The sequence below is a fragment of the Capra hircus genome, chromosome 6 (genome assembly GCF_001704415.2).
Source record: "Capra hircus breed San Clemente chromosome 6, ASM170441v1, whole genome shotgun sequence".
Lineage (NCBI taxonomy): Eukaryota > Metazoa > Chordata > Mammalia > Artiodactyla > Bovidae > Capra > Capra hircus.
In genome coordinates, this window is record NC_030813.1 from 5548641 (window position 1) to 5620729 (window position 72089).

Consider the following 72089-nt stretch of genomic DNA (forward strand, 5'->3'; position numbering starts at 1 on the left):
TGTATAGGAATGCAAAGGATTTCTGTGTGTTGATTTTATATCCTGCAACTTTACTATATTCATTGATGAGCTCTAGTAATTTTCTGGTGGAGTCTTTAGGGTTTTCCATGTAGAGGATCATGTCATCTGCAAACAGGGAGAGTTTTACTTCTTCTTTTCCAATTTGGATTCCTTTTATTTCTTTTTCTGCTCTGATTGCTGTGGCCAAAACTTCCAGAACTATGTTGAATAGTAGCGGTGAAAGTGGACACCCTTGTCTTGTTCCTGACTTTAGGGGAAATGCTTTCAATTTTTCACCATTGAGGATAATGTTTGCTGTGGGTTTGTCATATATAGCTTTTATTATGCTGAGGTATGTTCCTTCTATTCCTGCTTTCTGGAGAGTTTTTATCATAAATGGATGTTGAATGTTGAGTTTTAATCCAACTTTTTATTCTCCTCTTCACTTTCATCAAGAGGCTCTTTAGTTCTTCACTTTCTGCCATAAGGGTGGTGTCATCTGCATATCTGAGGATATTGAGATTTTTCCCAGCAATCTTCATTCCATCTTATGCTTCTTCCAGCCCAGCGTTTCTCATGATGTACTCTGCATAGAAGTTAAATAAGCAGGGTGACAATATACAGCCTCGACATACTCCGTTTCCTATTTGGAATCCGTCTATTGTTCCATGTCCATTTCTAACTGTTGCTTCCTGACCTGCATACACGTTTTTCAAGAGGCAGGTCAGGTGGTCAGGTATTCCCATCTCTCTCAGAATTTTCCACAGTTTATTGTGATCCTCACAGTCAAAGGCTTTGGCATGGTCAATAAAGTAGAAATAGATGTTTTTCTGGAACTCTCTTGCTTGTTCGATAATCCAGTGGACGTTGGCCATTTGATCTCTGGTTCCCCTGCCTTTTCTAAAACCAGCTTGAACTGGAAGTTCACAGTTCATGTATTGCTGAAGCCTGGCTTGGAGAATTTTGAGCATTACTTTACTAGCATGTGAGATGAGTGCAATTATGCGGTAGTTTGAGCGTTTGGGTAATATTTAATTAGTGTCTCTCTCCCCAGCTAAACTGATTGGTCTATGAGGGCAAAGGTTCTATGGCAATTTGGTTCCTCCTGGAGTTGGACAAAAATAGTAGTTAGTATCTGTCTCATCTATCGTTTTGTTATGCACAAAGTAGGCACACAGTTTATATTTGTTGAATACGGGAGTGGATAAATGAAAGAATATCTTCCTTACTCTGAAAATGTGTTAAGTACTCCAAAGTACTTCTCTCTGAAATCTCCAAATAAATATCCTCCTGGAGTGAAGACTTCCAGTAATTCCTAGTTGTCCGAGAATACACTGAAACTCATCAAGAACATTATACGGCTTCTGAAAGACCATACAGGGATAATAACAATAACACACAACAACTACAAGGACATAGAGATACTCTAATTCTTTCTCAACATTATGTCTTTTGGATGTCTTGAACAATACAATAGTTAGGGGCATTGACCCTACAAACAGTTGAAAATCTACACGTAACTTGTAGTTAGCATATAACTTACAATCAGATGTAACTTACAGTATCCACAGTTCCACATCCTCTGATTCACCCAACCACCAATGGTGCAGTACTGTCTTATGTAATATTGAAAAACATCTGCATATAAATGGACCTGTGCCATTCAAACCTGCATTGTTCAAGGTTCAGCTGTGTTGTTTTCCTAATTTCCTAGTTAGTAAACTTCAAAAGAAAAAGAACCAGCTTAGAAATATATTTGTACGGTCAGTATTTAATAAAAAGTAAATTATTGTCATCCACTGGCTCTTTATTCTGAAGTTCAATAGTGTGTTGCTTCAGCTGAAATAAATCTAAAAGGAAACTGCCGTTTTTTCCAACCTCCATCCCAATCCCAGTTCTTCATTTGCAAGCAAAAAACATTATTTTTTCTGCCCTCCTTTCTTCTTTTATGCCCCAGAAATAGAAGGGGAAAAAAGTACTTATACCCAAATCACATACTACTGCTGGACCTACTAATTTACACAATGACTGAGTTTGGGGTTAAATAAATGTTTAAAAGCCAAAATAAAATCTATCATTTGGCATCAAACTAATGCCTGACAGATAGTCCACTAAAACTTTGAGTTCCATTGTTCCACAAAGTTAGGGTAGGATTCTGAAACCATCATTTGTGGTAAGAACGGTTTCTACATCAGGCCATCAGTTTTTCATTTCTGATATTCAGCCTTTTTACTGTATGATCTGTTGCCTCAGAAATCTGGGAGACTAAATAAGAGTGGCATGAGTGAGACCAACAGAGAAGAGCTAATTTAGGAGAAGACACCACGGAAACCAGATAAGGCTAAGGAAACACACATATCAGATGGACTTCTCACCGTCATCATCTTCACTCTTAAGATAATAATAGCAAATGACTAAATGAGATTGCATCAAGTTCACAAATTTTTAACCTCAAATGTTTTAATAGTCCTTTCCTTTGCTGATAAAAAAGCTTCTAAAGGTATTCCTGTATATATAAGTTCAAATAAAATTAAAGTTGATAATAAAAATTTTAACATACCATCTGACTTGAGAGCATTAGTTCTCAAAGAACTAGCTATGAGAAAAATGAACAAAAAGCAAGTCTATTTTGGATTTAACCTACAGATTGATTGTCAGAGAATCAACAAAGATAAGAAATAAATTTTATTAGGAGAGATATGAAAGAAATGAGCTAATAATTTAAGGATATATGCTTATTTCTAAGACTGCCCATATTCTGAGGACTATAGATAAAAACACTTCAAGTTGCCCTGTATGAATGTCAGTGTACTACAATCTGACTGGTTAAATAACATCAGGAGTTACCATATCTGCATTCTAAATAGACTTCTTCGAGAAAATCTTCTGTAGGTATAACTGGAAGATTTCCAGAAGCACTGTGGAAGAGGAAGAATCTGTTTCTCTGATTCTGAGAATTTGAGCCTCAGAGAAACCTCAGTCTTGATCATAGTCCCTTTTGTTTTATATCTAAATTCAGGTATCTGAATCATCACAAACTACTTCAAAGTTACTCTCCTTATGGAGACAAAGGTAAATGGGACCATTCTGGTGTCATTACTGTTGACCGGGCGCCCAGCAAACAGGCGTGCTGTCTGTGGTTCTGCATGCAGAGTGGGTAGAGAGCATAACAAGCATGGTTTGTGCCTTCCTGGGCACTCAGGTTCACTGGGGGAGATACTGAATTAGAAAGTTAAGAGATACCACATAAGTTATTATAAATACTGGAAAAGGGCCTGAAGGAACAATGTGATGGAAATACTGAAGAAGGGTAGGGGGAATGGAAGAAATCTTGGGGATTCACTATTATCAAATTCTAAACTGCCAAAATGGATATGTCAGTTCAGCTCAGTCGCTCAGTCCTGTCCGACTCTGTGACCCCACGAATCACAGCATGCCAGGCCTCCCTGTCCATCACCAACTTCTGGAGTTCACTCAGATTTATGTCCATCGAGTCCGTGATGCCATCCAGCCATTTCATCCTCTGTCATCCCCTTCTCCTCCTGCCCCCAATGCCTCCCAGCATCAGAGTCTTTTCCAATGAGTCAACTCTTTGCATGAGGTGGCCAAAGTACTGGAGTTTCAGCTTTAGCATCATTCCTTCCAAAGAAATCCCAGGGCTGATCTCCTTCAGAATGGACTGGTTGGATCTCCTTGCAGTCCAAAGGACTCTCAAGAGTCTTCTCCAACACCACAGTTCAAAAGCATCAATTCTTCGGCACTCAGCCTTCTTCACAGTCCAACTCTCATATCCATACATGACTACTGGAAAAACCATAGCCTTGACTAGACGGACCTTAGTCGGCAAAGTAATGATACCATTTATAGTGAGATTTTTCATGAATTTTAAATAATTATGTGATCTTTTTATTGTTTCCTCTGAAATCTGATGGTTTCTTTATCTGCATATAAGGCTAAAGACAGTATTACCAAGACTTTTACCTTTGGGGTAACTAAATTTACACCTTTTACATTGTTGATGCAAAAGCCTTTAGATGCCATCCAGGCCAAAACTGGTTTCAATCATTTTAGAAGCAGAATATTCATACTTTTGGTAACTGACCAAAAGGATGTTTATTATTTGTAATAGTTTATGCACAAAAACTTGCTAACTTCATCCCAGGACATTAATAACTTAAGCTCCAACTTTTAAAAATGTAATTCATTGTTTCTAAAACAAAAGAAGCATTTTCCTGGATCATAGTGTTGGTGAGCACTGACTTTATTTTCTCACGTCTTTTGAAGCTCTCATGACTGAGGACAACGTTTTGAAATGTTATCTGGTGACTGTTATTCCTGGTCATTCTTGCTGCCCTGATGTTCTCCACCCACGCTATGAGGCATCCTCAGATTCAAGAGGGCAGAAACCAACCAAAAGCAAAGGTGACGAAGCTCAGACTTCAACTTCTAAAGCTAACACTTAATGCTGTCTTCAGAGACGACAATTTTAAGAATTCCAGCTTTGTAGAAAAGCAAAAGAATCTCCTAAATCATAACAATGATAAAGATGTTTTAAATAGCAATAAGCAGAAACTGGTAACCAAACTATAGGATTTTCACCTTAAGCCACAGAGTAAGAAAGACGCATTTATGACCCCACAGTACTTCCCATGCAAAAGAAAGGAGAATGCTTCAGAGCTAGACAGCAAATGCCTAAAGAAAGTGGTAAGAATATATAGACTTCTGTGCATGTGTGCAGACACACACACACACACACACACACACGCGCGCGCACACACACGCACACACCCCTCTGTCTCTGAGCTGAAATCCCAAGACACAAGAAGATTCCTTCTCAGAGGACCAGCACAGAGCAGGGGCAGGTAGAAAAGGCAGCAGAGTCTAAGAAGGTCACAAGAAACAGGCTGGGGCCCAGAGGGGATCACCACCAGCTGGTGCTAGGAGACGCTCGCCAAGGGCAATCCCTGTGAGCTGCATTTAGCCTGGGAAAAGGAGCTGAGTTAACCTGGCATGAACTCTTCAACACTGTGAAAACAGCTGACGCCCCGAGAGCAGAGCACACTAAATTCCCGGTAGACAGATGGGGACAAAAACTCTTTTCCAGCCAGAAAATATGTAAGTCCAGTCCAGACTGAGATCAGGCCTTGAAAAGGGCAGGTGAAGGGGGAAAGGGAAAATGCTGAACTTGATTTAATGTTTATTTATAAGAGACTAACTTTATAAGCCAGATGGCATTGAGATGTCTTGAAGTGGTAAGGTCCTCTCAACATCATCTGAGGAAGACTGTATTCTCTTATTTAAAATAACTGGGATTTCTGTGTATATGATTGATGTTGTACACTCTTAAATCTATTATATTTAAGGCAGTTATTTTATATTGTTGCACCTCAGTTCAAGAATGCCAAGATCTACTTATAGGTTGTACTGACTCACTTGTAATGTTCTCCAAAATATACATTTCACCAAGACAGGAGTTTTCGTATGTATTGTTCTGGATACACCTCTATCTGGAACAACACCCCACATATAATGGTTACTTGATTCTTTTTTAATAAATAAATGAAATATGAAATTGGTCTTTAATTATCTGATGAAAAGTCCCTAAAGAATTTAAAGATCTCTAATGTCAAAGCTTTTTGTGCTGGTACCCTTGGTTTATTCCTGAATTTGATATGAATAACCAGTTTGATCAATATGAGTAAATCAGGAATTGCTATGGATTGAGTTGTCCCCTTTTCAACATTCACATTTTGAATTCCTAACCCCTCTATGTGACTGAAATGGAGATAAGGTTTCAAGGAGGTGGTTAGGTTAAATAAGGTCATAAGGGTGGATCCCTAATCAGGCAGAGCTGGTGCCCTTATAGGAAGAGGAAGTGGCACCATAGATCTGTCTCCATCAGGTGAGGACACAGCAAAAATGAAGCCACCTACAAGCCACAAGAGGACCCTCACCAGAACCCAACCATGCTGACAATGTGATCTCAGGTTTCCAGCCTCCAAAACTGTGAGAAAATAAACTTGTGTTATTTAAGCCATTCAGTCTACAGTATTTTGTAACAGCAGTTCAGCCAATTAATACAGGAAATAATAGTTTTTCAATACTAAAAATTATCATTGTGACCTATCTGAAATAAAATATGAAACAGCAATCTTCCTTGCCAGGACAGGGAGGCCTGGCATGCTGAGGTTCATGGGGTCGCAAGGAGGCAGACACGGCTGAGCGGCTGAACTGAACTGAACTGAATTTTCCTTGATACATTTAAAATATGATCACTTTTCATGTATATTATGAAGATCATGCCTACAACTCTCTATACCCTGAACCAAGAGAACCTAACTTTAGGCTCTATTGCATATTCAGCCTCTGAACTAAAAACTTTAAGAGACTCACCATTAAAAGTTAGTAGCTGACATCCTTGAAATTAACATTTGGAACTCAAACAGACATTTAATGGTCAAACACATATAATACTATAAGTAAATAAGTCTAATTTTCAAAGGTATAAAATTTCTAATTAAAAAGCCCTGACCTTGCCTCTTCTTTGCCTTAAGATTATGTAAAATTTCATTTTCATTATCTTGCCAATTTCCTACCTTCTCTTCTTACTCCCACTGAGATTTTCTTAAGCCTTTTCTTTTTATGTATTATGAATAAATTCAATGCAGTTGTCCGGGATTCATTCCAAGCAAAGAACAATGAAACTTTGGCTTTTGATTTTTATATTCATAAGTTGTTTTTGGAAAGGGACCATCTGAGAAATACTAGTAGTAATTGCCTGCTATGTAGAGTTGTGAAGCATCAGTACCCACAATTGCAATTTACCAGAAAACAAAGCACCAGGAGACCCCAAAATGCTTTCAGTCTAGTGCCAAACCTAAAATTCATTTGCTGGAAGGAAATGTTCCTTCCACTGGAAAAGACACACACCAAATGAAGAAACCTTCTCTGTGTTTGTTTTGGGAATGGCTTAGTCATGGGGCCCAAAGTAAAATATTCCTGTGGGTGGGGGTTGGGGAGACTTGGGGGGTGCGGTTATACTGCAGTAACAAAGGATCTCAGAATCTTAGTTGCTTACAAAAATGGTTTATTTCCTACTGGTGGAATTTATTACAGATAGACTGCATTTTCACATTTTGGTGTAGTACGAGAAACAAGGATGATGATGCAGGCTCCATCTACATTTTTCTGATTTTCATGGCACAGGGGAAAAAGAAATGGTGAACCACACATTGGCTCTTGAAGTTTATACTCAGAAGTGACATGTATCACTTCTGTTCAGCTTCACTGGCCAAGGTAAGTCATATGGCCAAGTGTGATGTCTGTGGGTCAGGGAAATGTAATTCCTCCCTTGGGAGGAGCTTCAAACATCTGGGAACAATAATATAACTTACCAGAACACTTTCCTACATAACTGGATACTAAATTATGATACATTCATTAATAGATAACTGTAAGTTTTAATATACTTCTCTTTAATAATATTTAATATCTATTGTATTTTTATCTCCATCTTAAATAATTATCCCATTTTAAAGATGAATCTAGTGACGCTTAGTGAAGTTTACTTGTTCTCTGTTTCATAGATAGTAACGAAGTAATTTACAAAGCTCTTGTAAATTGCCATTAGGCACACACTATCAGTAATCATTTGTTGGTTTTGTGCTTGAACTTATGCTCAAAACTACCTTATTGTTTTTTCTTTCTAAACTGGGTTATTTAAGGCACAGCGCCAGAGGTCCCTTGAATGAAACACCAGTCCAGCACTCACAGCAGAGCAGCAAACTAGAGAACTGGGTGAAGAGAATGCAGCAGTTGCCTCAAATGAGCTCATCTCAGCAGACTGTCCAACATAGACCCACTCACATAAACCATGAAGGGGTCTAGGACAACAAGCTTAGCTTCTAAACTAAATTATTCCTGACAGGTGAGCTCTGAACACTCAGAATTGAGCAGAACTCATTTTATGATTGCTAGCACTTTTAATTTGTTCATTTGACTTTTCAGAAGAGTAAACAGATGCAAGAGAGGAGAGATGACAAACCTTGAGAGTTCTGAATTAATAATTTGATTCGATCCATCAGAAGCCTCCTGTCAGCTATAAAACCGCCACAACAACCCAAGTTTTCTCTGTCAGTTAGAAGAGGCCCCACACGGCACATGGCTGGCGCTGCTGTGCCCTCACAGTGATAGCAGAGGTAGCATCCTGTGCACGCATGTAGGTCCAATGCCCAGGACCCAACATGCCAAGCCGAAGAGCCACTCAGAAACCTGGGTACGTGGTTACTGAAATGCTTCCCATGAATAAGCCCAAAGGGAAATCCTTGGGTTTTTTTGTTATGTTGGGCTTAGTTTTGCTTAGAACAGGTTAAAGTGCCCTATCTTTTTTCCTTCTGACTTTATTTTATAAGACTTGTTCTGACTGTGGAAAACAAGTCCTGGAGATTCTCTCAATGACAATCTTGAGAAAGAAAAACAGAGCTGGATGAACCAGTCTCCCTGACTTCAACCTGTACAACACTGCTACAGATATCAAAGCAGAAATACAGATCAATGAAGCAGGATAGAAAACCCAGAAATAAACCCATGTACCTGTGATAAATTAATCTACAACAAAGGAGGCAAGACTATACAATGGAGGAAAGACAGTCTTTTCAGTTAATGGTGCTAGGAAAACTGGACACCTACATTAAAAAAAAAAAAAGATCTTAGAATATTGTTTAATGCCATACACAAAAGTAAACACAAAATGGATTAAAGACCTAAATAAAAGACCATATATTATAAATCTCTTAGAGGAAAAAACAGGCAGAACACTCCCTGACAAAAATGGCAGCAGTATCTTTTTCAATCTCCCAGAGTAATGGAAATAATAACAAAAATAAACATATGGAACCTAATTAAACTCAAAAGCTTTTGCACAGCAAAGGAAGCTGTAAACAAAAAGACAACCAATAGAATGGGAGAAAATATTTGCAAATGATGCAACCAACAAAGGATTAGACTCCAAAATTTACAAACAGCTCATGCAACTCAATACCAAAAATCAGGGAACCCAATCAAAAATGGGCAGAAGACCTACAAACACATTTCTCCAAAGAAGGTATACAGATGGTCAAGAGGCACATGAAAAGATATTCTACATCAGTAATTATTAGAGAAATACAAATCAAAACTACAATGAGCTATCAACCACATCAATAAGAATGGCTATCATCAAAAAATCTACAAACAATAAATGCTGGAGAGGGTGTGAAGAAACCAATTTACACGCCCACCTACACTGTTGGTGGGCATGTAAACTGGTACAGTCACTAAGAACAGTAAGGAGGTTCCTTAAACATCTAAAAACAGAGCTACCGTATGATCCAGCAATTCCATTCTTGGTCGTATGTCTGGAGAAAAACTTGATTTGAAAATATACACGCACCCCAATATTCACTGCACCATTGCCTGCAATAGCCAGGACATGGAATCAACCTAAATGCCCATTGACAGAGGAATGGATAAACAAGATGTGGTCCATGTATACAGTGGAATGTCACTCTCATAAAGAAGAGTGAAGTAACGCCATTCGCAGCAACACGGATGGACCCAGACGTTATCACACCAAGAGAAGCAAATTAGACAAAGACAAATAGCACATGATATCACTTATATGTGGAATCTAAAAATGAAAAATGACACAAATGAACTTATCTACAACATAGAAACAGAGAATGAACTTAATGGTTATGGGGGGAAGGGAAAGGGGAGGGATGGATTGGGAGTCTGGGATTGACAAGTTCACAGTGCTATATTTAAAACAGATGGACAAAGACCCACTGTGTAGCGCAGGGAACTCTGCTCAGTATTCTATAATGACCTAAGTGGAAAAAGAATTTGAAAAAGAATAAAAAAGAAAATACATTTACTGTAATTCCTGAGGTTTCTTTTATTCTAACACCTATTGCTGGCAAAACTAAGATTCCTTTTATAAGGCTAATCTTGCCTGTAGATCCAAGTAAAATTTTTAAAAAAAATATTTAAGCTATTTTGAATATTTTCTTTCTAAGGAAAGATGTGATCAACAATAGAAATGGCTCATTATAAATAGAATGATTAAAATATCTCCTTTGGTTTTTTAGAAGTTTTTATGACAATATTTTCATAGAATGTGAATTGTTGCCTTCTTGACATTACATCACACTTATTACTATGAACAAACATTTTACGTATATAAAAAGTAGAATGTAGTGGAAGAAACAACAATGAGAATGCTCAGAGACAATATTCATTTTTAATTTGCTGGTATATTACATCCATTCAAATATATGAAACACTTGTTTTAATTAACAGTAGACCTGTATTTGTGTGGCTGGATATCACTGACTGAAATAGATGCAAAATCTTTTCAATTGAGTTCTTTATATAAAGATTCAAAAACATTACAGTGCCTTTAGGGGAATTCAGTAACTTTAAAAAATGTTTTATATGTAAATATTCCTGTGAATTTTCCATACTTATTTCAACAGTTCTATGTAGCAGTAGTACCACATCGGGTTTCCAAGGGGTGTTAGTGGTAAAGAGCCCACCCGCCAATGCAGAAGATGTAAGAGACCGGGTTCAATCCGTGGGTTGGAAAGATCCCCTGGAGGAGGGCATGGCAGCCCTCCCCAGTATTCTTACCTGGAGAATTCCATGGACAGAGGAGCCTGGTGGGCTACAGGCCATGGGGTCGCAAAGAGGTGGACATGACTGAAATGACTTAGCACATATGTGCACAGTACAAGATTAAAGTAATATGTAAAGCAAAAAGTTTAATACCTCCAGAATTCAAATATTCTGTTCCGTTTTTGGCTGTGCCTCAGAAACCATGATCACTACTATTAAAAAGGAAATAAGCACAATATTTTTAAAGGAGAAAAAAAAAGATTGATTATAGATGATAGTGGCAGCTACAATTTATGACCAAAGAGTTACTTGATATGCAAAATTCTTTGATAATTTTTACAGACTTTGGGTCCCTAAGCAGGTCAAAGGAAAAGTCTTCATGTTCCTTCTTTCTTCAAAACACAAAAGCAAGTCCACTTTATAATCGTTTTCTTTAAGTAAAACTTAGGATTCAGAATTATCTCAGGATTCACAGTAAATTTATTTCAGAAATTATTTGACAGTTCTGACAAACTTTTAGTAGGTCTAGCTTGGTTCTTATTGAAAATGGGCTTCTGTTGTGGCTCAGCTGGTAAAAAATCTGCCTGCAATGCAGGAGACCTGGGTTTGATCCCTGGGCTAGGAAGATTCCCTGGAGAAGGGAAAAGCTACCCACTCCAGTATTCTGGCCTGGAGAATTCTATGGACTGTATGGTCCATGGGGTCGCAAAGAGTCAGACATGACTGAGTGACTGTCACTTCATTTCACTTCACTTCACTTACCCCTAAAATAAGAGAACTCTTAAGAGAAATCCCATACTTTTTAATTTTTGAAAAATGTTCAAGTCATCCCTTTTGCAAATAAATGTTCTTGATATACTTGAACTTCAATCTCTTCTGAAATGAAATAAGCATTTCCTACATAGCTGATCACAAGAAACACAACAGTAAGTAACTAATCCCAGGGACGGGGGAGCCTGGTGGGCTGCGGTCTATGGGATTGCACAGAGTCGGACATGACTGAAGCGACTTAGCAGCAGCAGCAGCAGCAGCATAGAAACAATTAAATCAGAAAAGTCCAAATGGCCTGCAGCAACCTCAGAGAGCAGAGGACTGCTATGTATACATGGAGGGCACATTCACTAATAGCACGATAACAGATGACTTTTCTATAACATTTTGTGACATCCAGAGTTATGCATCAAGACTTTGATTTTCATCTCCAACTGTTCCACTACCCAAACAGGCACACACATACACATCCTCACACTCTTGCTCTCACCAAATCCAGCAATTTCAGGTTCACCTTTTACTTAAATACAGAGTAAATGTTCCCTAGGTGTTGCCCTGATATTTTTAATAACAGCTTTCTGATAAGTCAGTAGTGAGAAAGATTCTGAAATAGGTTCTTTTTTATAGATTCATATTTTATGACTATGAAACTCATCCCTGCTGTAAAAATACTGAAGAAATTAATGCATTTTGCAAGTGAAGCTGCAAACTTGCAAAAATTAATGAATCAAATAAGCAAATAGTTTAACTATCTGGAATTACTGAAATTAGATTCTAAAAACTTAAGGTATCTAGGTTCATATACCACTTATGGTGAAATAATTCATACTACTTGCTAATATCTTGATTTCTAGAGCTTCTTAATTGCTAAAACCATTTCACCGAAGTGAGCTGCGCACTTTCTAAGCAAATAAGATAAAAACATAATGATTTTGGAAGAGGTGAACAAGATAGAATCAGAGAGCAAGGTCCTCTTCAGTACACGACAGGACATGCCTCTGAGTCTAGCGCCCTTGACTTCCAGGGGAACACCGTTACTGACAGTTCACATCCTGCTTCCCCCGAGCTCCACCTTCCCTTTTGCATCAGGCAGTACTTGGACACATCCTGAAGAGGTTTGTGGAAGCATTGACCCCGCTAGAAGCTTCTTGTATTTGTTGCACAGGTTTGTGATTGGGCAAAGATACAGTCTTAGGAAAGTGGCAGAGATGTTGGTATGCCTGCTGACATTGAAAGGCACGATATTGTCAGCCGGGAGTTAAGGAAGAGGTAGGATGAATGAGGATGTGTAAAACAGCTCTGGACTAAAAGGCTCCCTCTGGGTCTCAGTGCAGCTACTACTTTGGCCTCGCTAAGGCCTCCTTCATTACTTAGCTGCTGTGAAACACAGTACATAGAGAGGGAGTCAGGGAATGGAGGCTGCTGCCCAGTTCACCTAAATCCTCTAATCCTCATGCGCTAATATTTAGTTCTCAGTGTAACTTTGTCATAACAATAAGTAACTGTTATGTACAGTACATGATGTTTGATATTTGGGGGATTTTAAAATGAATTAGCCACAATCCTGCCCTTGAAAATTTTTTGATGTGGGAATCCGAGAGGAGATGAAAAATAAACATTTCCACAGCATTCTACAATTTACAAAGCAGAAAAGTTCAAGTGCATCCTTTTATCTAAGCCTCACAACAACCTTGTAAAATACCTCATGTATTATTCATCCCATTTTATTGCTGATTCAAAGAGGTTCAAAGAGGCTAAGAGAATTGCCCAGCATTTTAAAAGTAAAGGAGGAACTGGAAGTACAGTCCAAGTTACCTAAAATTAGAATTAAAACTTGACCATTGCTTTTTTTTTTACAATGTGTAACACATGTATATGTGTGTAGTTAAGATATAATTTTTCTATCTTTCCATGGAAACATTCCTGAAAACATAGCGATTCCAAAGTTCTATATAAGAAAAACCAGACTTAATCTAAAATATTCCATACCGTAAAAGGGGTTTTTTCTTACAGTGGCGGGGAGAGGGGGGCGTGTGTGTGGCGGGGGGTTGGTTAGAAACAGAACTTGCCATTCATTCCTCATAGAGTGCCCTTAGATAAGATAACTAGGTCTCAGTGATTAATACTCTCCTAATATTCTGAGTATCCCTTTTCTCAGCATATAAAGACTACATAAATGGCCACTGATTCCTTTGGGAATGATTGGAAAGGGAGGCAGAGGGATCTGAGGAAGAACATTTATAACACAATATTGTGACAATATTGCAGTGTCTTTCTTTCTAGGGAATCCATATCTCTCTACTCTCTCATTTTTCTTTTTTTTACTTAAAGCAGGTCTCTCTCTGTCATCCAAATGTAGAGTTCTATTTTTTGACACACATGTCAAGAAAGAGTCAATATGTTGTTCTTGTAGATGTTTCTGAGTCCTAGGGACAGGGTGATTCTTATGGATCAAACCATTTCAATCCATACCTTGGTCCTGTTACCTATCATAGCATTTATATGTACTTTATGCCTGATGCTGAAGAGCTCTGCATTTCTGAGATTTCATCATCCCACTGAAATCAGGCATCCATTTCAATCACGGCATCTTCCACTGTCATCTCCAGCTTTAAGAAGGAAGTTACAGCAGATCTTCCCAAGGAAACAGATGCTTCTCTTGCCAATGTGTGGTTGTGGTGGTGACAGTTCAGTCACTAAGTCGTGCCTGATTGTTTGTGAACCCATGGACTGCAGCAAACCAGGCTTCCCTGTCTTTCACTATCTCCTGGAGTTTGCTCAGATTCATGTCCACTCAGTCAGTGATGCCATCCAACCATCTCATCCTCTGTCGTCCCCTTCTCCTCCTGCCCTCAATCTTTCCCAGCATCAGGGTCTTTTCCAATGAGTTGGCTCTTTGCATCAGGTGGTCAGAGTGTTGGAACTTCAGCTTCAACATCAGTCCTTCCAATGAATGAATATTCAGGACTGATTTCCTTTAGGATTGACTGGTAGGATCCTCTTGCTGTCCAAGGAACTCTCAAGAGTCTTCTCTAACAGCACAGTTCACGAGTGTCAATTCTTCAGCACTCAGCCTTCTTTATGGTCCAACTCTCACATCCATACATGACTACTGGAAAAACCATAGCTTTGACTAGATGGACCTTTGTCAGTAATGTCTCTGTTTTTTAACATGCTGTCTAGGTTTGTAACAGCTTTTTTTCCAAGGAGCAAGTGTCTTTTAATTTCATGGCTGAAGTCACCATCTGCAGTGATTTTGGAGCCCAAGAAAATAAAATCTGTCATTGTTTTCAATTTTTCCTCACCCTATTTTCCATGAAATGATGGGACCAGATATCATGATCTTAGTTTTTTGAATGCTGAGTTTTAAGTCAGCCTTTTCACTCTCTTCTTTCACACTCATTAAAAGGCTCTTTAGTTTCTCTTAACTTGCTGCCATTAGAGTGGTATTATCTGCATATCTGAGGTTACTGATATTTCCCGTCTCTTGATCTCAGCTTGTGAGTCATCCAGTCTGGCATTTAGCATGATGTACTCTGCATATAAGTCAAATAAGCAGGGTGACAATATACAGCCTTGACATACTCCTTTCTGGATTTGGAACCAGTCCATTGTTCCATGTCTGGTTCTGTCACTTCTTGACCTGCATACAGGTTTCTCAGGAGACAGGTAAGGTGGTCTGGTATTCCCATTTCTTCAAGAATTTTCCAGTATTTTGGAAATTTCCTGGAGTACATAGCGATATAGTGGAGTTTTGACACATGATACATTCTCAATGTTTCAGTTCCTCTAGTTGTAAATCAAGATAAATTAGATTATGCCATACTAACTATTGTCAAATCTTAGTGCTTGTACATAATAAATGCTAATGTTTTACCTATACTACTTGTTCATTGCAGGTCAGCAAACGGGTTCTATTACTGGAGATACTCAGTGAATCGAGCTGATGAAACAGCCACCATCTCAAACACTGTCTGCCAACGTAGCAGAAGGAAGAGATGCTCTGGAAGTGTGGCATTATTAACAATTAAATGTTCTGGCTTGTAAATGTACGTGCCATGTTCTCTCACAGTTTACTGAACAGACCTACACACCCTCAACCAAGTAACAAGGTGATCTGGAACACAATTGTGTGATATTCTCAATAGAAAACTTGAAATATTTGCTGACAAGCATTAGTGTCTACCACATTATTATTCTAGGGAAGCCTGGTATCCCACTTCAACCTAATGAACAGAACCACTGAGATTTCTGTTCAACGCTAGGTGAAGAAGATTTTCAATGCTGTTCTCAGGCACTGAAGCTAACACACTGAATCCACATTCCTGGCAATTATACCTACATACTTCAATCCAACCCACACTAACAAATTTCTTCCTTATTCATCAGCACTCTTGGAATTCATTCCCACATATATTACTAAGGGTCTACCACATTAAATTTTCAAGAATTTAACATTCCTTTTGATGTGTAGCTATTTTCTTCTGCTTCCAACTTTTTAATTATTTCTTCTAACACAGGATAGAATCTGACTCTGATATGGATCTGATGGCAATGAGAGGTGGACATGAAGAGAAACAGTATCCTTTGTAGGTTAACTGCTTCGGGTAAAGTCCTTGGAGGATCTTTCCAGCAAGACAGCACTACCTTTATCTGTGAAGGGATTAGTGATGGCAAGGAAGCTCATTGAGACTTGGTGATTCACAGAACCCAGATACATACAAACTACCAGTTGTCCCTAACTGTTGCTTAAAGCCACTCTCTCCTAATCACTGTGCTAAATTTCACACAGAGATCTAATGAAGCTATGAGTTCAAACTGTGTTGGAATTAAGCAAACTGCAAGATCAGATTTGGTTTTGTTTTTAACTACATCTGAACTGTAAGAAATTCTTACAATAGTCAGAAAAGAAAGTCTCATATCCTCAGACCATGCCATAAGACCAAAACTAAAAATTTAGAACATTTTATTATCTTTAAGCTGTTCATTACTTCTGGAATTAGTCACTGATCCACAGACAAAGCAGTATCCCTAAGTCCCATCAAAATGGCTGATGAAAGCTGCTGAATAATGTGTCGAAGTTTGCCTTAAGCAGCCCCTTGTCTCCAGACAACCTCAAGTAATTATTTAAAAGACAGTTTTTCTACTTATGTAATTGACCACCAGTATCTCATTTTCCACTAGCTTATTGTTGCCTTCAAGTCCAATCCTGTGAGATAATAATACAGATTACAAACTTTGTAAATCTGTTTGTGGGAATAGGTTTCAATGCAGGAAAGATAAATTGATCTAGGTATTTCACACACACACAAAAAGGAATCGGGTACTTAAGATTTTACTGGAATTAACAGAAGAGTGGAAGTCATAAGACTATCACCAGACTGCAACGCCATGCCATGCAACTATTATCCAAATATCAGGAAACTGTTCCTGCTCCTCTGAAGTCAGGAAACATCTGAAAACTGGTGTTGCTATCACAGCTGCCTATTGCACAAGAGAGGGATATGTGAAGTCTGGCCTCAGGAAAACTTGTGTCTGCCAGAACCTGTTCATGAAGCACTCAGTTCACTTCAGTTCAGTCGCTCAGTCGTGTCCGACTCTTTGTGACCCCATGAATCGCAGCACACCAGGCCTCCCTGTCCATCACCAACTCCCGGAGTTCACTCAGACTCACGTCCATCGAGTCAGTGATGCCATCCAGCCATCTCATCCTCTGTCATCCAGTTCTCCTCCTGCCCCCAATCCCTCCCAGCATCAAAGTCTTTTCCAATGAGTCAATTCTTCTCATTAAGTGGCCAAAGTACTGGAATTTCAGCTTTAGCATCATTCCTTTCAAAGAAATCCCAGGGCTGATCTCCTTCAGAATGGACTGGTTGGATCTCCTTGCAGTCCAAAGGACTCTCAAGAGTCTGCTCCAACACCACAGCTCAAAAGCATCAATTTTTCGGCGCTCAGCCTTCTTCACAGTCCAACTCTCACATCCATACATCACCACAGGAAAAACCATAGCCTTGACTAGACGGACCTTAGTCGGCAAAGTAATGTCTCTGCTTTTGAATATAGTATCTAGGTTGGTCATAACTTTTCTTCCAAGGAGTAAGCGTCTTTTAATTTCATGGCTGCAGTCACCATCTGCAGTGATTTTGGAGCCCAAAAAAATAAAGTCTGACACTGTTTCCACTGTTTTCCCATCTATTTGCCATGAAGTGATGGGACCAGATGCCATGATCTTCATTTTCTGAATGTTGAGCTTTAAGCCAACTTTTTTGCTCTCCTCTTTCACTTTCATCAAGAGCTTTTTAGCTCCTCTTCGCTTTCTGACTTAAGGGTGGTGTCATCTGCATATCTGAGGTTATTGGTATTTCTCCTGGCAATCTTGATTCCAGCCTGTGTTTCTTCCAGTCCAGCGTTTCTCATGATATACTCTGCATATAAGGTAAAGAAGCAGGCTGACAATATACAGCCTTGACATACTCCTTTTCCTATTTGGAACCAGTCTCTTGTTTCATGTCCACTTCTAACTGTTGCTTCCTGACCTGCATACAGATTTCTCAAGAGGCAGGTTAGGTGGTTTGGTATTCCCATCTCTTTCAGAATTTTCCAGTTTACTGTGATCCACACAGTCAAAGGCTTTGGCATAGTCAATAAAGCAGAAATAGATGTTTTTCTGGAACTCTATTGCTTTTTCCATGATCCAGTGGATGTTGGCAATTTGATCTCTGGTTCCTCTGCCTTTTCTAAAACCAGCTTGAACATCAGGAAGTTCATAGTTCACATATTGCTGAAGCCTGGCTTAGAGAATTTTGAGCACTACTTTACTAGCATGTGAGATGAGTGCAATTGTGTGGTAGTTTGAGCATTATTTGACATTGCCTTTCTTAGGGATTGGAATGAAAACTGACCTTTTCCTGTCCTGTGGCCACTGCAGAGTTTTCCAAATTTACTGGAATATTGAGTGCAGCACTTTCACAGCATCATCTCTCAGGATTTGAAAGAGCTCAACTGGAATTCCATCACCTCTACTAGCTTTGTTCGTAGTGATGCTTTCTAAGGCCCACTTGACTTCACATTCCAGGATGTCTGGCTCTAGATGAGTGATCATATCATCATGATTATCTGGGTCGTGAAGATCTTTTTTGTACAGTTCTTCTGTGTATTCCTGCCACCTCTTCTTAATATCTTCTGCTTCTTTTGGGTCCATACCATTTCTGTCCTTTATTGAGCCCATCTTTGCATGAAATGTTCCCTTGGTATCTCTAATTTTCTTGAAGAGATCTCTAGTCTTTCCCATTCTGTTCTTTTCCTCTATTTCTTTGCATTGATGGCTGAAGAAGGCTTTCTTATCCCTTCTTGCTATTCTTTGGAACTCTGCATTCAGATGCTTATATCTTTCCTTTTCTCCTTTGCTTTTCGCCTCTCTTCTTTTCACAGCTATTTGTAAGGCCTCCCAAGACAGCCATTTTGCTTTTTTGCATTTCTTTTCCATGGAGATGGTCTTGATCCCTGTCTCCTATACAATGTCATGAATCTCATTCCATAGTTCATCAGGCACTCTATCTATCAGATCTAGGCCCTTACATCTATTTCTCACTTTCACTGTATAATCATAAGGGATTTGATTTAGGTCATACCTGAATTGTCTAGGGGTTTTCCCTACTTTCTTCAATTTCAGTCTGAATTTCGCAATAAGGAGTTCATGATCTGAGCCACAGTCAGCTCCTGGTCTTGTTTTTGTTGACTGTATAGAGCTTCTCCATCTTTGGCTGCAAAGAATAGAATCAATCTGATTTTGGTGTTGGCCATCTGGTGATGTCCATGTGTAGAGTCTTCTCTTGTGTTGTTGGAAGAGGGTGTTTGCTATGACCAGTGCATTTTCTCGGCAAAACTCTATTAGTCTTTGCCCTGCTTCATTCCACATTCCAAGGCCAAATTTGCCTGTTACTCCAGGTGTTTCTTGACTTTGCATTCCAGTCCCCTATAATGAAAAGGACATCTTTTTTGGGTGTTAGTTCTAAAAGATCTTGTAGGTCTTCATAAAACCGTTCAGTTTCTTCAGCATTACTGGTTGGGGTATAGACTTGGATTACTGTGATATTGAATGGTTTGCCTTGGAGACGAACAGAGATCATTCTGTCGTTTTTCAGATTGCATCCAAGTACTACATTTCAGACTATTTTGTTGACCATGATGGGTCCTCCATTTCTTCTAAGGGATTCCTGCCCTCAGTAGTAGATATAATGGTCATCTGAGTTAAATTCACCCATTTCAGTCCATTTTAGTTCGCTGATTCTTAGAATGTTGGCATTCATCCTTGCCATCTCTTGTTTGACTACTTCCAATTTGCCTCGATTCATGGACCTGACATTCCAGGTTCCTATGCAATATTGCTCTTACAGCATCAGATCTTGCTTCTATCACCAGTCACATCCACAACTGGGTATTGTTTTTGCTTTGGCTCCACCCCTTCATTCTTTCTGGATTTATTTCTCCACTGATCTCCAGTAGCATACTGGGCACCTAATGACCTGGGGAGTTTCTCTTTTGGTATCCTATCATTTTGCCTTTTCATACTGTTCATGGGGTTCTCAAGGCAAGAATACTGAAGTGGCTTGCCATTCCCTTCTCCAGTGGACCACATTCTGTCTGAATTGCACCAGAGAGGGATATGTGAAATCTGGCCTCAGAAAAAGTTGTGTCTGCCGGAACCTGTTCATGAAGCACTACCATCACAAAATGAACAGCATCCACCTAACCCACTTTCCAAATTTCATGCAAGTGCATTCATTTGGAATTCTTGTATGGTAAAATGGTATTAAAATACAGATTCTAATTTGCTTTTCTTTCTAAGTTAATCTCTCGCTCTCTTTTTCTTTTTAACTGGTGCTTGAGAAATTGATGCCAAAGTAAACAAATAAGTTGAGAAAATCTATGAAAAACAATAATAATAATAAAAGAAACATATGCTCAGAAATGAAAATGCATTGTGAATTTTATCAGCACATACTGTGGTAATGATGTAAGACTCATGAGAAAGATCAGTAGGAAAGAACAATCATCCACAAAAAAAAATGGTGTATATATAATAATGTAGTAAGAGATGACACTGGCTTCACAAAACAGTAATAAAAGGAACATTTGTTCATACTACTAAAACAAACTTCAGCTATTACAGAAAAAATAAAAAGCAAAATGTGAGCTGTTACTTCAGACCTGATATTCTCTAAATATGTAAAGGTACAAGCCAATAAAAATAAAAATTGTACAGGTAAACACAATCTTCATGAATGAACTTCCTATGAATCAACAATCTTCTATTGCTTAGTCATCAGCCAAGATCTGTTGTATTAGACTTCATCCATCATCCATGGGAACCCCCATATTTTCTGGGGCAGGGGGTGAGGGAAGGATTAGGTATTAAATACTTGAACACAAGACCATTGCCATTTTCTAAGAATCATCCTCAACTAACATTGAGGAAAATTTTGCTGCTATTAAAAAAAAAAGTTAAGTATTCTTATTAAGGGCTCTGAAATTCAAACCCAAGTCTATTTCTTTAAGATTATAATAAATAAACTGATTAGAGGGAAAAAAAAGCTTCCTATAGAGAGAAGAGCAGTGGAAATATCTTACATGAAAGTAGGTTTAAAAGTGGCACCTCACTCCAGTACTCTTGCCTGGAAAATCCTGTGGGCAGAGGAGCCTGGTGGGCTGCAGTCCATGGGGTCACTAAGAGTAAGGCACGACTGAGCGACTTCACTTTCACTTTTCACTTTCATGCATTGGAGAAGGCAACAGCAACCCACTCCAGTGTACTTGCCTGGAGAATCCCAGGGACAGAGGAGCCTGGTGGTCTGCCATCTATGGGGTCACACAGAGTCAGACACGACTGAGGCGACTTAGCAGCAGCAGCAGCAAGGAACTCTAGTAAGTAGGTAATGCATATTGTTGAATGAATGAATATAGTCCCCTGAAACAGTGAGGTTGTCCTGGAGTAACGTTAAGCCAATGGTAGTTTGAGTTCCTGAGTTCTTGATACATTTTCTTTGGTACAGTTGATATTTTCTTAAAAGTAAAAAACAAAGTCATCTTTTTCTATTTTTCTTTGCTTCAACTTTTGGTCTATGAATTATTTTGAAAGTAAGATCGAACCCTAGTTTGCTCTGCCTTATACTGATGCGCCATCATACTCTGCTTTCCTTCCACAATTTCAGTCCATTTCCCACTGTTTGCCAACACTCAGTCCTCCTGTAAGAGCCAAAATTCCCAGCCACATGTGTCTGCCACTTTCTCAGCTCTACATTTCCTTGACCTCGCTGCTACTTCCCCAGTCTTGCCACCAACCAGGGAGTTGGTGAGATCACTGCCTCCAAAGAAAGTCAAAGGAAGAGGAGGGAAGGAAAAAACCAAAGAAGAGGAGTAATTATTTTAAACTGTAAAATATAGAATGCTATACTGAAAGAAGCCTGAAAGTCATCTAAAATATGCTCTTCAGATAAACTGAGATTCAGAGAAGCAGAATGATCTGCTCTCAGTCACTCATGGAGAGCTCAGAGTATAAATGCCGTCTCTTGGACTTTTAGAGCTTTGCCCTCAGCAGATGATGTGTATACCCTGTTCTCACTTCATCTCATAGTCATTAAAATAAAAATGCTTAATTATTTTATATTAAATTGTTGAGAGGAATGACAAATAGTGTTCTCACTAGAGCCGTAAAACATTTCATTATTGCATTAATACTCATAATAATTATATACCATATACGTATTTCTCAAATACAAAAAATCAAAAATTTTAAACAAATTGCTAATTTTTAAAAACTAATTTCTTCTAATTGTCACCCTTTAATTTCAACCATGGGTCTGTAGTCAGAGTGGTAAAACAGTAGAATGTTAGAATTTGATTAAGATTATGTAAGAACTAATAAAGTAATATGTACTTTATGACTCAAACATGTCATTTGCTCTAAAGCTGTACTATCCAAAAATAAATATAAAAGCCACATATGTCACTGTAACCACATTTTAAAAGTGCAAAGGAAGCAGATGGAATTAATTATATATAAACTATTATAAGTTGAATGTGTTCTTTCAAAATTCATATGTTGAAACTTCATCCTCGATGTGATGGTATTTATGAGGTGGAGCCATTGGAAGGTGATTAGGTCATGAGGGCAGAATCCTCATGAATGAGATTAGTGCTCTTCTAGAAGATTTTTTTTTCCTTGTGGATCTTAGTTCCCCAACTAGGGATCAAACCTGTGTCTCCTTCATTACAAACATGGAGTCGTTTGGACCATCAGGGAAGCCCCTCGCACCCTTATAAGGAAGACTCCAGAGAGCTCCCGTGTCCCTCCACCTTTTGAGGACACAGGGTACAGGAACCTGAATACCAGATCTACGCACACCTTGGTCGTGAACTTCCCAAACTTCATCACCAACAGAAAGTATCTGCTATTTAAACCACCCAGTTTATGGTATTTTATAGTCTTAACACACTAAGGTATATATATAAATGTATATATACACACACACATACACACATATATATGTACTCAAATATATGTGAAATATCATATCAATATGGAATCTATAAAAAAGTTCTTAATGAGCAGTTTTATAATTTCATGCTAATAATTCTTCAAAAGTCTTGTGTAATTTCACACTTAAAACCTCAACTAGGTCTAGCCACCTTTCAAGTATTTAATAGTCACATGCGGCTAGTGTACCATATTTGCTATACATCTCTAAGGCAAAAATGAATATTCAAGAAGTTCCAACCTTTGCTGCTGCTGCTAAGTCACTTCAGTCGTGTCCGACTCTGTGTGACCCCATAGACGGCAGCCCACCAGGCTCCCCCATCCCTGGGATTCTCCAGGCAAGAACACTGGAGTGGGTTGCCATTTCCTTCTCCAATGAGTACTTGGCAAATAAATTTTATAAAACTTTCCAATATCCATAAAAAGATATGCATTTTTAGGTAAAAAGTAGGATTTATTAATTTATTCAATAAACCACAGGATCAAAAATGACCAGAAATAAGTAATGCTCTTGACAAAAATGAGGGAGGTTTTTTCCCAACCAAGGGAAGATTTAGCGATGACTGTCTAAAGTGTCCATTATATTTCATTAATATTCTCATAATTATGGTCACATCTTCTTATCAACTCCATCTTTACTTTAAGAAACCAGAAGAGACTCAAAGTACTATAAAACATTATTTTAATGTTTTGGTCTTACATCAAAATGTATATAATATCAACAAAGTAGTTTAGTACTTCTCAGGAGTATTTTTCCTGTGTGACAATTTCCTCGCTTTATTCATGACCCCATTTACATTATTTTTGCATTTTTATGCTAGCTTTTTCTTTCACCCTAAAATTTTCTTTCCTAAGGATATTTAAGGACAGGATCCAAAAATGGTATATTTCTACAGCATGCGTCCATGATCACTCATATACAATTTTCAATGACCCCGTGGACTGTAGCCTGCCAGGCTCCTCTTTCCATAGTATTTCCGAGGCAAGAATACTGGAGATTTGCCATTTCCTTTTCCAGGGCATATACCTACCCCAGGGATGGAACCCACTCTCCTGCATTGTAGTAGGATTCTTTATCACTCAGCCACGAGGGAAATCCATATTTCTGCAGATGACACTTCCAATCAGTACCCTAATACACAGAAATTACTATCATAGGAATAATCCACAAAAATGTCGAGTATGTGTCTCATTGTACAAACATCAAAAAGTAGAATAAAAGACAGTTGACTTTCTAGTCACTTCCCATGCAAACAATTGCTTATAAAAACTACAGGGAATGGTAGGTATGTACGCAGTGGCCATGTTTTATGAATTTTTCAGGGGCAATATTCTAGAGCCCATCTTTCTTGAGAAATCTTTCCCTAGACCAAGTCCTAGAAGTGGGCATGATACCCAGCTGTGGCCAAGGACTCATCTACCCTTTGGCCATAAGGATTGATTTTATTAGAGATAGGCATGGGATCAAAGTACTTTTCTTCTGGAATCATCAGGAAAGATACTTCCTTATTCTCCCACTGCATGTGAGAACAGTGTACAGTGGGCTGTTTGTACCAGTGTATTCTGGATGCATAGAGATAAGAAAGTCATTTTAAGTGAGTAAGTAAGTGTTAGTCACTCAGTCGTGCCTGACTCGTTGTGACCCCATGGACTGCAGCCCACCAGGCTCCTCTGTCCATGAGATTTTCCAGGCAGGCATATTGGAGTGGGTTGCCATTTCCCTCCCCAGAGGATCTTCCCAAACCAGGGATCAAACCCAGGTCTCCTGCACTGCAGGTAGATTCTTTACTGACTGAGATACTAGGGAAGCCCAAAAGTCATTTTAAGAAGGAGAAAATGAGGCTAAAACATAAGAAAAAGTGTCATGAGAAAGAGGGGGAAATCTTGGTAATTTTGAGTTAATCAAAGATTTCTTAAACACCAGAAGTACAATATTAAAAAAAAAACATAAATTGGACCTCATTAAAATTAAGAATTTCTGCTATTTAAAAGGTACTATAAAAAATGAAAAGTAGGGAGAAAATACTTGCAAATCACCTATCTAATAAGAGATCTGTATCCAGAAATATTTTTAAACTACTAAAATTTAACAATGAGGAAATAAAAATAAAATAAAAAATAGGGCACAAGATTTAAAATATACCCTACCAAAAGAAGAAGATATGCAGATGGCACACAAGCACATAAAAAAAGATGCTGAACATCATTAGGCATTATAGAAATGCAAAATAAAGCCACAATGAGATACTACTACACACATATTAAAATATTTGAAATTTAAAGATAGCTCATGCAAAGTTTCAGAGAAGGCAATGGCACCCCACTCCAGTACTCTTGCCTGGAGAATCCCAGGGATGGGGAAGCCTGGTGGGCTGCCATCTATGGGGCACACAGAGTTGGACACGACTGAGCGACTTCACTTTCACTTTTCACTTTCATGCATTGGAGAAGGAAATGACAACCCACTCCAGTGTTCTTGCCTGGAGAATTTCAGGGACGGGGGAGCCTGGTGGGCTGCCGTCAGACAGCAGTGAGTGAAGTCGTTCAGTCATGTCTGACCCTCAGCAACCCCATGGACTGCAGCCTTCCAGGCTCCTCCATCCAGGGGTTTTCCAGGCAAGAGTACTGGAGTGGGGTGCCAGCAGCAGCATACAAAGTGTTAGCAAAGATGTGGAATTCTCAAATATTGCTGGTGAGAAAGTAAAATGACACATCTTTTGGCAAATACTCTGAAAGTCTCTTGAAAATTAAACATACAACCTACAAACCATTCTACTCCTAGGTATTTAGTCAAAGTAACAAAAGAATACAGTTGGCCCTTCTTAACCATGAGTTCCTCATCCTTCAGTTCAGTTTAGTCGCTCAATCGTGTCCAACTCTGCGACCCCATGGACTGCAGCACACCAGGCTTCCTTGTGCATCACCAACTCCCAGAGTTCATTCAAACTCATATCCGTTGAGTCGGTGATGCCATCCAACCATCTCATCCTCTGTTGTCCCCTTCTCCTCCTACCTTCAATATTTCCCAGCATCAGGGTCTTTTCAAATGAGTCAGTTCTTCACATCAGGTGGCCAAAGTATTGGAGTATAAGCTTCAACATCAGTCCTTCCAATGAATATTCAGGACTGACTTCCTTTAGGACGGACTAGTTGGATCTCCTTGCAGTCCAAGGGACTCTCAAAAGTCTTTTCCAACACCACAGTTCAAAAGCATCAATTCTTCAGCACTCAGCTTTCTTTATAGTCCAACTCTTACATCCATACATGACTACTGGAGAAACCATAGCCTTGACTAGATGGACCTTTGTTGGCAAAGTAATATGCTATCTAGGTTGGTTATAACTTTCCTTCCAAGGAGTAAGCATCTTTTAATTTCATGGCTGCAGTCACCATCTGCGGTGATTTTGGAGGCCCTCAAAAATATATAATCATCCTTGGATACAACCAATTGCAGGTCAAAAATATTCAAACAAACAACTACAACAAAAACAGATAATCTCCAGAAAATTTGAAAAAGCAAAACTTGAATTTGTTGCATGCAGGCAACTATTTACATAGTATCAGCTTTGTACTATGTATAGGTAATCTAGAGAAGATTTAAAGCATATGGTAAGATGTGCATAGATTCTATGCAAATACTAAACCATTTTATATAACGGACTTGAACATCCAAGGATTTTAGTATCCGAGGGGTGTCCATCCTCCGTGGATAACAGGGTATGACTATATGTACACTTATTGTTCATTGTAAATTCAGTTGCATAAGTCTCAAGCTAAACTCAGTCCATTAACAGGTAAATGGATAAACAATGTACAGTCACATATCTATTTGCATCTATTTGTACAATGTATCTATTTGTATAATGAAGTACTTAGTAATAAAAAAATGACAGATTGTTACATGCAATATGAATGAATTTCAAAATAATTTGCTGAATAAAAATGCCAGATAAAAATGGAAAGAGGCACATACTATATGATTCCTTGTATATAAACATCTAGACAATGAAAACTACTGACAGAAAGCAGATCAGGGATCGCCACGGAGAGTGGTAAGACTGGGAGGACAGGAGGGCGGAATTACAAAAGGCATGAGAAGCTTTGGGGAGTCCTATTTATCCTCATCATCTTGATCTTGGTGATGGGTTTCTGAGTGTATCAATGCTGGGCATACACACCGAGGAAACCAGAATTGAAAGAGACACATGTACCCCAATGTTCATCGCAGCACTGTTTATAATAGCCAGGACATGGAAACAACCTAGATGTCCATCAGCAGATGAATGGATGGAGTATTACTCAGCCGTTAAAAAGAATTCATTCGAATCAGTTCTGATGAGATGGATGAAACTGGAGCTGATTATACAGAGTGAAGTAAGCCAGAAAGAAAAACACCAATACAGTATACTAACACATATATATGGAATTTAGGAAGATGGCAATGAAGACCCTGTATGCAAGACAGGGAAAGAGACACAGATGTGTATAATGGACTTTTGGACTCAGAGGGACAGGGAGAGGGTGGGATGATTTGGGAGAACGACATTCTAACATGTATACTATCATGTAAGAATTGAATCGCCAGTCTATGTCTGATGCAGGATACAGCATGCTTGGAGCTGGTGCATGGGGATGACCCAGAGAGATGTTATGGAGAGGGAGGTGGGAGGGGGGTTCATGTTTGGGAACGCATGTAAGAATTAAAGATTTTAAAATTTAAAAAATAAAAATAAAAAATAAAACATTTTAAATCTTAAAAAAAAAATGAAAGCTATAAGGGAATAAAAAAAAAGTAGTATAAAATGGAAGAAAGAACAATACGTTTATTACACTCTTAAATAACTGCAATTACTAATGAGATGAGTGTGCTTGTCAGAAACTTTTCAAATCTTGACATCAGATTGGACTTCATCACTTTCACTTCCTGTTCCACAATGATCTTCACATAACACTTGCTTTTATCACAACTAACAAAAAGCCAGCTTTGTGAAGAAATAAGGTCATCTAAAGAAATGTTCAAGTACTTCAAACAGTTGCTGAAACAACATACTGCCTCACGCGGGTAGTTGACGTGGGTTTCAACAACTGTTAATGAATTGAATTGAATCTCCAAATCTAAAATTTCTCATTTTTCTGAATGCAATTTCAAAGTTTCCTAATGTTATAAGAACTCAAAATGAGACTACTGATTTAATCTGGTATGGTGTGACCTTAGGTAAATTTTTGCAGTTTTCCAGTTTTCAGTGGAACCATCTGAATATCCACTTTTTGCAATTTATTTTTTGTTCCCACCTTTGCTATATAATTGAAAAGTCACACACAAACTATCGTTGTACTCTTTAAAGAATCTTTGGAAAGAGAATATGGAGACTCTGACGTTTTGAGTGAAAACATCTTTGAAAATTTCAAATTAAAAAAATACAGAAATAGTCTAATAGGATACATGGTATTATATTTATAATAATCACCTTTGTCTCTGTTGTTATTATAATTTATATATAAAACATTTCAGGCTATATCTCCTACATTTTATAACTTAATTAAGGAATTTTGTTTACTTGTTTTGGATTACGGTAAAGCAGCCTAATTTGGAGCTATAATATGAGTTCTGTTAGGACGTCAGTTTCTGGAAGAAGACATGGATGCATTCACAAGTTTTAATATCACAGAGAGTATTTATTAGCAGGTTTTTGCCTAACCTTGTCTGGCCTTCAACAGGGTTCAAATCCAGTTAAATTCTCATTTCATCTAAACAGCTGCTATCTCTTTTTTTTTGCACTTCTTTGCCTCAACTATAATAAGGCAGTGGTCTAAATTTGCATAACAATTGGACCCTATCCCAAGAACTTGAAGTGTGTTCTAGCCAAATGCAGATTAAATTGGCTAAGTAAAAATGCACTTCAAATTGCTGTACTCTGCTTTGATAATGAAGTAGAACTCTTAGAAACAACTAAAAAGCAAGTTCTTCAATTTATAAGCTCTTCCTATTATACTGAAACATAGTATGAAGCTTTGAAAACATCTGCAGAGAGAAAACAGGATCAACAATGCTCCAGCTGTGGCCTCACTACTTAATAATTGTGCTTTTAGCTGACTCCACTACTTGTCTCCTAATTATGCACATTATTAGGGGGTTTGGAGAAGGGGAGCTATCTCTAATCCATTGATCCATCAAGTCTACCTTTTAAAAAGTGAGGAGGGGAAGGCTTTACCACCAGCAATTTCAATCAAGTTTCCATGAAGTGCAACTCTGTAGTCTGGCTGGAACTTCTGTTTTAGAATTCAAGTGCTCACATTACAGATCATAATATGACTGAATTCAAAAGAAACCCAGAAATAGCTTATCTAGTCAGGATAAAGAAGGCACTCTCAACATCTCCCATTCACATTTTGCTTTATTTTATTAACTGCTTACTTAAATATTCACAGAATATAAGAAGATTGCCTTTTTCTCATTTTCAATGCTGTCCTAAACTGGTAAGGCTCTTGTAGGATGAAATAGCCAGGCTCACCCTGGTTCTTCAGCTGAAGGTCAAAGGGTGTGCTAAAGTCACCTCCCAAGGTAAATACACAAACACTTGTAGGCTGAACAAGTTTGGGCTTAATTCTTGCCATTCACAAATTCATTGTTCTCTTGGGGTATATTTCATAGGACTACAAAGGATGAGAAATTCTACCGCAGAGAATTCTGTTTATAAGGAGTTATTCACATCTAATAATCTCAAAAGATATGAGCACAGCTGCATTGAAAAGTACCTATTAATTGTTAATCCTATGAGAAAAAAATTAGACAATTATTTTTGAAACAGGCCTCATATAATAAAAATTAGACTCCCACAAGTAATTCAACTTCTACTTATTAATTATGAAATCAGTAATTACTAAATTTCCACCAGTAAAAAATAAATCAGTCATCAATGGCAAAGTGCTGAGTTTTACAAGAGATGATCAGGAATATTCTACTGGCTTTAGAGCTTTTCCCAATATATATACACCGCTCGTTAATGTCCTCAACATTTTCACTGCAACTTAAGGTTGATTTTTCTTTTTTATATAGTAGTTAAGGTTGTATTTCATATTTTAAAAATCATTGATTATGAGTTTAGTATACTGCTTTTTCTAACAAGTCCATTTTGCTTTTTGAAATAAGTATCTCTGAGGACATAATAAGTTTGGTTCCAAATTTTCATCATTGAGTAATTTTGAAAGCATGCCAACTTAAAAAACAAAAATCTTATGACTAAACTCTAATAAGCCATAGATTTTAGCCAAAAGTATAGAGCTCAAAAATAAAAAAGGGAGGAGAGAGTGTTTATCTTTACAAATGATTACATATGCCTTATAACAATATTTCTTTTAAAAATTAAGTATTTTAATAAGATAGTTATTTACATGTTGCTTAGAAACATAAGTACCCTTAGTGAGCCAAAGCACATAAATTACAGAACATTTTGGTTACTCCATCAGTTAAAGATATCTTGAAAATCTTACAAAAGTAAAACAAACTTAAATGAGCCACAGGAACATTTAGGCCCTTATCACCTCATAATAACAGTATTAAAGCTGGGAGCCCTCTGTAGTTATACTTTTCAAGTCCTCCTGGTTATCTAAGTCACTGTTTGCAGTGCTTTCTAGAGGGCAACTTTCACCCTGTCTCTTTCCCATTCAAAATGCTATAGCTGTTCCTCGATTTTTTCTAAATAAAATACTAATTTCAAAGTCTGACACTTTTCTGGCCCTGAGTAATCTGTTCCAACATGAACTCTAGCTCTACAAGGTTCAGGTGCTGACATCATTTCTAGCATAGTTTAGAAGCAAAACAACCTTTCCCTCCCACCTCCTCTGTCCTGGGGGCATATTAAGAAAGGAGATTTGAGAATTACTTCTCTTCTTTCCACGCCCTCATTTACTCCCTTCTGAGGAGGCACAGTGATATATCTAATTGACAGTTTAGAATCTCCATGCAGGAGAATCTGCAAGTTTTCCTGTCCTTTCCTACTGTTAGGCAAGAAGTTAGCTGAGAGCAACAGGAGTCAGCCCCTTCAGCTAAGCACCCAATGTCTGCTAGTCCCACAAAGTAGTTTACCAGCCTGGCCCCTAATATGCCCCATCAGCACTCCAAAAGGGTCAGGGAGCCAGAGATAACCTCACCAGGCGACTGGCGACTTGCCCTATGCTAGCACATGCCCACACATCACACTAAAGTAATCTTTGGCAGCTATTGGACTCATTAACTGCTCATAAATATTCCACCAATACATACATCTAATTATAACAGACTGAATCATGGGAAGGACCTCTGCAGTAGATCATCTTGTTATATAACCTGCAGCTGTCAATCAAGACTGTCAATTAACAACCCCCTGGATTATGCAAATAACCTTGCCTTAAAAACTCTGTACCCCAGCCCTCTAGAGGCATTGCCTCTCTCAGCGTGGCCCCCCCCCTCTCTTCAAGTGTTCCCTCTGTTCTTTCTTTGTGTGTGCTTGGTAGCTCAGTTGTATCCAACTCTTTGCAACCTGTCCTTTCTTTCCTTATCATTAGTAAACTTTCTTGCAACAGGTAAGACCTCAGTTTCTTTTCTGCATCCTTACCAAGAACCGAGCCTATGTGAGGAGGGGTCCCCAGACTTCTCTAGTATTAGACTTCTGCTAATACTACCAATAGTACATGAACCAAGCAGTCTCTGCTTTATCAGACCATCAAGGTAGCAATTGGAAAAAGGTAAATTCAAATCCTGGGATAATTATTAGAGGCCCCAGTAATAATGTAAATCCCACCTAAACAGAAAGTTCTTAAGTGTTTAATCTAAAGCATCTTTGAATCCCAGCATGTAACCTCTTGCCTTATGCATAATGCAAACTTAGGGTTCTAATAAATAATCAATCTATTGGAAAATGTTTAAGACAAAGGCATCCTCTCTGTAGAACATGGTAGAGCACTATGAAAAACTGAACACTTAATAAATGTTTATTGAGGATAATCTGCATAATGATGGTTTCTACTATCATGTACTTTTAAATGCTTAGCACCATGCTAGATAAATATTGTTATAAAAAACAAACTCTCAAAATTAATCCAGGACTCCAAAGAGATACATATGATCTAAATTCTGCTTATATCCCCAGCATCAGGAAACAGCATACTAGATTGTCTTGGGTTTCAGCATAGGTAATAAAGGAAAAGAAAAGGAAAAAAAAAAAAAGGAGGAAAAAGATCCTACAAAGTTGTGACCACACACTGCTCTTAAATGAATCTGTCTACGTATATAAGAATATTCATTCTGGATGGAGCATACAGTCTGGAGTTGTACAAATGATTTGAGTTTGTCTCAACTCTTGGCATCCCTAGGAAACTGGAATAAGTGAAATAATACTGTTTATGGAAAGACTTATCTCTAACTTTGATGAATGAAGGTACTTTTCTGTGATCAATGACTAGCAAGCAGCCAAAGATAATAAAGTTCAAAAAGAAAAATGACAATATGAAAGATACCAGAGAAAAAATAATAGAACTAGATCTGCAAGTACATCAAATATTAAAATTATTAAATAAATTAATATTAAAACGAATATGCTTCTCCTATTTAAAGAAAGAAACAACAAATCAAAATATCTGAAGAAGCAAAAACTATAAAATATCTAATAAATAACTAATTTAAATGTCATATAATTATTAAAATTGAAAATTCATTGGCCACATTTGAACATATGTGCACAAGACAATTAGTGAACTGAAATGTAGATCAAAAGAAATTACCACACATGAAACAAATGTAAGTTTCAGATGACTCCATTTATGAAATCTCCCAGACATTCAAAATTAAGAAATTAAAAACACAGTGTCAGTCTCAGATAACCTCTTCCAGGATATATAATGGGTGAAAACACTGAACTACTGACTTTCTGGAGGTCAAGATCAAACCTTGACAAGGACAAAATAAAGAAACAACAGGACAATTTCATTCATGAACAAAGATACAAAAATTCTAAACAAACTACTAGCAAATTGAATCCCACTATTTATAAAAAGACTAAAACCATGAATAAGTTTAACTCAAAACTACAAAATAGGTTGAATATTGTGACCTCTATAAGTCTATATAAACTAGGCATAGAAAGGGACTTTATTTAAACACAACACACACATAGAAATAAAAGAGAACTTTCTAAATATATGAGTGGTCTAAAATACACAGTAGAAGTGCATGATGAACTATTGGAAATGCTCTTTTTGATATTTTTGAGCATTACAATATTGCTGCTTTCAACACTTTGCTTTATCACTTTACTGGTGCTTCTATCCAATAGGGTAAAAGTAGAATTCAAATATAAGATGGTACTGGTATTAAAGGTCAACAGAGAATGAAATGCACTATTAAATACACTAGTAACATACTTCAACAATTGGGTCTACACAGGTAAACTGGATCTCTGCAAAGCAACCCACACAAAAATTCTTTCTAGTACACAAGGATTTAAAATATTTAAAAGAAAATATGGGAGAATGTTGCGATACTAGAATAAAGAAAATTTCTTAAACATAGCACAACATAAAAATTTTACCAAAAAAAATTAATCAATTAGATCACATTAATTTTAAGAACTTTTGATTATCAAGAACATGTGGGAACTTATGTTTCAATAAAGAAAGTGGAAAAGCGACCAAGGAGGAGACAAGATGGCATGTTAGAAGGGCTCAAGTTCACCTCCTCTCATGAAAAACACCAGAATCACAACTAACTGCTTAACAAGCACTGACAAAAAAAAGACTACCCACCAAAACCGATACCTGACATCCCAAAACAAAGAAGCCACAACAAGACGGTAGGAGGGGTGGCTCACCAACATAATCAAATCTCATTCCCTCTGGGTGAGCGGCCCACAAAAGTGAGTATAATTATACCTCAGGGGTTTTTCCATGAAAGTGAGAGTTCTGAGCCCCACACCAGGCTCCCCAGCCTGAGGGTCTGGAAACAGAAAGAAGAGACCCAGTAAATTTGGCTTTGAAGGCTGGCGGAGTATGACCACAGAATTCCACAGAACTAGGGGAAATAGAAACTCCACTCCTGGAGGCCACACACAAGATCTTGTGTGCACCAGGCCACAGGAGAAAAAGCACTGACGTCATAGAGAGACTGGGCAAGACCCACCTGCTAGTATTGAAAGGTCTGCTGCAAAGGTCGGGGGCGGGGGGCGGGTGGTGCTGGCTAACACAAAAGACCCTCAACAGCCAAAGCAATACTGAGGAAGAAAAAGGGAGCTGGAGTAATCAGGCACTCTCATTCCAAACTACACTACAAAGCTACAGAAATCCAAACACTATGATACTGGCATAAGAACAGAAATACAGATCAATGAAATAGGATGGAAAGCTCAGAAATAAACACACACCTAGAATCCATTAATCTACAACAAAGGAGGCAAGAATATACAATGGAAATGGATGATGTCTTCAATAAGTGATGCTGGGAAAGCTGAGCAGGTACACGTAAAACAATAAAATTAGAATATTCTCTAGCACCACACACAAAAATAAGCTCAAAACAAAGACGTGGGATACCATAAAACTCTTAGAGGTAAACATAGGCAGAACACTCCTACATAAATTGCAGTATTTTTTTTTAATCTACCTTATGAAACACTGAAAGTAAAAACAAAAATAAATGGGATCTAATTAACTTAAAAGTTTTTGCATTGGAAAAGAAACCATAAACAAAATGAAAAGACCATTCACCTAATGGGAGAAAATATTTGAAAATGATGTGACAGACAAGGGATTAAAACTTTTATGCAGCTCAATATGTTTAAAAAAATCCAAAAAATGGACAAAAGACCTAAATAAAAATTTCCCCAAAGAAAACATACAGATGGCCAAAAAGATAATCCACAAATTATTAGAGAAATGCAAGTCAAAACTACAATGAAGTATTACCTCACCCCAGGCAGAATGTGCTGTATGCTTAGTTGCTTGGTCATGTCCGACTCTTTGCAACTCCATGGACTGTAGCCTGCCAGGCTCCTCTGTCCACAGGGACTCTCCAATTCTCCAGGCAGGAATACTGGAGTGGGTTGCCATGCCCTCCTCCAGGGGATCTTCCCAAACAGGGATCAAACCCAGGTCTCCCACTACGATCTGAGCCACGAGGAAAGAGCACCAGTCAGAATAGCCATCATCAAAAACTCTACAAACAATAAATGCTGGAGAGGGTGCGGAGAAACAGGAATCCTCCTACACTGTTGGTGGGAATGCACATTGGTACAGCCACTATGAGAACAGTATGAGGGTCCTTAAAAAACTAAAGATAGAGCTATTTTTATGGTCCAGCAATATGGACCAACAATCCCAATTCTAGGGTCCAGCAATCCAAATTCTGAGCATATATCCAGAAAAAACTGTAAGTTGAAAAGATACACTCACCCCAGCGTTCGTTGCAGCAGTATTTACAGCAGCCGAGACATAGAAACAGTCTGAGTGTCCACTGACAGATGAATGGATAAAGATGAAATACATATATACAATGACAATTACTTAGCCATAAAAACCAGCAAAATAATCCCATTTTCAGCAACACGAATGGATTAGAGAGTCTCATACTAAATGAAATGTTAGACAAAGACAAATATCATGGTTCATTTATACGCGGAATCAAAAAGATGATACAAATGAACTTATTTACAAAACAGAAATGGACTTTGAAACAAACTTACAGTTACCAAAGAGGAAAGGTGAGTGGTGGGCAGAGATAAATCGGGAGGTTGAGATGAACATATATACACTACTACAGACAAAGTGAATTATCAACAAGGACCTATACTATACCACAGGGGATGCTACTCAATATTCTGCAATAAACTACATGGGAAAAGAATCGGTAAAAGAACGGATTAGCTCTACATCTGAGACTAAAACTAAAAGCAATATTATAAATCAACTATATCCCCAAATAAAATAAAACAATACGATGCTTCTAACTGCTAGGTATTTTATCAAATTTTAAAAACTTCTATAGACCTTCTTTCACTGTTTAAGGCCTTTCAAAAATCATTTAATGATTTACTAATTGATATCCTTTTTATGCTGGTTTCTACAGTATACTAGGCTTCCCCTGTGGCTCAGTGGAAAAGAATTCACATGCAGTGAAGAAGATGCAGCTTTGATTTCTGGGTTGGGAAGATCCCCTGGAGGAGGAGATGGCAACCCACTCCAGTATTCTTGCCTGGGAAACCACAAGGACAGAGGAGCCTGGCAGGACTACAGTCCATGGGGTCACAAAACAGTCAAACACGACTCAGTGACTTAGTACATATCTAAGGCGGCTGAGTGGCGCTGGAGTGGCGAGTGGGGCAGCTGCACGCAGAGAGGAGCTACCCCACGTACAAGGTAAGGAGCGGCGGCTGCGCTTTGCTGGAGCAGCCGCGAAGAGATACTACCCGTCCAAGGTAAGAGAAACCCCAGTAAGATGGCAGGCACTGAGAGAGGGCATCGGAGGGCAGGCAGACTGAAACCACAATCACAGAAAACTAGCCAATCTGATCACATGGACCAGAGCCTTGTCTAACTCAGTGAAACTATGAGCCATGCCATGGAGGGCCACACAAGACAGCTGGGTCATAGTGGAGAGTTTTGGCAAAATGTCCACTGGAGAAGGGAATGGCAAACCACTTCAGTATTCTTGCCTTGAGAACCCCATGAACAGTATGAAAAGGCAAAAACATAGAATACTGAAAGATGAGTGCTCCTGGTCAGTAGGTGACCAATATGCTACTGGAGATCAGTGGAGAAATAACTCCAGAAAGAATGAAGAGACGGAACCAAAGCAAAAACAACACCCAGTTGTTAATGTGACTGGTGACAGGAGCAAGGTTTGCTGCTGTAAAGAGCAACATTGCATAGGAACCTGGAATGTAGGTCCATGAATCAAGGCAAATTGGAAGTGGTCACACAGGAGATGGCAAGAGTGAACGTCGACTTTTTAGGAATTAGCTAACTAAAATGGACTGGAATGGGTGAATTTAATTCAGATGACCATTATATCTACTACTGTGAGCAGGAATCCCTTAAAAGAAATGGAGTACCTATCATGGTCAACAAAAGAGTCCAAAAAGCAGTACTTGGATGCAATCTTAAAAACAACAGAATGATCTCCGTTCATTTCCAAGGCAAATCATTCAATATCACAGTAATCCAAGTCTATGCCCGACCAGCAATGCTCAAGAAGCTGAAGTAGAGTGAATCAATGGAGACCTACAAGACCTTTTAGAACTAACACCAAAAAAAAAAATGTCCTTTTCATTATAGGGGACTGGGATGCAAAAGTAGGAAGTCAAGAAACACCTGGAGTAATAGCCAAATTTGGCCTTGGAATATGGAATGAAGTAGGGCAAAGACTAATAGAGTTTTGCCAAGAGAATGCACTGGTCATAGCAAACACCCTCTTCCAACAACACAAAAGAAGACTAGAAGACTCTACACATGGACATCACCAGATGGCCAACACCAAAATCAGATTCATTATACTCTTTGCAGCCAAAGATGGAGAAGCTCTATACAGTCAGCAAAAACAAGACTGGGAGCTGACTGTGGCTCAGACCATGAACTCCTTATTGGTAAATTCAGACTGAAATTGAAGAAAGTAGGGAAAACCTCTAGACCATTCAGGTATGACCTGAATCAAATCCCTTATGATTATACAGTGGAAGTGAGAAATAGATTTAAGGGACTAGATCTGATAGACATAGTGCCTGATGAACTATGGATGGAGGCTCCTGACATTGTACAGGAGACACGGATCAAGACCATCCCCAAGAAAAATAAATGCAAAAAAGCAAAATGGCTGTCTGAGGAGGCCTTACAGATAGCTGTGAAAAGAAGAGAAGCCAAAGGCAGAGGAGAAAAGGAAAGATATAAGCATCTGAATGCAGAGTTCCAAAGAACAGCAAGGAGAGATAAGAAAGCGTTCCTCAGTAATCAGTGCAAAGAAAAAGAGGAAAATAATAGAATGGGAAAGACTAGAGATCTCTTCAAGAAAATTAGAGATACCAAGGAAAGGTTTCATGCAAAGACTGGCTCAAAAAAGGACGGAAATGGTATGCACTTAGCAGAAGCAGAAGATATTAAGCAGAGGTGGCAAGAATACACAGAAGAACTATACAAAAAAGATCTTCATGACCCAGTTAAACACGATGGTGTGATCACTCACCTAGAGCCAGACATCCTGGAATGTGAAGTCAAGTGGGCTGCACTCATATGCCAGCAAATCTGGAAAACTCAGCAGTGGCCACAGGACTGGAAAAGGTCAGTTTTCATTTTCATCCCAAAGAAGGGCGATGCCAAAGAATGCTCAAACTACTGCACAATTGCACTCATCTCACACGCTAGTAAAGTGATGCTCAAAATTCTTCAAGCCAGGCTTCAGCAAGACGTGAACTGTGAACTTCCAGATGTTCAAGCTGGTTTTAGAAAAGGCTGAGGAACCAAAGATCAAATTGCCAACATCCGCTGGATCATGGAAAAAGCAAGAGAGTTCCAGAAAAACATCTATTTCTGCTTTATTGACTATGCTAAAGCCTTTGACTGTGTGAATCACAATAAACTGTGGAAAATTCTGAAAGAGATGGGAATACCAGACCACCTGACCTGCCTCTTGAGAAACGTGTATGCAGGTCAGGAAGCAACAGTTAGAACTGGACATGGAACAACAGACTGGTTCCAAATAGGAAAAGGAGTACATCAAGGCTGTATATTGTCACCCTGCTTATTTAACTTATATGCAGAGTACGTCATGAGAAACGCTTGGCTGGATGAAGCACTGCTGGAATCAAGATTGCCAGGAGAAATATCAATAACCTCAGTTATGGAGAGGACATCATTCTTTTGGCAAAAAGTGAAGAACTAAAGAGCCTCTTGATGAAAGTGAAAGAGGAGAGTGAAAATGTTGGCTTAAAGCTCAATATTCAGAAAACTAAGATCATGGCATCTGGTCCCATCACTTCATGGGAAATAGATGCGGAAACAGTGGAAACAGTGGCTGACTTTGCTTTTTGGGGAGCACCAAAATCACTGCAGATGGTGACTGCAGCCATGCAATTAAAAGAAGCTTACTCCTTGGAAGGAAAATTGTGATCAACCTAGACAGCATACTAAAAAGCAGAGACATTACTTTGTCAACAAAGGTCCATCCAGTCAAGGCTATGGTTTTTCCAGTAGTCATGTATGGATGTGAGAGTTGGACAATAAACAAAGCTGAGCCCAGAAGAATTGATTCTTTTGAACTGCGGTGTTGGAGAAGACTCTTGAGAGTCCCTTGGACTGCAAGGAGATCCTACCAGTCCACCCTAAAGGAGATCAGTCCTGGGTGTTCATTGGAAGGACTGATGTTGAAGCCGAGACTCCAGTAGTTTGGCCACCTGAAGCAAAGACCTGACTCACTGGAAAAGACCTTGATGCTGGGAAAGATTGAAGGCAGGAGGAAAAGGGGACAATAGAGGATGAGATGCTTGGATGACATCACCAACTCAAAGGACATGAGTTTGGGTAAACTCCAAGAGTTGGTGATGGTAGGGAGGCCTGTCATGCTGCAGTCCATGGGGGTTGCAAAGAGTCAGACACGACTGAGTGACTGAACTGAACTGAAGTAAACTGAAGGCTTTGATATCAATCCCTTAGTATTTTAAAATGCTATCACTAGCTTAATAAAAATCAGAAATGTTTATCAGTGGGACAAAAAGGAATTTGAAAGACAATTCATAACTTAGAGGAAATATTTACAAACATATTACTTACAAAGAATTAGTAAGTCATTCAGTCATGTCCGACTCTTTGCCACACCATGGACTGCAGCACACCAGGCTTCCCTGCCCATCACTAACTCCCAGGGCTTACTCAAACTCATGTCCATCGGGTCAGTGATGCCGTCCATCCATGTCATCCTCTGTTGTCCCCTTCTTTTCCTGACTTGTCTTTCCCAGCATCACAGTCTTTTCCAAGGAGTCAGTTCTTTGCATCAGGTGGCCAATAGATTGGAGTTTCAGCTTCAGCATCAGTCCTTCCAATGAATATTCAGGACTAATTTCCTTTAGGATGGACTGGTTGGATCTCTTTGCTGTCCAACAACTGACTCCTTGGAAAAGACCTTGAAGCTTGTGCTTCATCAAAAATCATTAAAATAAGACACATGGCAAGTCTTAAAATAAAAATGATTAAAAACTTGTAAAAAATGCTAACTTTATTAGTAATTAAGGAAATCCTAAATAAAAACACAATGAGCTATCTTTCTAATCTACCATTTTGGCAAAAATTATAAGCTTAATAATTCCATGATTGGTGAAGATCTGGGGTAATTGGAACTCATAAATATCCCCCCAGCATCAGACTTACCAGCTCATGAATAGTTGTATGTTCATCCTATGCCACGGTGAAAACACACAACTTTAAGTATGTGGAGACCCAAATATTAAAAGAAAAAAAATTCATGGATGGAAAAAGCAAGCCACAGAATATGGACAGTATGGTTCCATTTCACTGCGCTGTGCTGTGCTAAGTCACTTCAGTTGTGTCCAACTCTTTGCGACGCTGTGGACTGCAGCCTGCCAGGTCCCTCTGTCCATGCGGTTTTCCAGGCAAGAATACTGGATTGGATTGCCATCTCCTCCTCCAGGGGATCCTCCTGACCCCGTGTTAGAATGCACGTCTCTATGTCTCCTCCATGGTCAGGCAGGTTCTTTACCACTAGTGCCATCTGGGATTCCATTTATATGATGGCATAAAAACCAGGTATAAGTTAAAAGCATATTGTTTAGGGATACAATTACACTGGGTAAAGCACAACACAAAGTTCCGGGTAACAGCTTCTCGGAGACGGGAGGTTGATGTGCTTCAGGGGCATCCACGTCCCTGGAATGTGTAAGGATTTCAGGAGGCTAGACTGGAAGCAGCATGAGAGCAGGGGCCCATCCTTCCTCATCTCCAGTTTATTTCCTGCGTCTAAGAAAATACGTCATGCAGCATGCTGTATGCGCTCACAGACAGTCATCAGCTAAATGAATGAACATGTGGCCTTTGTAAACTGTGAAGCTGTGCAAATCAAAATATTCTCATTATTTACTATTGTTTAGCTTGTAGAATCACATAGGAGGTAATAAACTATAACATGCAGGAACACTACTGAAAGTTTTAGGTTAACTTGAAACTCTTTGGCAACATTAATTAAAAATTTTAGTTACTAAAAATGTGATACTTAAAATTTCATTTAAATGGCCACATGAGGACTGCAGAAAAAGACAAAAAATGAATGAAAACTTAAGAAACTTGAGTTGGTCAAAGTCTGCAAGTTCTACCACAAAAGTTATTATTATTTTTTTTCTTAGAAAACAGTTCACAAGTTGGAAGTTTGTGAAATGTGGTTAACATGGAAGTAATTGAGAGTGCTTGTGAACTGAAATGCCCCTCTATCAATATGTCTCCAATTTAAAAATAAGACATCAGATGAATTTAATGTTTATTTTATTTGAAGTGTGGAATCAAGACATAGTAATCCATTGTACATTTGCCAGTTTCCTGATTTTTTGGCTCCATTATCCAACTGTCCTGCTGAGATGTTTGTATATTATATGTGAAAAATATGTATTTGCATGTCCATTACAGCAAAGTCATATAATCCACACTATATATTGCTCCCGGCTGTGTTTAATGGAATCTATCCAACGAGTGAGCAAAGTCTTCAAGTTACAAACAATATTCAAAGAGGACTTTCATCTCAACCAGATACTATGCTTTGTTCATGTTATTTACACAGCATATTTCCATTTACATATAATTTGAGACAGATTGCCAAAAAGGAAGAATTGTTTAGAGGAAAAATTGCATGTTTTGAAGGCTAAGATCATTATTTTATTTATTTTTTGCTTATTTGCTTGTCACATCTCCGGAATTATGTCCAAATAATAGTCTGAAGATAAAATTCCATGAAAGAAATCTGTTATAAAAACATGTTTTATTTTGAGAATGGGTAGCAAACACATATTAACAAGCTCCCCTTGTATTTACCTTACCAACTAACTGTGAATCAATCTCCTGGATATATTTGGGAGACAAGATGATGCGAAACTAAAGAACTGCTTTGTTTTGCATAAGACAGGCTTGTCTAAAAAAAAGCCTATATCTGAATTAGGGTATCTCTTCAAAGTTTGGTTTTCCCTCTGCACATACACAGAAAAGTTTATTGTGCTATAACTTTTGGTTTTTTAAGTGGCAGCCATAGTTACTAGCCACCAGGATTTATTCTAGGGCTTTGTATGTTCTCTATAACATTTAAAAGTCCCTGTTAGGTTTTAGGTAACCAACAAAGGTCCGTCTAGTCAAGGCTATGATTTTTCCAGTGGTCATGTATGGATGTGAGAGTTGGACTGTGAAGAAAGCTGAGCACCAAAGAATTGATGCTTTTGAACTGTGGTGTTGGAGAAGACTCTTGAGAGTCCCTTGGACTGCAAGGAGATCCAACCAGTCCATTCTGAAGGAGATCAGCCCTGGGATTTCTTTGGAGGGAATGATGCTAAAGCTGAAGCTCCAGTACTTTGGCCACCTCATGCGAAGAGTTGACTCATTGGAAAAGACTCTGATGCTGGGAGGGATTGGAGGCAGGAGGAGAAGGGGATGACAGAGGATGAGATGGCTGGATGGCATCACTGACTCAATGGACATGAGTTTGAGTGAACTCCGGGAGTTGGTGATGGACAGGGAGGCCTGGCGTGCTATGATTCATGGGGTCGCAAAGAGTCGGACACGACTGAGCGACTGAACTGAATATAAAATTGGTATAACATAAAATTCACAAATTACTCCAAGTTTCAGCAAATTACTTTATATAACATGTTATATTAAAATCTCTACACTTTTTATATTCAAGTGGTTTCTTCTAAAACACTGTCATCTTTAAAAAAGTAATCATAAATTCAGGTTTATCTTCACAATGCAAAAGTGACTAGTTCAGTGGATCTTAGTAGATCACATTATATTCAATATTTTAATCAAAATTAGACAGATTTAAAAGTTTCATTTTTGACTACAAACATTTGAACATTTTTGTCTTTGTAGTCAAAAAATATTTTATAAATATTTCATAAATCAAACTTATTAATATTTTTACTTTGCTTACTAGTAATAGTAATCTATGAGAGGTCAAATACCCATTAAAAATTGATACTTTGCAAGAATAATTTGGTATTTCAAATACTCTGTCTCAGTCGGATGAACTCTTGGGATAGTTGACCAATTTTGTGTCCTCTTTTGTATGGTGTGTTCAAAATCTTCCAGCCCATCTCAGTATTGACTGATAATATGTAAACAAATCATTTTTTTCAGATCTCATGGATTGGTTAGGTTGCTGAAGTTGTTTTCAATAAAAATATTTTTTTCAATTTTATTTAAACAGATTTAGATCTAATCTGTTCAACCTGTTAATCAATGTCAGGTGCCACATTCCAGCTGGTTCTGAATGTAGCTGTATGGCTTTTCTTTCCATATTCTTTGAGTTAAAATTCTACTACTTATTTGAATGTTATTTAATGTAACTCATACATTTAAAATAAAAGCACCAGGTAAAATGAGTTCTGGCTTATTATAAAGAGGCTGTTAACAAATTAGCATTACATATACTGATGGTTGTGGCTCAGCAGCTCTGATTTAGACAAGAGAAACAGTGACCTGAACTGACACGTATCACCATGCCTCAGCCTCTAATGTGTCTGTGAATAAATCCGTGTTTCATCACATTATCCAATTGCTTTCAGTACTTCTGGAAGGTGTTCTATCAAGAATCTCCATGCTTAACTAGGTAATCAATTAGAAGGCATTTTAGTACATCAGAAAAAACTGAAACGTACTACTAATAAATGCAAATTCTATCCCTTTGAAAAGGGATACTCTCTGATCACTTTCAACATTTGAGTTTTTGGTGACGTACCTTCAGCTTACCCTCATCATGAAGGAGGGGAAAAAATGTTACACACACACAAATTCTAACATAAACCAATGTGCATACTGACCTCTCTGTGTTGGGGGAACCTGAAGCAGAGCATTTTGGTAAACTTAGGGTAGTTCTTTTGACCACATGAACATGCTGAAGAAACTTTTTAGATTTAATTCGTGTGAAATACATTCACATAATAAAAGTCCCGTTTTGTACTATCAGTGACACACATAAAGAGCAGCCCTGATCGTCAGCCAAACATAGACGGTCACCCATCCCTCAGGCTCTCCCAGCTCGAGCTCACTAAGGCTGAAAAACAGGTTCAGAGGAACCTCACCCTGAACCCAGAGCAAGAGGGACAAGGCTAGATCGTCAGCTCCAAGACCCAGAGACTGCCTGGGAGGCCAGGATATGATGACGCTGGGGGCAGACTGAAGCTGTCAACTGTGAGTATTAGGACACAGGAATAAACATAGAGGCTGAAAACATCCTGGTTGAATGTAGAGAGGGGAAGGAGTCTCTGGGGTCAAAACAGTCATGCCAAAAGGACTAAGTTAGAATGACATGTATCTAAGAATTATTAAAAGGAATGTTTACAAGCATATTAGCATATGTTTCCAACTTTAGTAACAACAGCCTTTTTCATACTGTCACCTTCTTCAAGTTACTGTGGCTATAGAGTACCTGCTGCTGCTGCTGCTAAGTTGCTTCAGTCGTGTCCAACTCTGTACGACCCCACAGACGGCAGCCCACTAGGCTCCTCTGTCCCTGGGATTCTCCAGGCAAAAATACTGGAGTGGGTTGCCATTTCCTTCTCCAATGCATGAAAGTGAAAAGTGAGAGGGAAGTCTCTCAGTCATGTCCGACTCTTAGTGACCCCAAGGACTGCAGCCTACCAGGCTCCTCCATCCACGGCATTTTCCAGGCAAGAGTACTGGAGTGGGGTGCCATTGCCTTCTCCATAGAGTACCTAAGACACTGCATAATACCTAGTAGACAGTTAGTCTTTAAATTTAAAAAAAAAAAAACTTGCAAAGATTGCATGTATTTCATTGGAATCCATTTCCTGGATAAAGCTCTTCTAAAGGCCTACCTAGTGTCTCTTTTCCCTCAGTTTTTCCTGGTCTCCTCTGCTGAGTGATCCTAATCCTTATGTAATTCCACCCACTTTGAAAGCCCCAGATATAACAGTAAAATTATTGTCATGCCCTCCTCCAGGGGATCTTCCCAACCCAAGGATCGAACCCAGGGAATAGAAATGAAGCCAAATTACCCACCAACAACTGATGACTGATATATTGGACAAATGCACCCTAAACTTCACAAGTCAAGAAAGAGTAGCTTCAAAACTCAACCTAAATTCAGCTGTACCAGGCAAAACTGAAAATTTTATTAAATAATTTTATAATTTCTAAAATCAATAGTCATAGTACAGAAACCCTAAATCTGTTGTGCAGACAAAAATAATGAAATGCTTACTTTGTCATTTTCAGGAAAGGTTATATATAAAAAATATTACAAAATATATCTAATTTATCATAATAAAACACCCTTGAAATATGGAAAACTATTTTTAGATATTTACCATCACATATTTAGATAAATACATGTATTTCATTTTTGGTGAAAAAGGTCCGCATGCTTCATGCTCGGGCTCAGTTGTGTTTGACACTGTGATTCTTTGGACTGTTACCCGCCAGGCTCTTCTGTCCATGTGATTCTGCAGGCAAGAATAGGGGAGTGGGTTGCCATGCCCTCCTCCAGGGGATCTTCCTGACCCAGGGATATTCACAGCTACTATATACAAATCAAAAGAGCCCTTGGCTGGGGTGGTGGGGTGGGGTGGGGATTTATTTTTATTAATAATAATCACTGAAATTTCAAAAATGTAAGATAATTTCTCCTGATCACATAGCTAATGACCTAAAGCCAGCTCAAATGTATTTGTCTGACTCCAAAATTGTTTTTCCATTGTGGATAATGATGAACGACAGCCTCTTTTTGGTCTAGGAATACATTGAAAAAAGTGCTGTTTAGTAGTTTTTCATCAACAATATCTTCCTAATATGTCAATATTCATATTGTGAACATAGTCAACTTGTATTTAAGTCTAGAATAAAACACTCTCAAACTGAGAATTGAAATTGTCAAAACATTGTCTCATGTGAAAGCACGTATGTTTCTCAAGTTTCAGCTCCATGTTATACCTCCCAACAATTCAAATTTTGAAATTCTGAAAAAGAATATACATGTAAATGGACTTCCCAGGTGGCGCCTGGCAGGCTACAGTCCTTAGGGTCGCAAAGAGTCAGACATGACTGAAGTTACTTAGTAGCAGTAACATACAGATATATAATTGATCACTTTTCTATACACCTGACACACTGTTAATCAACTATATGTGGTGCTGTGCTTAGTTGCTCAGTCATGTCTGACCCTTTGCAATCCCATGGACAGGCTCCTCGGTCAATAGTTGTCCTCCAGGCAAGAATGCTGGAATGGGTTGCCATGCCCTCCTCCAGGGGATCTTCCACCCAGGGATTGAACCCAGGTCTCCCACACTGCAGATGGATTCTTTACCATGTGAGCCACCAGGGAAGCCCAAGAAGACTGGAGTGGGTAGTCTATCCCTTCTCCAGGGGATCTTCCCATCCCAGGAATCAAACTGGGATCTCCTGCATTGCAGGTGGATTCTTTATCAGCTTAGCTAACAGAGAAGCCCCCCTAAAATTCTGACATTTAAAAAAATTTTTTTGGACATAGTCAAATGAAATTCTCAAGTTGAATGTTTTGTTCATATTCAAAATGATCTGCACTTAACTTTCTTGTTCTATTTCCTTTGGCAACCCTGACTTCCCAAAGTAAAAATTAAAGCATTATTTCAAAGGTTCAAGGGACTTAAGCCTACTAGCACCCAAAAGTCTGCAGTAAAAAATAAAAACTCATCATTTTATCAGTGATATTCAGTAGTTTTATGCCTAAGTCCCTAGAATTCTGGATAACACTGAGTATACATGTAAATTGGCAAGGTGGAGATGATCATTAGAAGTGATGGACAGGGCAGCATACTTCTCTATAAAACTATTCAGGCTGTGTTTGCCAAACAAGAGGGCTCATACACTGCTACTGTAAATTATTTTCTCTCCTTAATTTTAGTATTTATCCTCCACCTTACAACTGCAACACACTCAAATACACAGAATAAGAAAAATTAACTTCCTTTCCTTTATTTTTAGGACATCTGCTCAGCATAGCTATGATGGTGTTGTTGAAGCACCCTTCTCCACTAGAAGACTGCATGTGTGGATCTGCATAGATGAACACTGGAGGGGACCAGCCCAGTGCACTCACTTGAATTGTCCTTTAGCTTTTCAGGCAGTTCAAGTGCCTTTGAAAAGAGCAGGAATAAAGTGACTGCTGATTAAGCAGAGGGGTTGACATGGGAATAGGTTTGTCGATTGTTTGAAAGTCACACTGCATAGACCACAACTTTTAAAATGTAAATGCATGACACAAATACCGCACAAAAGGATGAAAATGACTGAGAGAACCACGAAGGACAGCTAAAGCTTTACTCTAGCAAGAGAGAAAGATATTTATCTGGTGTCAGGTGAAGAGAACTTGAAATGTTTGGTAGGTAGTATCTTCAATTAAAGAACCTAAAACTAATTTTAGCTTTAGTTCCTATGAAAATTATTTCTTAGGTATTTTTAATTTCTAGATAAGATTTCAAAATATAACTTCTCATCTTTAAAAACCAATTGTACAGTATAACTGTAAAGATTATGACCAGACACTCTTTAAATGGGTATTTGATTTGACTAAAACTCAGATAAATGGATAAATGTAAGTCAAAGGGGACACAGACATCTCTCCCCTATATCTCTTATATGTTCTCTCAAATATGTTCCTCTCAGTTTCAATCCTCAGGAAACTGCAACATAGAACTAAGCAACTAAGAACATGTTTTAGAAACAAAGGAGAATAATATATTCATTAAAGCAATACTGAGACTATAATACACACACTCTTCTCTCTCTCTAATGAAGTCAATTCTTTCTTTAAAACAAGCCTTTTCCTCTGAGGACACCATCTGCACTGGATCAAATGCAAACAGTGCTACAAGTATTTTCATACCCATAGTACCTGTCCTTTAACCTGTCTTTTAAAATAAAATCCTACTCCATTATTTCAAATTAATTCTTAACAATAAACTGATATATGAAAAAAATAAAAAAACTGTTGCCATTATAGTTTTCTACTAAGAAAAGAAGCAAGTGTGGTAGAGGAGGAAGTGATGTTCTGAAAAATATAAGGAAGATATTTATTTGCTGAAAATGGGAATGAGATGGGAAAGGCTTTCCAGACATCTCCGCTGGCAACCTCTAGTTATTTTTTCTCTTAGAAATTTTACAAAGTACAATTTTTAAAAGTTAGTTTTCAATACCTACTATGGTATAATTTTTCTTAACACAGAAATAGAAAGGAGACTCCTCCATCTGAAAGAGTATCTACAAAATCTTAAGCAACACTTAACAGTGAAGACTGAGATCATTCTCAAAATGGAGCAGAATAGAAAACCCAGAGAAAAAGCACATGTACTTATCAAAAATTAATCTATGATAAAGGAGGCAAGGCTACACAATGTTGGAAAGACAGTCTCTTCAACAAAATGGTGCTGGAAATACCAGACAGCAATATGTAAAAAAAAAAAAAGAAATCAGATCATTCTTCAACTCCATATACAAAAATTAGCTCAAAATGTATTAAAGACCTAAATGTGAGACCTGGACACTATAAAACTCCTAGAGGAAAACATAGGCAGAACACTCTCTGACATAAATCACAGTAATACCTTTTTCAATCCATCTCCCATAATAATGGAAATAAAAACAAAAATAAACAAGGTAGACCTACATAAATTCAAAAGTTTTGCACAGCAAAGGAAACAATAAACAAAACGAAAAGACAACGCACAGATTGGGAGAAAACATTTGCAAAGGATGTGACCAATACGAGATTAGTCTCATGCAATCAGCTCGTGAGGCTTAACAGCATCTAAGCAAACAATCCACTCAAAAAATGAGCAGAAACCTAAACAGACATTTCTCCAAAGACAACATAGAGATGGCCAATAGGCACATGAAAAGATGTTCAACATCGCTAATTATTAGAGAAATGCAAATCAAAGCTACAATGAGATAACATCTCACACCAGTCAGAATGGCTATCATCAAAAAACCCACTAACAGTAAATGCTAGAGAGAGTGTGAAGAGAAGGGAGCCCTACCACACTGTCAGTGGGAATGTAAATTGGTACAGCCACTATGGAGAACAGTGTGGAGGTTCCTTAAAAAACTACCAATGGAGCTACCGTATGACCCTACAAGCCATTCCTGGGCATAGTATCTGGAGAAAAACATGATCCAAAAAGGACCATGCACCCCAGTGTCCACTGCAGCACTGTTTAAAATAGCCAAGACGTGGAAACGCGGTAAATTGTCCATCAGCAGGGGACTGGATAAAGACGGTGTGGTACATACACAGTGGATTATTACTCAGCCATCAAGAAGAATGAAATAAGGCCATTTGCAGCAACGTGGATGGACCTAGACAGTGTCACACTGAGTGAAGTCAGAGGAGAAATACATGACATCCCTTATGAAAGTGAAATTGTTAGTTGCTCAGTCGTGTCTGACTCTTTGCGACCCCATGGACTGTAGCCTACCAGGCTTCGCTGTCCATGGGATTCTCCAGGCAACACTACTGGAGTGGGTTGCTATTCCCTTCTCCAGGGGATCTTCCCAACCCAGGGACGGAACCTGGGTCTCACTGCATTGCAGGCAGATTGTTGACTGTCTGAGCCACCAGGGAAGCCCACATCCCCTATATGTGGAATCTAAAAAGAAATGATAGAAATGAACTTACAAATCAGAAACAGACTCACAGACCTTAAGAATGAGCTTATGGTTGCTGGTGAGTGGGAGACGGGGGTGAGGGATTTAGGGAGTTTGGATGGACAGGTACACACTACTACACTTCAAGTGGATAACCAACAGGAACCTACTGCGCAGCACATGGAACTCTGCTCAATGTTACGTGGCAGTCTGGGTGGGATGGAGGTTTGGCAGAGAATGGATACATGCGTATGTATGACTGAGTCCCTTCTCCTTTCACCTGAAACTATCACTACATTGTTAATCAGCTATACCCCAATACAAAACAAAATGCTTAAAAAAAATATGGAAATCCCATAGATTACAACCATTTCTGTTCAACTGAGGTCCTAACTAGTACAAAATGGCAAGAAAAAGAAAAAAGAAATAAAAGTCATATGGATAACAGGGGAGAAATAATCTATAATTATTATCTATTTCTACTTGCTTTTCTGAATAGAAACTTCAAGTCTTCAGAAAAAGATAATTTTTTCAGAAAAGTGATAATTAAAAAGTTTAGCAGTATTTCTGAATATGACAAGCAAAAATGAACTGTATTTACACACAGCTAAAATATTAAAAAGAATGAAATATTTTAAAAGATACATTTTAGGATGACATCAAGGAAACCCACATTTAGGAAGTTCCCTGGCAGTCCAGGGTTAGGTGTTCACACTTCCACTGCAGAGGGCACAGGTTCCACCCTTGGTTAAGAACTAAAAATCTCTGCATGCCACATAGCACAGCCAGAAAAAAAAAAGGGAGCCCATTATAGTTGACATCAGTTAATAAAGTGTGGTTTGTTGCAAGAATAGATAGCCACTGCAGCAAGCCTACACACAGCAGTGGTGAATTTGCATTGTGCCAGCACAGCTAAACTGAAGCTGTTTACCAGAACTTCCTTGCCTGCGTATCACCAAGTTGAGTGGGCCACAGAGCATTTTGCATGAGACCTGGAACCTGGTAGTGAAGCAGCGGGCACAGTAGTTTTTCCTAAGGTCAGCCAAATACGGAGAAGGCAATGGCGACCCACTCTGGTGTTCTTGCCTGGAGAATCCCATGGACGGAGGAGCCTGGTGGGCTACAGTCCATGGGGGTCTCGAAGAGTCAGACACGACTGAGTGACTTCACTTTCACTTTTCACTTTCATGCCCTGGAGAAGGAAATGGCAACCCACTTCAGTGTTCTTGCCTGGAGAATCCCAGGGATGGCAGAGCCTGGTGGGCTGCCGTCTATGGGGTTGCACAGAGTCGGACACGACTGAAGCGACTTAGCAGCAGCAGCACAAACACAGGTGTTGTTGCAACTCACAAACTGCACCTATCTGGCAGCATGTGGGCCAGCGCTGGGCCTGCACTTCCTCAGGTCCCTCTTTCAGCCTCTCTGTCCCCTGGGCCAGGGGCTTGTTAACTCCATACGAAAGGCATTCACTTCTGCAGGTCATCCATCACTGTAGCTGAGGACTTGGAGGTGGAGGGAGACTGGGTTTTACCAAATCCTCATGGGATTCAAGCTCATGTGACTTCCCCACTTTCTGTCCTTATTTCCCAAGTGATAGCTCAGGACCAGATACAGAAGCAAAAGCCTCAAATAACTGTTTACCAGCCTTCAGAACACCATAAGGTCTGATCTAGATAACAGATCTTTAGGTATACGTCTATCTTCTAGTGGTTCTGCTTCTCTGATTGAATCTGAATTGATGCTTCCTTGATTTGTGACAATAGCAATAACAGTGTGGCGAGAAAAAACTATTTTTTCAATAAGCTGAGCTAAATCAGGTGGATATCCTTAAGTGGGGGAGATATAAATTTTGACTGTCACAAATCAATTCCAGAGGGATTCTAGATAAAAATTAATATATATATGCATATATATATATGACAACTGATTAATCTGACCTGCTTTAAAATTGAGTACTTCAGTTCCAACATTATAAAGACATAAAGAGAGACATTATAAAGACAGTCGAAATGCAAACAACTCAGTACAAAAAGATAACCACAATGTATATATCAAAGGACTTATATCAAGAACTTTTAATGTAGCGCTACACAGCAATAAGAAAAAGGCAACAATGGAGCAGAAATATGGGCCAAAAAAATCAACGCACATATCAACAAGAAAATATTCAAATGTCCAATAAGCATATGAAAGGGTACTCAACTTTTTTAGCTATCTGAAAATTGGAAACAACCCAACAGTTCATCAAAATAGAATAAATAGTAATTTCTAATGTATGCATACATGGAATTATACACAATAATAAAATTAAACTACAACTACACATAACAGAATGGATACGCAAACATCTCATTGATTAAAAGACTTCTGCTAAAACACAGTACCTATTTAGTGATTCCATTTACATGAATTTCACAAACAGCAAATGAAGGGGCTAATCTGAAAGAGGATACAAGTGAGCTTCTGAAGGGTTGTTAATGTTATATTTCTTTGCCTGATAAGTGGTTGTGTGTGTGCATGCTAAGTCACTTTAGTAGTGTCTGACTCTTTGCAACCCTATGGATGGTAGCCCAACAGGTTCCTCTGTCCATGGAATTCTCCAGGCAAGAATACTAGAGTGGGTTGCTGTGCCCTCCTCCAAGGGGTCTTCCTGACCCAGGGATCAAACCCAGGTCTCTTATATTTCCTGCATGGGCAGAAATGTTCTTTAGCACCACTTGGGAAGCCTTATTATTGGTTGCTGCTACTGCTGCTAAGTCGCTTCAGTTGTGTCCAACTCTGTGCGACCCCATAGACGGCAGCCCACCAGGCTCCCCTGTCCCTGGGATTCTCCAGGCAAGGACACTGGAGTGGGTTGCCACTGCCTTCTCATCAAGGTATGCACTTAGGATTTATGTAATTTGATGTATGCACGTGGTACTTAAGTTTATGTTAAAAAAATACCATTTATCAAGCAAAATTACAGATCATTCATTTGTCTAAGGTCAAACATCTAGTGCTTACAGAGCCAGGACAACATCAGTAGTCTGAGCCCACTGTCCACACTCTCAAACTCTACGACATCCATCAAGTCCTATCTAATTAACAACCAGAAGATTTTTGTTTTTTGAATAAAGACTCAATATCCATTACAAATCATAATTTCTTTGGAAATATCTGCTCCAGTTTCCAGGAAATCAACATAAAATGAAACTTATTAGAATAAAATCCGATCCTAAGTTGGGAATCACTTGCTTTAAAATTTAATAGAGTTAAATATAGAATTACTGTTTAGGGCAACAAGACAGTGATAACAGCAAATACTAGGAAGAAACAAAATACATATTTTTGACCACAAAAATTTGGAGTAGCCTAGTATGACATTTTCACAAGTTTCCAATCCTTTAAGAGTCATCCAAGTAACAAATGTATTTCATGCCATCTCACAATAGAAAAATATAGGGATTTGACTCAAAACACTGGGTAAATTTGAAAACTAAACCATCATGACCCTATCAGCATTCCAAGAAACTTCTGAAATTAACGCATTTAAGAATGCAGAGAGTGTTTTGGATTAAAGGAGATCACAGTTACCGATAGGCTGAGAGCTTTACTTGAGGTTTTTGGATGATTTTGAGCCAAGTTTAATTTTTGAAAAATTTCCATTCCTCTGAAACTCTGTGCATCTTTTAAAAGCATAGCCATCACCCAAATGAACAATAAATGTCTCAGTATAAAAACAACTTTTATTTCCTGATTCATCCAGTCATTCATACAGCCATCCATCAATCCCATTTTAAGTATCAGGACTGCGTAAGAGCTAGACACAAATGGATAAATAAAGCAGGGTCCCTGTCATGAAGCACTTCCCAATCTAAGATGAGCACTATGATGTAGTGAAGACTTATAGCTGAAAACCAAAAGTGTTGACTACCATGATCTAAAATATAATTTCTTGAGAGTCATATTATCATAGGAACCAACATTTATCGAGTGCTTGCTACGTGTGAAGCATAGAAGCTGAGATTCCGATAGACGGAGCCAAGGATCTAGTGTCAACAAGTCAGTAAATCCAGCTCCAGCTCTGAGTGTCTGTAGTCCCTCATCTATCCTGTTACACTAAATTAACCTTGACAGCCTCTAAAATGTGGAATATCATAAATAAAAAACAACTTCCAAGTAACTGTCGCAGATGGTAACACAGGGATATAGTGTTAACAATATAACAATTTCAGTATAGTTTTGACTATAAAGGGGCTTCACTAGTGGTTCACGTGGTAAAGAATTTACCTGCAACGCAGGAGACCTGGGTTTGATCCCCCAGTTGGAAAGATTCCCTGGAGAAGGGAATGGCAACCCACTGCAGTATTCTTGTCTAGAGAATTCCATGGATAGAGAAGCCTGGCAGCTACACTCCATGGGGTCAAAAAGTTGAACGCAACTGAGCAACTGACACTTTGACTATAAAGAACTCTCCTTTTTCTGCGGCATTGCTATCAATCCTCCATATTCTCATTAAGTTCTCAGACAACTATTTTACGTGGATTCATACTGTCCAGATATATACATCAAGCCTAAGTGTTAAATAATCAACTTAATTCATTGAAAGTGAAAGTCACTCAGTCATGTCTGACTCTTTGTGACCCCACGGTCTATACAGTCCATTGAAATCTCCAGGCCAGAATATTGGAGTGGGTGGCCTTTCCGTTCTCCAGGGGATCTTCCCAACCCAGGGATCAAACCCAGGTCTCCTGTACTGCAGGCGGATTCTTGACCCACTGAGCCACAAGGGAAGCCCTAATTCAAGCATTAGCTTCAAAAGGAAACAGCTTTCACACTGAGCCCTGGGCTGCGCAGTCTCACTGCCTCCTGTTCCAGCATGCGGCTCTGTGTGCGCTTAGTAGTGCGCCGGCAGCCCGAGGTCATGGAGATGGGAAGGGAAGATTGTTCCCGTCCACCGTGGTCCACCCACCCCCATCCTGGGTCCATTTACAAGGCTGAATACCCAACAACAGAACCTCATTACCGCAGAGGAGCCCTTCAAGAAGGGGCAAGGGTCACAGTAGCTCCTTTGTTCTGAAACTTTGCTAAAATATTCGGTCTCTTTCAGTTTCCCCCACCTTTCTCCTTGGCTTGCCTTCCCTCTTCCTTCTCTAACTCCACCCTTCTCTGCCTTGATGCCTTCTCTTATTATGTTGTTTTCCCTGCAAAGCAGAACTTGGCAAGTATGCACTTAGTAAAAATCTGAATGGCTGTCTGAGTTAGATGAGACACTGTGCAAAGCAGATGGGAAATTAGCAATCGCCTCCTGCTAAGAGGACCACAGACATCTCTGCTAGTGCCCTAACACAACAGACCTTGCTAAGACCTCCAGGTGTTGGAAAGACTACCCCAGAGGAACACTAGCAATAATTCTCACTAGTGAGAGGCCTGTTCTCATGTAGAATTGGGGTATACACCATGGCACAATGCAGGCAAGTTACTACAGCAGCATCTGCCTTTTCTGCATTCTTCACACTGCTTTTCTTGATGTGTGCCTAAGATTAACAGGGAGTTAAGCCGGGACAGGGGAGCCTGGTGGGCTGCCGTCTATGGGGTCACACAGACTCGGACACGACTGAACCAACTTAGCAGCAGCAGCAGCAAGCTCATCTGACGATGGCCCTATCAGAAGCCATCATAAAATCTAATGTGACCTGTTTCTCTGAGGCTTTCTCGACCTCACTTTTATGCCACAGTCTTTTCTGGTAGAAACTATAACATTTCTGCTTATGCATATGGCTATTCATGCTCCCCACGCTGCGATGCTATGTCACAAGCACCGTCACCCGTCCACGACAGGGAAGTCACCAAATCACACTTTGGGGAAAATCTCCAGAAGACGGGAAGGTGTTAAACATGCCCTACAAAACATGAGGAAGGCAGAACTATGTCCAAATATAGTTACGATATCTGTGTGTTTGCCTACACCAGCAATCCCTGCCAGCCTAAAGTCGTGAGGAGCAGGATATTATATAAATAAGGAAATGTATCGCAGCAGCTAAAAAATGGCTTGTGTCCAAGATACAGAAAAGAGAAGTGAATATCTTCAGTACGTAATGAAACAGCATAATTACTTCTGTTACTCAGCCAGCATCTATTCTTATTGATAATTATTCTATCTCTAGTTACTGCATGCTGCGTGCAGTCACTCAGTTATGTCCAACTCTTTGTGAACCCATGGACTGTAGCCCACCAGGCTCCTCTGTCCATGAAATAGTCCAGGCAAGAATTCTGGAGTGGGTTGCCATTTCCTCCTCCAGGGGATCGTCCCCACCTAGGGATTGAACCCACGTCTCTTGCATTTCCTGCATGGGCAGGCGGACTCTCTACCACTGCACCACCTAGGAAGCACCCTCCCTAACTCACATCTCCCTAGTGATAGAGAGAATTGAAGTTAATTATTGGATGGCAAGAATGAAAGATTTTATTACTGTTTCTTTGCATTGTGAATTAATTGCTTAGTATTCACTGACTTCCCTACTTTAAAAAATTGTTAGCAAAAATCTCTCAAATCTTGTGCTTTTCTTTTCTCAAGAAAGATACAAAGTGATTCATTTTAAATTTTCTTTAAAAGAAAAAAAAAATGAGCTCCCAGTAAAAGGCTTCCTGTGCTATTTTCTCCCATTCACCAATTTATGTTCCAAAAGTTCTTTATAACTTGGTGCATTTAGATTTAAATAAAATGTTTGAAACTATTTTTAAAAGTCATTTTCATAGGCATCAGTAAGTGGTCTTGTGGAGAGAAAATTGGAAAGAAAAGTTTCCATGTCCCTCTTCATATAATACTTTCAGAGTTATACTAAACAACTGAACGCAGAAGATACTGAAGCTGAGAAAATCTATGTAGTTACAATGAATAGGGAAGACATAGCATCTAAAATAGGGTTTGAACCGTTTAGGGAGAATCTTTTTTGTTGTTGTTTGATCAGTTTCTTTCAAATGGCGAACTTCATTTGTAAGTAACTTTTTGTTTTTTACTTACAACAAATAATAATTTTCCATACTTCTGAGCTGATCCTGAATATATCTGCAAAGTTTATATTCTGTGATGAAGCAAATTTCCTGCTAAATCAGGATTTCTCTTTCCACTTTTTGATGTTGGGTTGCCTTGATTGGATCAAAAAAAAAAATTAGGAGCTGTCAATCCTTTTTCTTTTCAGGTCTTCTCTGTTCCTTTTGAAATTAGTTACAGCCTGCTTTTTGTAGTGTTGTAACCAGCCTGACCTAATTTAATTACCATGACTTGTGTGGTTTAAAGATAAATACTTTTATTCAGTCTGTCTACTTTGTGGATGTTTCCCTCCCTTTCATACAACCCTCTATATTTCAGCATTCAAAACCCTTGTTACTTCTTTCTTTTTTGGGGCTAACACAGAGTTAGTTTTTATAGTAGTGTCTATATTCACAAGTTTTCTTTGATGCCGTGTTTGCTTTCTCCCTGCTTTGCTGTATCTGTGTCTGTGCTGGGAATCGTGGGCTTTTGTGGGATCCAGACTAAACATTCATTGACTTGAATCACAGAGCATCACTACTGTATGTGTCTCTGGGCAAACCCAACTGCTCTAATTTAGAAATAGAAGGGGCAAAAAAAAAAAAAAAAAGACTGAAAGGAACATGGCAGGGACTTGGGGTTTAGAGACACTGAACTGAAAAATCTCCATCCACGGAATGTACTACCGGGCCCAGGAGAAGCTTAGACATTCAGGCTATTTAGAGTGAAAACCTATTTCTGTTATTTCAGATTCGCTGCATTGTAAAGGGAATGCCTACCATTTTACTGGTGTTTCTTCCTGAGAGAAGCCATGCAGAAAGACTTCCAAGTAAAAAGATGGCAAGCAGCGGCCGCGGAGCTATGTGCTCTAATAAAATGAACATCGTCATAACTTGAGTAGTGACTAACCCGCACCAGGGTCTCATGCGGGAGTGCCGAGCGTGATCAGAGTTCCTCTATTAGCCTCCGTGGGCTCACGTGATAATGTACCATCGGAGAGAACCCTTTAGTTTTCACAGAAAGGAACATATGCTGAATACTTATGGGAAATAAAACCAAGTGTAAAATCATATCTGAGTCCTGAACAGAGTGTGTCTCGCTACAGGCGTTGTGCAGCCCTTTGCCCGCCCCTATAGACCCCCGTCTTAAAAAAGGCTCCCACAGCACACTGCTTTTGCAAACCGCCGCACAGAAAACGTGAATGGGGCCTATTCTGCCACATGCAACACTATCTGAAACGGCACAAAAACTTGCTGTTCCACAAAACAGACCATTCTCTTTAAAAAAAAAAAAAAACACTTAAAGAAAAAGAAATTCAAGAATGCTGTTGCCCTTCACAAACTCTGGTTTGCTTGGGAACATGAAAAGAGATTTTTATCTTGCAAATTAAGTTTAAATAAATGATTAGGAAGACATCATTAAGAAAAAAGTTCTATTTGAACTGTACAAATAATATTGTACCTTAAACAAACAGAAGGAAGCTTTTTAGTAAATGCCAAAAGCCAAAACCCTGTAGATTAGCAATGAAACAGATTCATTGCTTTTCACAATGCACTGAAATTGCCAAAAAAAAAATAGTTTCTTGCCATAGTGGTATTTAGATAGTGACAAATCCTTTAAAATAATCATTAGCAAGAGAATACTGAGCATAAATATCATGAAACAATGACAAAAATCCCACCACAAGAGGTCACAGTGTATATCAAATTAATTAGTATGCTCAAGTTACATTTAATTTGGGGAAGCAGGTTAAGTAGTTTATGGTTAATACTGAATTTTCCTCAACCCTCTATGAGTTATAGCTCCTTTGTTCAGACATATAGAAAACCTGCTTCTAAGTTAATAAGAGTGATGTTAATCAGAGAAAGTACAGCAGGAACCTGGTGCCAACCTAAGACAGCAAATACTACCACTATAGGAGGAGGGCAATTTCTGATGCTATATCTTAGATATAAAGGGAACAGGCACTAACTAGATGGACTTCACAAAACTACAGAAAGAAGCTAATATTTAGATAGCAGACACCAAGCTACATAAATTATGAACTGCACACATTTTGAGATAAAAGTACATGATTTTGGATGGTGCTTACTAATCAATTTCAATTTAACCATGTGGTTTAGCAAAACTTAAATATTAATATAGCTATTATTTAATTCATTAATTTCTCCAATTGTGACAAGCTTCAGAAAGTCTATCTACAGGATTAAGATAACATATAGATAAATTAGCACTACAAAGAAAGAAGTAAATTCAGAAAGATTAGGATAAAGACATCTTAATTACTGCTGGGGTATATAGAAAGAGACTCTTTCTCAACAAAATTCTTTTCCTGAAATTTATGTGAAATACCATACAATAGGGGAATTCTAAAATAAAGATATTAATGGGCAAATTTGAACTATTGAATATTAAAATATAAGAAAGCTACAGCAATTAAGTGTTCAGTACTATTTAGAAATAAATGAGCTAAACAGTAAAAACTGATTAGTTCAAAAATAGAATCAACTATATATAAAACTTGGTTTACAAAAAAACTGGTAAAATTTCAACCAGCAGAAAAAATACATTATTCAATAAATGATGTTGGGATAACTGGCTAATCTGGAGGAAAAAATAAATTGAAACCCTACATCACTCTCCTCAGCAAAATTAATTCCAGGTGGATAAAAAACTTAAATCTAAAGAAAAGAAAAAGAGAAAATAATCCTTGAGGCACAGGAAGAAAATGTACACCTTAAAATACTCTTGGTACAGAGAAATCCTATTTAAGCAAGACCAGAGATAATAATAATAATAAAAATATTGATCATGGTGACCCCATAACTGTGAAATATCAAAGTTAAAACATATTTTAAAGTTTAGGAGAAAATATTATTAAATTAATGGGAGAAAAGGAGATCTTAATACCTGATGCATACAAGAGCATTTGCAATAAGAAAAAGTGAATATTCCAAGTGAAAATTAAAGGAAGCAGATAGTCAATTTAATCGACAGAGCTAATAATAACTGATGAGCTTCAAGCTCTCTGCTTAAGAAATTAGATGCATATTACTGGAGCATCACAGAAAATGTATAAAATTTCCATGCACTATTATCCTAATATACTAGTTTTGTAGATAAGAAAACTGAAGCTCAGAAAGTCTCATATCCAAATTTACATAATTAAGGAGTAGCAGAGCAGGAATTTGATTTGTCAGGCTCTTAATCTGTGCTCTGATTTTTTAATGACACCTCCCACAAATAAAGAAATACTAAACTCGGATTCCCTGATTCTCTATGGGAGTTCCAAGGGCCAGCAGCACTGGCATCAGATGGGAATTTATTAGAAACGCAGAGCTTAAGCCCCCATCCCAGATCCACTAAGTCAAGAATTTGCCTTTGAACAAGATTCCTATTGATTTTTAATGCATTTTAAACTTTGAGAAGCACTGATGCTTACCACACGTTGATTATCATGGCATCACTGACTCAATGGACATGAGTTTAAGCAAACTCTGAGAGATGGTGAAGGACAAGGAAGCCTGGTGTGCTGCAGTCCATGGGGTCACAGAGTCAGACACGACTTAGCAACTGAACAACAACTGACAAAAATTAATCAAAAATACTGTAAAACTTATTTTTCACTGTTGTAGATGAAAAAGATCATGGGTAGGGTTGAGAGAAGTTGGGAGAGGGAAGGGGAGGGAGGTGAGAAGAGAAAGCCACACAGGCAGTGTGTAGTTTGAAACCTTTAGAAAGATTGAGTAATTTTGTCAATATGCAACAAATTTTAAATGGATTTGACTTTGCAACCTCACTTCTGAGAATTTACCCTGAATGGATAGAGTCCAGAGAGATACACTGTATTAGTTTCCTATGGCTGCGATGACAAATCACTACAAACTTCATGGCTTAAGCACAAATATATTAAAAATGCAAGCTTATTATCTTACAGTTCTGAAGGTCAGAAGTCCTAAAATGGGTTTAGAGAACTAAAATTAAGGTGTTAGCAGTGCTGTAATTTTTTTCTGGGGACTCTAGGGTAAATCAATTTATTTGTTTACCTCTTCCAGATTTTAGAGGTTACTTATGCTCCTTTGTTCATGGTAACTTACCACCAAAGTCACAGCCAATGAGCATCTTCAAATCTCTTTCTCTCTCCCCCTCTGATATTAATGCCCCTATCTTCCTCATATAAGCTTTGAGATTTCATTGCTTAATCCGGGAAAATCTCTCATCATAAAATCCTTAAATTAATCGCATCTACAAAGTCCTGTTCCAGCATAGGGAAGTGAAAGTGTTTGGAGGTCCATTATGCTGTCTACTGCAGACACAAAGAGATTCTTTTTATCACAGTGTCATGTTAACAGTAAACAATTCGTTAATAGTAATCCCTTATGGCAGAAAGTGAAGAAGAACTAAAGAGCTTCTTGATGAAAGTGAAAGAGGAGAGTGAAAAAGTCGGCTTAAAGCTCAACATTCAGAAAACTAAGATCATCGCATCTGGTCCCATCACTTCATGGGAAATAGATGGGGAAACAGTGATAGACTTTATTTTTTTGGGCTCCAAAATCACTGCAGATGGTGACTGCAGCCATGAAATTAAAAGACGCTTACTCCTTGGAAGAAAAGCTATGACCAACCTAAAGAGCATATTAAAAAGCAGAGACACTACTTTGCCAACAAAAGTCCATCTAGTCAAGGCTATGGTTTTTCCAGTGGTCATATATGGATGAGAGAGTTGGACTATAAAGAAAGCTGAGCAGCAAAGAATTGATGCTTTTGAACTGTGGTGTTGGAGAAAACTCTTGAGAGTCCCTTGGACAGCAAGCAGATTCAACCAGTCCATCCTAAAGGAGATCAGTCCTGGGTGTTCATCAGAAGGACTGATGCTGAAGCTGAAACTCAAATCCTTTGTCCACCTGATGCGAAGAGCTGACTCATTTGAAAAGACCCTGATGCTGGGAAAGATGGAAGGTGGGAGGAGGAGGGGACGACAGAGAATGAGATGGTTGGGTGGCATCACCGACTCAATGGACATGAGTTTGAGTAAACTCCAGGAATTGGTGGTGGACAGGGAGGCCTGGCATGCTGCAGTCCATGGGGTCGCAAAGAGTCAGACATGACTGAGCGACTGAACTGAACTGAAGTGAAACAATTAAGAACACAGAGGTCCATTCATACAGCAGACTCTCATGTTTTCCTGTAATGCAATACTACATGACCATTAAACATGATATTATCTCTACTGATTGAGGGAAATATTTCACATTTTGATGTTAGAAGGAAAATTTTGTAGTAAGACTGTTTACAGTCACACACAGAATCAGATAGACAGATCTAAAGAGAGATAAAGAAATAAAGGAAAAAATGAATATATGAAAAAATGTGATGGCTTTAGCTTGAATGTACAAAGTAAAGTGAAAGGGAAAGTCTCTCAGTTATGTCCAGCTCTTTGCAACCCCATGGACTATACAGTTCATGGAATTCTCCAGGCCAGAATACTGGAGGGGGTAGCCTTTTCCTTCTCCAGGGGATCTTCCCGACCCAGGAATCGAATCCAGGTCTCCCGCATTGCAAGCGGATTCTTTACCAGCTGAGCCACCAGGGAAGGCCAAGAATACTGGAGTGGGTAGCCAGCCTATCCCTTCTCCAGGGGATCTTCCTGACCCAGGAATCCAACCAGAGTCTCTTGCATTTCAGGTGGATTCTTTACCAGTGAGCTAGCTACCAGGGAAGTCTAACATAATACCACTTAACTTTTGGCAACAAAGTCATAACCAGGATAAATATTCTCATCTTCTTAGAGCACAATTACACATAGGTCTAACTCACTTTTCTGCATCATATGCAAGACTCAATAAATACTCTTTACTCAGATGTAGGATCTTTAACAGACCAGTAATATGATTTCTGTAGTAAGAAACCTATAACTAGTAAAATATTAGGCCCCAAAAGGCCTAGATATATTAGAAAACAAATTTATCCTGGCAGAAAAGCCTTGAGTAAACCTAACCTATGTAAAACATCTAACATGTGAAATATTTTAGAATGAATTTGAAATATATCCAGAATTGTTTAGAACAAACCCAATTTTCTAATGGCCATCAGACATCTCAAATTAGGCTTCAACATTATGGCAAGTGGCCAATGGGTCTTAATGAATTAGAACAGTATACTGTCATCTGGAAAACTGGTTTAACATTAAATATCAAATAGGTTTCTCTGCAGATTAAATGAAATACAACATAAAAAGCACCTAATATGGAGAGTAGCACATAATAGGTGTTTTTTAAATGCCAGTTCTCTTTTTTATCCATCATTGGATATCTACAGAGAACTTTATTCACTGAGTTATTATCCAACAGGAAAAGAAGGCCTCTGAACTACAGACATATAAATACTGAATATCTAGAATAAAGATTTCAAACAGGATTAGAGGACACAAAACATTTGTACCAAAGGGTTATTAGAAGTCAGTTGCTTAGCTAGTAAATTATATTGCTATTGTTGCAAGCCAAATGCTTGCTATTCCTAGCCTGGCACTGGCACTATAAGCAGTCTGCAAACTGATATGGTTGAGGGGGGTGGGGCAACATTCTCATTGGTCTATGAGCAAAACAGTCTTACCTCTTCTTCATGAATATGAATTATCTCCCACAAGAGGGTTTTGATATAGCAGGAGAATATCAATTTTAGGTGGAGACCTTAGCATATAAAAAGGACTTGGGGATATTAATGAATCAAGAGGCTCTGTTCAATTAGATATTTTAGTAATGCCAGGGGATAGCATTACTGCTTTCAAGTTGTGGTGGAGTCGTCACATGTGATAAATAGAAAAGGGCCTCCCACAAGTCCTTAATAATGACATTAGCCAACCTGAATTGATTATTTTCTATGGGCCAGACTCCTTGCTCAGCACTTGAACCCCGTGAGATATAGACTATTATTAACTGAACTTTACAAATGAGGAAACTGAGAACGATAGTGGTTATGGGACTTGCTGAAATTCACAGAGCTATTAACTATCACAGGCAGGATTCAAATCTAGAAACCTAGACTCCAGAGCTTTATGGTGAACCATGATTCCTTTCTGCTCCCTTGCTGTTCACATTTCTGGGGCAACACCCGAAAGAGCTCTTCTAACAAAGCTCAGTAAAACATTCAGTGATGAGGTCAACCTACTGGACTTGGGAACTATTTTTTTTAATCCCAAAGACTGATAACATTAGGGAAACTGAGGCAACTTAGTAAAATTGGTATTGAGAGTAGTTATATCTCACTCTTGACTCTCTTACATACTCATCTAATTCTGTCAGTATCTTTTATACCACCTAAAATTATTGGTACTATTCATGACAAACTTCTAAGCAGGAAACAGATATAATCTAATTTTAGAGTAAAAATTGAAATAGGGTTTTTCCCCAGTTACCCTTTGAACCACCCAGATGCTCATACTGAGCATTTTGAGAAGCATGCAGCAGCAAGTCATGATCTTCTGGGAAAACATCAGAATTGGACCCAACTCGGTGATAAGGTACCTTTTATATGTCTTCATTTTCTTTAACCCTGCTAGACCCATGGTTCCCTGAATCTTCTCTTTACTGCTTCTAACCCAGTTATGGTTTCTTCTCTTGCTCGATTGTGATCCTCAGAATCTCAATTGCCACAATAAGGTTGAAGGCAGAGGGAAGTCCTTGATTTTGCCCTCTTACCATCTCTGCTACACAGTTGGTCACAAACTCCAAGCTGGTTCCCCACAGCATTCCTGGTCCCAAGTTCTCTTACTTACTTGTCCTGGCAAAGACATCCTACTCCTGATATCAAAGCCACATCCCACCTAGTAAAGCCAAGCGTAGTCTACATGGAGTCTGGTTCCCTGTGAATGTGGGTGAGCTTATTTCAAACTTTACCTCTGAAGGCGCCGAACACTGAACAGGATTGGTGAACACATCGGGATGCTGGGCGGACATGCCTCTGGAGAAAGCATGGGAGCCCCACACCAACCCCACCCTCCCACACCTTTTCCATTAGGCGGTCCTTGAGTTGTATCTTTTATAATAAGCCAGTAAACTTCAATGAGGACAATCAACGGTTTTTAAATAGTCACCCTTTCCAGGCATAACAATAAACTCTATTTGTCTCAAGTCTAGGGTTGATGCTGTACTAGCCCCTTTAACATGCTGTTGTTTAGTCGCTAGGTTGTGTCCAACTCTCTTGCTTCCCCATGGACTGTAACTCACCAAGCTTCTCTGTCCATGGAATTTCCCAGGCAAGAGTTGCCATTTTTTTCTCTGGGGGATCCTTCCTGATCCAGGGATCAAGCCCACGTCACAGGTATTGCAGATGGATTCTGAGCCACCTGGGAAGCCCTTAAACATAGAAGATGGTAAAGACATAACAAAAATAAAAAGAGAACAAAGAAACACCCATTATGGTTCATATAAATGGATTTCTGTGTGGTCCAATTTTGGATGTATGACAAGAACATGAGATCATTGAAAGAGGACATCTTTAACCACACAGAATTAGTATATTTATGACTCTATCCTTTGTATTTCAACAAACTCATCTACAAAGCAATAATTCACTTACTAAATAAACATATATTTAGTATTTATTATGTTCTGTGTTATGGGCTAGGAACTTCAGGCATAGTGGTATATATAAGAAAAATTTGCTGCAAGGTCAAGTCATGGGTGCTCATTACTTAACTCCAGCAAATGTAGTCATTGTTTGAGATACCAGAGCATGTGAAAAAAATTTGTAAAGAAAAAAAGCAGAAGGCATACTAACCGGAAAAAAATTTAAAGATTTTTTTTTTTAGGTTGCCACAAAATGTTATTTAAGTAATTCAAACTTAGGAAAATATATTCTCCATCTCTTTTCATGCTTACTGTATTCATGACATGAATTTAAATACATTAATTCCATTTTTTATCTCTTTACATGTAAAAATTTTGGTAAAGCAACGGACATAACAATAAATGATGCAAAAGTAATTATGTTTATCTTTATCTGATTTATATAAATAATATATTCAAAGTAATAAAAAATGTTTAAATATATTCCTTTTAAAGTAATACCAAATTATCCGAGTTTGAGCATGCTCCAGGAATTGGTGATGGACAGAGAAGCCTGGCATGCTGTAGTCTATGGGGTCGCAAAGAGTCGGACATGACTGAGAAACTGAATCATAACTAAAAATCATCCAAAAATAACATTAATGCTTAATAAGGATGAGCTTCTTCTTCAAATTATGATAATTACAATAAGAAGAAAAATCTCAAATTTTCCAAAAAATGTTAAGTGTCATGAAATTAAAAGACGCTTACTCCTTGGAAGAAAAGTTATGACCAACCTAGATAGCATATTGAAAAGGAGAGACATTACTTTGCCAACAAAGGTCTGCCTAGTCAAGGCTATGGTTTTTCCAGTGGTCAGGTATGGATGTGAGAGTTGGACTGTGAAGAAGGCTGAGTGCTGAAGAATTGATGCTTTTGAACTGTGGTGTTGGAGAAGACTCTTGAGAGTCTTTTGGACTGCAAGGAGATCCAATCAGTCCATCCTAAAGGAAATCAGTTCTGGGTGTTCATTGGAAGGACTGATGCTGAAGCTGAAACTCCAATACTTTGGCCACCTCATGCGGAGAGTTGACTCATTGGAGGGATTGAGGGCAGGAGGAGAAGGGGATGACAGAGAATGAGATGGCTGGATGGCATCACCGACTCGATGGACGTGAGTCTGAGTGAACTCCAGGAGTTGGTGATGGATAGGGAGGCCTGGCGTGCTGCGATTCATGGGGTCGCAAAGAGCTGGACATGACTGAGCAACAGAACTGAACTGAACTGAACTCCTTGGAAGGAAATTTACGACCAACCTAGACAGCATGTTAAAAAGCAGAGACATTACTTTGCCGACAAAGGTCTGTCTAGTCAAGGCTATGGTTTTTCCAATGGTCGTGTATGGATGTGAGAGTTGGACGGTGAATAAAGCTGAGCACCAAAGAATTGATGCTTTTGAACTGTGGTGTTGGAGAAGACTCTTGAGAGTCCCTTGGACTGCAAGGAGATCCAATCAGTCCATCCTAAAGGAGATCAGTCCTGGGTGTTCATTGGAAGGACTAATGTTGAAGCAGAAACTCCAATACTTTGGCCACCTGATGTGAAGAGCTGACTCATTTGAAAAGACCCTGATGCTGGGAAAGATAGAAGGCGGGAAGAGAAGGGGACGATAGAGGATGAGACGGTTGGATGGCATCACTGACTCAATGGACATGAGTTTGGGTGAACTCCGGGAGTTGCTGTTGGACAGGGAGCCCTGGCATGCTGCAGTTCATGGGGTCGCAAAGAGTTGGACATGACTGAGCGACTGAACTGAACTGAAACCATTTTAAATTAAGTTACTTGAAATTTGTAGCATTTAAATTTTATTTATGTTTGTGCTTTCTCTGAAAAGTCTCAAGACTAATAAGACTGAATTAATAAAAATAAAAGAATATGGTAAAATAAGTGTAAAGTAATATATTTTGAAATGATTAACAAAGGAAATTATTCCTATTAACCTCTGACATATTTTAAAAACATAAAAGACAACTGTGAAATTCTAAAAGAAAATTTTTTTTATGTTTTGTGACTCTACATGAAGTATTTTGGCCACAATGAAATAGAAAAAAGGCTGAAGTAATAGTTGAAGCTAGTCTCTGGTGACTATTTTTTCCAGAAAATTTGTAAAGTAATGTTCCTGAATTCAGCCTCCCTGTTCTTTCTCCATCATTTTCTTCTTCTATGAATGCTTATTCTTTATCCCACACCTACCCTTCTTGATCTATTAAAGAAACAAAATGCTTTCACTGACCTATACCCAGGACCAGTACAAAACAGATTTTGCATGGGCTGCCCTGATAGCTCAGTTGGTAAAGAATCTGCCCCAATGCAGGAGACCCCAGTTCAATTCCTGGGTTGGAAAGACCCACTGGAGACGGGATAGGCTACCCACTCCAGTATTCTTGGGCTTCCTTATGGCTCAGCTGCTAAAGAATCCACCTCCAATGTAGATTCTCTGTATGTGTGATGTACTTCTGTATATAGATATAAATCATTTTTATGCTTAAATTTTTCCATTTTAACTCTACTGTCATAAACATGTATTATTTTAGTAATAATTTGAAATCAGCTAAGTTTGCTTTAATTAACAATCTAGCATTAGACAAACCATATTATTTTAAAACAAAGTGAAAGTCACTCAGCTGTATCTGATTCTTTGCAACCCCATGGACTATACAGTCCATGGCATCCTCCAGGCCAGAATATTGGAGTATTTCCCTTCTCCAGGGGATCTTCCCAACTCAGGGATCGAGCCCAGGTCTCCCGCATTGCATGCAGAATGTGTTTTATACTGGTCCTGATGGGTGGACAGAAAGCAGATCCATGGTTACCAGGGGACAGTGGAGGAGGAGTATGGGAGGGAGGGATAACAGAAAGAGAATTCTGGGCTCATGGATGTGTGTACTGTCCTGACTGTATCTGCACTGTCTTGACTGTGGTAATAATTTCACAGGTGTATGTATGTGCTTCGTCGCTCAGATGTGTCTGACTCTTTGCAACCCCATGGACTATAGCGCTCCAGGCTCCTCTGCGAGTCTGAGTGAACTCCGGGAGTTGGTGATGGACAGGGAAGCCTGCCGTGCTGCAATTCATGGGGTCGCCAAGAGTCAGATACGACTGAGCAACAGAACTGAACTGAACTCCTTGGAAAGAAATTTACGACCAACCTAGACAGCATGTTAAAAGGCAGGCAAGAATTGAAGAGAGTCATGATGAGATCTGTCTTCCAGAGACAGCTTATTTGTGAGTAATTATTCCCGATAGATGAAATGTACCCCTATGGAGACAAAGATGAATACTGGAGTGGGTAGCCTATCCCTTCTCCAGGGGATCTTCCCAACCCAGGGATTGAATCCAGGTCTCCCGCATTGCGGGTGGATTCTTTACTGTCTGAGCCATCAGAGAAGCCCGGTGTATGTATACCTGTGTCAATTGTATCAAACTGTGATACAATTAATTAAAATATGTATATATGATTTGAACATAATTTAAATATGTGTATATATATATACACATACCTTAAATGATTTGATTTTAAATGTATGTATTTATGGTTTGTCAACTTTGCTTTGCCCTAATAAAGTTGCTTAAAAAAAAAATGATCTTATGCCCACAAACCTAATACTTACAGTATCTCAGCAAATGGCATTGTCACCCATCTGATTCCTTAAAAGCTAAGCTGGAGTCAAGGATATGTAACTCCATCACCTCCCATATCAAAGAAATTACCAAGTTCAGGCAACTCATATATTGTTTCTAAATTCATTTAATGGCTCTCCATCTCCACTGCCTCTCTTCTAGTCAAATTTATCTTCATCTTTCACCTGGATTGCTACAATAACTGGCCTCCAAGAATTTATTCTAGTTCCTATCCAACCTGTACTCTATGGTATGGAAAATTAACATTTTCAAAATGTAAATGTGATCTTATTGCATCCCTAATCTTTCCTCTCCCCCTACTTAGCCCAATTTATAATCCATTTTTCCTGTGGTCTTAGAATGATGACCAAAATTCTTAACACAGCCCACAGAGCACTATTATACGGTCTGAGTCTTATCAACCTCCCCAGTTTTTTTTGCCTACCCCTTCTCCGGTCACTCTGGCTTTCTTTCCAGGCTTTCTCCCTCCACGGGGATTTTACATATACTTTGTCCCTCAATATAGGATTCTCTTCTTCCTCTCCACTTTAACCTGTTTAACCCCTACTCAATCCTCTGATCTCAAGGGAAAGATCATTTCCTTTACTTTTCCAAATTAGGTTAAGCTTGTATCATATGCTTTTCCAAAACTGACTTATTTTCTTTGAACCTATCACTTTTGAAATTATGCTTTATTAATTTGATTAGTTGCATCATATCAACGTCTCCTCTAATGTGTAAGTTCCAGGAACAACATTTTAGTTCATCTTTGTCTCCATAGGGGTATATTTCATCTGTTGGTAATAATTACTCACAAATAAGCTGTCTCTGGAAGACAGATCTCATCATGACTCTCTTCAAATAGTGATTTTTGTATTGTCTAACATGTCCTGAAGGTTAACTGATTATTTTGAATATACAAGTATGTTTGTAAGCTTTTTTTAATATAAAATTTGGATCACAAATTCACAGAAGGCTTTCATTGAAGTAGATTTCACTATGAAAGCACTTGAACACTTGGCTCCAGTTTGTTATTTTCCTGTTTTATTTTTTTTTTAAGACAGCCTGTTGTCCTTTGATCTTGCTCCGACACCTGCACCAACCTACTTCTTTCATCTTAAGAGGTCCCTGTAGGATCCAAGGTCATGTGGATAAAATTAAAATAGAGGTCATGTGATTGAAACTATTCTTCACAACTTCTCCCAAAACACACAGACACGTATTCAGACAAACACTTGGATCTGATTTTCAAAGGGCCCAATTTGTCTTGTAAATTTTACATTTCCATTTCATGGGCTTCCTCACAAAGACAGTAAAACACAAGTTGCCTACATTTTTGTGTTACAAAATTAATCTTTTGTGACACTGCATGACCATTTCCCTTTCACTGACATTCTAATATTTCCCTATTTCTTCAATATATTAAAAAAAACTATTTAAAAATTTTTTCCCAGTTGGCTTTTCTGAAAGGCTGTTGCATCCATCATTATGAAATGATCAGATGAATATTACCATGGTTTAGTGTTCCCTCTGCAAAATGTAAACAAGTGGGGGTGGGAAATAGGAGATTCTTTGAGGAACCAGCTAAGGATCACGGAATTATTTTACATCTGTTTCTTAGTAATACGCTTTCTGTTTCCAGTAAAGGGAAAAATGTGGTCTTAGAAGTCAACAAATTCCTTGCAAAACAGGGAGAATTAGAATTTCTAACAGCCTTTAAAAAGAATATTAATTTATATAATTTATAAAACAACAGATATTAATAAAAACATAGTAATATTTATTGTAAAATGTGAATTTTAATCCTTAATTCTATTAAAGAATCAATGAAAGTTTTTAAAAAGATATTATATGACTTAAATTTATGATAAATTTCCCCAATTATGTATCTCTAGTTCCATGATAAGAGACTTAATTTTACGTATGCCTGGTGACTATATACCCTGAATCAACATTTCATGTTAACACACTTCAGCAGTAATGCAGTAATAGTCACTTAAAACAGGAAACGAAATAGTAAAAGTTAATTTTGGGTCCCTCTCACTCTTCCTTCCTAGCTCCCCAATCAAGTTAACATTTTTTTGAGCAGTTTCCAAAAGGACTCTGAATTAAACAATCCCCAGATATCTACCTTTTGCTTATTCTTTATCAGGCCATTATCTCTGATATAGCCCAGCCAAACTAGAAATTCAAGGCTAATTTGGAATACTCTTGTTTTCTTACAGCTTGAAGAAAAGATAAAGGTCAGAAGCAGGCTTAAGGGGATGGACAGAAGTCACGACTTAGAAATAAACAAAGGAAGCTCCCTTGCAGTAGAACTATTTAAAACATACGCCAATAAAATGTTCAAAGGATTCCTACAGAGCTTCAAAGATAAACACGTGCAATTTTTTTTTCTTGAAAAGCTCCTCTTACCTGAAGGTTTAAACTCAAATATATAACATGGTTCAATGGAAAAATACAAACGACAGCCTCTTGGTATTTTACGCATTTACTAGGAGTTAAAAATGTTACTGTAGGTCACCATGAATTCCAGTTCTACTTGCTCTTAGTTGTGAGACTTGGGGAAGTCATTTACTGTCAGCTTGCCCCAGTTGCAATAATTACAATTCTCAGTTCATGAAGTGCTTAGGGAATAATACAAGCAAAATTCTTAAAACCATGTTAGTCACACAGAAACGCTCACTAAATGCCAGCTATTATTAACAACTTTATTTTTATCGTCAGCATTATTCCAATAAGGCTGGGGTATCGAAGGGGCTGGGCATGAAAAATTCTAATCTATAAGAAATCAACAGCAATTAATCTGTGGAAGGTGCTGAGCTTCACTTTAAAACACACTGACAAAGCTCTCTTGGTCCTCACATGATGAGAGAATTGAAACTTTAAATACAGGGCTTTTTTCCATATGTTTACTGGTGGCTTAGAGCTCAGAAGTTTGGGAAAAAAATAAACAGAAATATGAGAAAAAAATGTGAGATATTTTTAAAAATCCAGAAGAAAAAAAAAAAAGAAGAAGCATAAA